The 72,089-nt window shown below is 40.3% G+C and overlaps 1 protein-coding gene across 2 annotated transcripts; it reads right to left on the reverse strand.

Annotated features, from left to right (window-relative positions):
- Positions 1-6,366: 6,366 nt before the first annotated feature.
- On the reverse strand, positions 6,367-48,040 carry LOC122659945 (protein YIP4b-like). Of its 2 annotated transcripts, none has more exons than XM_043855105.1 (4): positions 47,872-48,040; positions 46,891-47,438; positions 6,909-6,983; positions 6,367-6,815 (listed from the first exon to the last, which is right to left on the reverse strand). In XM_043855105.1, exons 2-4 carry the CDS (start codon positions 47,389-47,391, stop codon positions 6,555-6,557), a joined length of 837 nt encoding a protein of 278 aa, XP_043711040.1. In that variant the 5' UTR covers positions 47,392-47,438; positions 47,872-48,040; the 3' UTR covers positions 6,367-6,554. The 2 variants fall into 2 exon arrangements, with proteins under 2 accessions (XP_043711040.1, XP_043711039.1); XM_043855104.1 differs by having other exon boundaries at positions 46,891-47,478.
- Positions 48,041-72,089: the final 24,049 nt, after the last annotated feature.

Below are 72,089 nucleotides of genomic sequence, written 5' to 3' on the forward strand. Positions count from 1 at the left end.
TCGTCTCTTTGTACATATTGCCTGAGGTGTCCTTGCTGAATTAGCCTTTCTATCTCCCTCTTAAGGTGCATGCATTGGTCAATATCATAGCCATGCGCATTATGAAACCTACAAAACTTACTTGGATCACGATTGTTAAGGTTTGACTTTATCCATCTAGGCCATCATATAATGTTATAATCCTTTATTTGATATAAGATGTCTAACCTCTAATGTGTGAGCACCATTCTCGATCTCCACGGGCTCTGATCTCGGTTTACCTAACTCTCATACTGGGCTTTTTATCTCGATTAGCATGCTCTCCATAATCTCCCCTATCTAACCTTGGCTTGTCACTCTTTCCATGATCCTATTCCTTCCGGGCGTCCAGTACTTCAGCCATGTTCCCATACTTGTTGCATCTAGCCAGCAACTCTGCCATGTTCTCTTGAGGCCTTTTCACTATAGATATGACTACGTTATAGTCTATGACTCAATTCTGCAATGCAGCAAAGGCCACTTGAGGGTCTAGGTCATCAATTTCCAAAGATTCGCGGGTGAACCTGCTGACGTAATCACGAAGGGATTCTCCTGGGCGCTGCTTTATGACCATAAGTGTGGCAGAATTCTTCTTAATCTGGCAGCGGGTTTGAAAGTTAACCATAAACTTGTTGCTGAGCTCAGCAAAATATTTTAGATTTGAGTCGGAGCTTCGAGAACCACTTCCTTGCTAGTTCTTTAAGGGAAGCTGGGAAGGCTCTGCAGAATATAGGATCTGGAGCACCTGTGAAGATCATAGTTGATTTGAAATAATTCAGATGGTCTATTGGATCAGTCTTCTCATCGTAGAGCTCAAAGGTTGGTGGCTTGAACCCTCCTGGAAGCGGGGCCTTCATGATTTCATCAGACAAGGCATTACCATTGGAAAATTTCAAATCCTCCATGCACGACTGTATTTTCAACACTTTTTGTATTTGTTCAATGAGCTCTCTCAGTTGCTTGCTGAGACCTTCTTCCTCTTCTTGGGGTATACTTCTTTAGACTTCCTTCGCGTCTCACTTCGTTGGGGACTACGACGGCGATATGTATGACCTAGATAAGGTTCTTGCTCCGTTTGCAGGGGAGACTTAATGGGACAACCGTGGTATGTATGATCCATTTGGATGGGAGACTTGCTTGGATGTCTATGACCTCTAGGAGGGTCGGTAGGTCGTATGTGTCCAATTGGTTTGCCGCTGCTGCTTAATGATGGTTCTATTGAACTTCTCTGTGGCAACTAGACGTGAGAAATTCGTTTAACCGCGTCACGCATTAATTTTTCAAGGTTTAGAATCTGCATTTGCATAACATCCATTCGGCCATCAGCTACTGCAGCTCATTTAGCCTAGGTATCAACAATGGATGGACCATATGCTCCGGTAAGGTTTTGTCCACCTCCTCCCTGATCCAGGATTTGGTGAGTATGAGTTTGTCCCCTGTTCCTTTTACGATTTGCGTGCCCCCTAACTGGAGGAGGAGGAGGCGGTCTGGTTGCTCTTCCACACCAATGGTGACGTCCACCACAAGCAGAAGTTCCAGGCTCTAGAACCTAGATAGAGGCTCCTAAATCAGGAACCTTGGTGGAGGCACTCAGCTCAGGGGTAGTCATAGCAGTGGATCTGGTAGTCACCATTGTTGGTTATTTAGGAAATCGCCTTGCAATCGTTCCCACTGATGGCGGCAACTGTTGAAATAGAAAACTGACTTTCCGTAGCTACGAGTTGCACTTCAAGAGACACCTGTGGAAGACAAAGGAAAAGACACCGTGAGAGGGTCGGGACTGTGCTCGACAAAGACTTTCCAATGCATAAGTCAGCTTCCTTGCAATTGAAGGGAATAGCAGAGCAATATCCTCTACGTGTGAAATAGAAATTGTGACATACCTTGCCCCCTGGGGAGAGTTCTATTTATATTGGTGGCTTGGTAGCGTGGATTGGAGAGGAGGATCCTTCTCTGATACGGGTCCGGCTTGATTTAGTAGTTTCCTTTCAAGAGTGGGAACTATTCTTGGAGTCTATTATAGGCAACCTTCTATATCTCGTAGCTTGATAATTTCTTCCCTTAATGGTAAGTATGTAAACGGATCGAATTTGGTCTGATAGTGGCATTATCATATTCGTATCTGATTATATTCGGACAGATTCAGATAATATCCTATTAGTTTTTGGATGGATTCAGATAATATCCTATTAGTTTTCGAACGGATTTGGATAATATCCTATCCGTTGACATATTTACCATTTTGTTTATGAGGGTTAGGGTTGAGACTACAACTACCCCTTCTTCTACTCTTCTCAGTATTTGATTTTCTTACGATTTATGCTTTTGATGTTATCTTGTATTTATTTTAATAAATATGTGATTCCATGCATCACAATGCATAAAACAATATATAAAAACCAATAGAAAATTTAGAAAAAGAATCACATTATCTTAAAACTAGGGTCATCATCGACCAGGAAACTACATAGGGACGGTTAGTCCAAGACGAGTCAAAGCGCATGTGGTCATGAAAGGTAGGACCCACCATACCCGTAGAAAGTGGGGAAGTGGCGAGCCGTGTAGGGACACGTGGGAGTTTGGGTTTGCGGAAGTTATTGGGTGGGAGTCTTCTATATAAGATAAGAGTCCAGCCCAAAGAAGGACATCACCAAACAAAAACCTACAACTCTATTTTATTCATCTTTTTACTTGTACTTTTCCTCTTCCAAGCATGTACGGTTATATCATCCAGTTTGGGGCAACACAAGGCTTTGCCTGGGGTCTATGTCCACGTTTGGTATGATCTAATTAATTTTACTTTTGTCTTTGTCATTATTTTACTCTCTATCATTGTCTGTGCTTTTGTTATTTTAATCCTTTTATTCCGGTATCTTTGTATCTGGCCTGCGCTTACAGTTTAACCCAAAAGTCCTTAGAGTTACTCAGGCAAGAGGGAGACCGATCTCCTGATTGGAAGTTAGAACAGGTCATTTCAGCCTCGTTTGAACCTGCGCAAAGGCTCTTGCACGCCCACACTACCTTCACCAAGTGCGTGCACTGTGTGTTGGTGTTGGATTTTTCCACGAACAAAAGATTTATCCTTAATGTTAGCAAAAGAGGTTTGATTTGGATTTGGTAAAGTCACTAGGGTGGCCCAGATACTTATTCTATCCTTGTGCTACGCTATAGGGAAATGATTTGCATAATCTCCTCTTTCACCGGGGTTGGGGTGTTCCTACTGGAGGTGAAACATGATTTTTGCATGTTAGTCAATTGGCCTGATGCACTATATGCAACAGTCAGTTTGTTAGAGGACTTCTCCAATTGCCTTTTAATTGCCTTAAAAAGGCAGATCATCATGGAATTCCTTCCTTGATAGTTCTTTGTAGAATGTAAAAACCATTCTTTCTTTATTATGGTATTTGTATTTTCTTCTCAACACAGTGAACATCATTTTACAACATCTTTACATCCAACTAGACAGAGCGATAAGAGAATCTAGACCCCAAAACACATCAAGGATGATGGAAAATGCATATATGTGTACACATTGTCCATACAACTTCACAATTTCAAAAAGGTTTGCAAAAATTAATGGATTGGCCTGTCTAAGTACCTTCAACCTGAGCATGAAATTCTAAGAATAAAGTTTCATTCATGCCTCTTGAGACTTCTTAATGAGGTTGCAAGGTGCATGACTCTGTTTTATTCCATACTTAAGCCCTCCTTTCTTTTAAAAGATATGCCTAATTCAGCCATCTGAACAAACACTCTAGACTTCCATTTGGCAAGTAAGTACTCATAGAAAGGGCTACTATTTGTATTACGCATCAATATATACGAATTGTCTCCTTGAGGGTATAACACAAGTTAAGGGAGCATTTGGACCACAGAGGTTCCACCATTTCAAACTGATATTCCTAGGTGTTTATAGAGTACTAGTGGTATGGATTACGAAGGCAGTAGAATAGGAAATTTTTATCATATGCGGTTTCCTAGTGCCTCTCACAAGACGAGAGTGTACCCTACCTGGGTAGAGTGTTCGATCAAGTACTCCAGGTGGATCCCACCCCCTTCTGTAAGAGACACTAGAAAACCGCACCGATCAAGAAATCGTTGACGATAACGATTCGTAGTATAGGGGGCCGAAGAAGTTAATTGATTTCAGCAATTTTGACTCAATGGATTGGAACAATAAAAGTTGACTCCTCGATTGATTGGTGTAATCAGAAATGGCTGCTGCTGATCCAATAAAATATGTGAGTTATGTTGAGGCCATCCATCCCGATCTGAAAGCTTTTGATAGTTCCATGGAACAACAGCTTTATTTATTTATCTTCGCTTGGAGCACATGTTGTGAATATAATTCGCTTATTTTTATCACCTGCCCGAGTGTCTCATTAGACTTTTGCAGAGTGTGGGTGGGTTTCACTTTCTTGGGTAAAAAACTCATGTGATTAGACAATTCTTTCCCTTAAAAAAAAAAAAAAAAAAAAAAAAAAAGGTGAGGGAGGGGGGGGGGGTGGGAATCGTTATCCCCTCTAATTACTTACATAGGAGCAGGAATGATAACCCTACCTCCTGCCCGAACACACTGCCTAAGATGGGGTAGGGTGATCATTTCAGCTTGTATGTGAGGAATCGGAGGGAATTGGAGCGGACAGCGAATTAGAGGTGATAATCGTTGAGGGGGGAGGGCGGAATTACACTCGCCTCCCCTAAAATGGAAAGATTCTATCAACCCTATACATATTAGCTATAGTATTAGAAATGCAATGAAAAAGACAATAATACCCTCATCTCTAACCTCATACCCTTCTTTTTTCTTTCTTCTTTCTTTTTCTTCCTCTTCTTCCTCTTCTTCCTCTTGCAACCCAACCCACCCCACCCCTCTACGCTTCTGAGTGACCAAACATCAGCGCCCTCACCACTGCTATCACCCTGACGTTAGAGCACCGTCGTCATAAAATGGAATGATTCTTCTTGGGTTGAAACTCACCAATGACCGAACCCATCTAACTACCGCAGCCACCAAATCCCCAACTTCTTCTCCTTCTTCACCGAATCATCTCCTCCATCTCTCATCTTCTCCGTTTTCTAATGTAAAAACACAACACAAACCTCCAAACTCCAGGGCTGCCGCCAACCAAACCCTCTTCTTCCCCTCTGCTTCTTTTCTTTTTCTTCTTCTTTAATACCCTAAACCTGTAAGACCATCTCCTTCTCCATACAAAATTGAAACCCAAGCCCTCATCTCCATCTCCAATCTTTTTCAACCCAGCAGAAATTCATATCTCCTCTTTTGATCTTTTTTTCATTTTTAAATTTCCTATACAATGCAACCCAGTCTCAAATCCCAAATCCATCAACCCCATTCTCTATTCTCCAACCTTTATTTATACTCACTGAAACAACCGCTCCTATTCCCATTTTCTCATTTTCTATTTTCCTCTCTTCCTCACCTGCAACCCATTTTCCTCCTCTAACACTAGCCGCCGCACCCTGCATCCTCAACGCGTCCCTCTTCTCCACCTCTACCCTATCTCTTTCTATTTTCCTCTCTCCCTCACCTGCAACCCCATTTCATCTACTCCCCCATATTTTTCTCCTCTATTTTCTTTCCCATCCTAGACTTAGTCGAAGAATAAAGTTGAAAATGAATCCCTCGTTGGGACCAAGATTGGTAGTTCAATTAGTGAATCAGATCCAGGGATCGATGTGATTCTCAGCAATGATATCATTCCCAATCACTTGTAATCGCTGCCTCAACCGTCGCCTCAACCTATAATCGTACCAAGCTCCTCTATATCATGATGTTCAGCAGTAGCTTCGTCAGCTTGACTGGCATCCAGTGAAATTTCCAGCAATTTTCCAGGTAAATCCAAGACAATCTTCGGCCGGCACATCTCAGCCTCAATCACATGGTTTCCGCGGAGAGGGTTTCAACGAAGTTCTTTGTTTTAGTTAGTTCTCTTATTATTAGGGAGGGAAATCTTAGACTATCACTATATAAGGGTATTTTTGGGTTTAAATGAATATATTACGGCTAATGTCATCACTTGACTGTTTTTTTACGAACTGGGTACGGTTAATAGAATCTTTCCATTTTAGGGGAACGGAGGGGAGTGTCATATTCATTATACAAGGGAGGGCACTCTTTTATGTGAAATATAGGGGAGGGACAGTAGTTTTCCCAAAAAAAAGAAGTTTAGTAAATGCAGCCATCCATCTCTCTCTCTCTCTCTGTGTCACACACACACACACACACATACATATATATTCCTTTGAGCCAATCAGCTTAAGAAGAAACAAAAACTTGATATCTCGACACTAAGGTGTCAAACCATAGAATACAAACTGAAAAACAAAAAAACAAACTTATACAACTATGTAAGTCGGACAAATTTAAATCTCCCAAAACCAAGTAGGATCAAAAATTGGAACAAAATCACTAAATCACATTAGATGCAAAATAACCATGTCAAATGCCAATCAATACCTGCATCTGAACCTCGATGGCTGAGATATGATCAGTACCCACCCTCTTTGATGCCTTAGTTGATGGCAATTATCAGAAAACCAACAGATATATACATAAGGAAGACCGGATAAAGAGCAAGGGCTTTTCTCCTGGGGTTGACAGCAGAACTCATAAATGGATACGCCGCCCAGGAGCTCCATGCCAATGTCACACAAACCACAACCACCTTTATTATCACATTGTCCTTCAACATACAGATCAGGGCTCCAACATCAAGAGGGAACAGGCAATAACCAAGAAGGCTTAGACTCTGAAAGAAGATGATGTGCCCACCCTGAAACAGACAATACAAAACATAAGAGATCCACACACACACACACACACACAACACATGCGTGCACGCACACACACACACACAGATGCTTACCAGGAGTAAAACATTCAGTGTCAGAATTATGGCGCCAGCAGCAAGAAGTGCAAAAGCAACTGCAAAAACCTCAGACTGCAAAGAGAACCGGAAAAGAGAAAAAACATAAGACAATGGATCATGAAAAACTTTTTTTTTTTTCACATAAAGTGAATTTCTTAGAGCAATATCATTCCCATCAATGAAAAGGGAAAAAATTTCTCATTTTCATTAACTTCTGGAAAACATATTCAGCAACTGGATAATTCCAGACAAAAAGTGACCTCATTTCCAGGGCTCATCCCATGCAGAGAATGATTGTCAGATTGACTATCTGCAAACAATCTTAATCTAACTTGAAGTACCTTTCTTTACCTAAACTTAACAAAAAGAAACAGCCAACTAATAAATGATAAGGCTCACATGGATTTAGCAAGAATATCCATATGATATGTTGAACTCAGGCAGTCACTTGGGAGGAGGGGTGAAACAGTCACATATCTTTCAAAATCTTTTTGCCGACTAAGGGGATTATCACACATTGAGCTAGCACACACATTCACATCCACATAATCACAAAGCACAAGGAGCAAACCACATGCAAACACATCCACAACACCAGAAATACATTGTTTGCCAATGTGGCTAGGTCCACGGTTCAAATGATTGTTTGGGCTACAACCCAAATCCAGTCATAGTACAATGCATAATACTATGTTAAGCGGCACCCAAAACAAGGAGCACCAACCCTGGATATATGTAGCACCCACTACAAAGGAGCACCTACCAAACTTTATGTGGCACCCACCACAAAGGAGCTACTACAACCCCTCTATCAAGCAACCACTTGATAACTTACAGTTACACAATAAATGGCATGCACAAATGCCTACAATATGCCAAATATATTGATTGTGGCATTTTGTCAAACACCTCGCCTACAGTTTAATACCCTTACAATAGAGAAAGCACAATTGAAAGGTTACAATGAGATGCTTCTCCTAGATTTCCTCCAATCATAATCTTCACCTCAATATCTTCTTCACAAACTCGTGGGTGCCTCTTATTCTTCTCTCTTCACAAACCCTTGATGATGTCTTGTAAAGCCTGAAGAATCCTTCTCAAGTGATGCACAATCAATGAGGGATCAAGAAACTCTTCTAGAGGGCTTCTTGACTTGGAGATTCTCCTTTTCTCCTCTCTTGAGTGGGAATGTCTCTCTTATCTCATATGGCCCAAAAGCCAACTTAAATAGTCAAGGATGACTTACATAATTTTGGTCAAGTGCAGCTGCATTTGACGTGCGATGTAACTTGCTCGACATTGAGTGTGCATCAATCGATACGGCTTCACTGCTGACAGTCCTCTTTAAGTGTCAAACAAAAACTATTGTGTATTGAGTTTGTCAGTCATGCATGTCGACATGAAACATACTTCAATCAACGTCGAGTGTGCATCAAGATCCATGCACTTGGCATCGACAAGTCATCATTCAACGCCATACAGAGTGCTTTCGATGTCAAATCTACGTAAGTACCGCACTTCATTTTGATGAAAAACTTGGCCTCTTCTTCACAACGAACCATGCTTCGACCTTGGCAATCCACCCATCACCTCGGGAATGTGTTGGCTGTGTTGACAACAATGACAATACCCACGGCCTCTTCGCACAATAATCTCCCCCTTTGGAATTGTTAACAACACACACTCCAAGCTCCAAAAGCATCACAACACACTTCTTTTATGAACACCTGCAACAATATACCACAGAACATCCATGTTCCCTACATAACCTCTCCCTCTCACTGCACATAACCTCTCCCCCTACATGAGGTATCTCCACCTTCATAAGGGCTCTCTCCCCCTTTTTCTTTGGGATCTCTCTCCTTTTTTGTGTCACTCTCCCCCTTTGACAACAAATCAAAAGGGTGCACTTCAACTGATTCCCTGTGAATCCATATTGGAGCAAAAGATACAATAATGACAACTGCTCCCCCGTTCAGTATGCACCTCTGCGCACTTCAATGCTTGGGAGAAGTATCCACACCCAAATTCTTCCGAAGGCAGTTACAGGCGTCTCCTCAGGTAATGGCTGGGTAGAGATATATATGTTGTCTGCTCTGCTGTGACCTTATCATTTCATACACTCCTATTGATTGCTTGAGACTTTTGTTGTAGTTGCCTCTTAAAAGTTCTCTTGCTTTGCCTGGCTTCATGATACTGCTTTCTTCTTGCCACTGCTCGTATGGAGGCACTCTTCTGCACTTTCTTGCAATGTGCCCATACCTATAACAGGCATAGAGCATTCAATAGAATGTCCCATCGGAAGTGAAACAGGATTTCTCCTTTGCATAGTTCCTTGGCCCAACATTATATTTGCAATCTGAGCTCCTATGACCATAACCACTACATGAAAAACAATAATCCCAAAAATAGGAATTGAACCTGGGTTGTGTTTCTACCATGTTGTTGGAGCCATGTACCTCCTTGGCCTTTGATAGATGACCTTGTTGTAGCTGTCATGGTTCAGCTTCCTTGTCTGCCTTGCCTTTCTCTTTGTCTCTACTGTTGCCTCTTCTCTTCTACTCTCACAAGACTCTCAACTGTACCTTTGCCCTTCTGCTTGGTCTTCAATGACTTATTTGCCTCACTTGAAGATACTTCCTCAACAAAGCCAAGTCCAGTCTTGATGTGAGTGGGTCTCTGACTCTTCAGAATCTCATCAAGCTCACATGTCCTTTCTTCAAGCTCATGATGATCACTCACCTCTTTGTGTAACTCTGTTACTTGGTTTTTCAGGATTGTGATCTCATCTTCAAGTCTGCAGCAGTTCTCAATCTTCAAGATAATTTGGGCTTCTAATGCTTCTATTATGGCCTTGTACTCTTTCACTTGCCCCTTCAGCTTCATGACAAGCTCAGTTGCATCCCTTAGATTTTTGAAGGTCTTCTTATGTCTTTCTCTCAGCACTTGGTTCATCTAAGGTGGCAATCAACTCTCCTTCAGGGTCAAACTCTGCTTCAATCTCCTCTTCATCTGTCGCTGAGCCAAACTTCTCTTCGTCAGATTTTTCTCCCTTTTTGCCTGTTCTCTTCAATGGCCATGAATAAGGACTCACATCATTTTCTGAGCCACTATGGGACCAATCATCTAATGAGTTGGCACATTTCTTGGAAATGAAGTTTTTCTTGTTCGACTTTCCATAATTCTTCTTTCACCTTCTTCTGTCACTTCTTTCCATAGTTGTCACGTCATCACGGCGATCCAAGTCGGTGAAGGGGTGTCTAATCGATTTATCAAGATATCGCCCACCATGGCATTGCCATGGCGATCATGTCGACCATGTTTTATTGTTTATTTTCTCTATTTTTAATGTCATTTAGTATGCTATAATATATACCCTATAATATAAAAAATCAGTGAATAAACCTAATAAACAGCCCATCCAATCAAAAAAATAAAAAAATTTACTGATGTGAATAACTGAATATGTGCTTGCTGCTGTTGGTGTTGCTTTACCAAACAAAAAAAAAAAAAAATTTGCTCTAAATGTGTCAATAACAAGAGAGTGGCAATTCTGTTTCTGTAAATATATCAAGTCTTAACTCTTAAGGGGAAGTGGCAGTGCTGAAATCAAAATATCAAATAGAATCTTCAATGGCTCAAGCTGGCAAGGTGGCAAGCTGCTACAAAGAACAAACAACTTACAACTTAAAGAAAATTCCCAGAAATTGCAGGATTTGCAGGTGGCGATAGAGAAGAAATCAGCTTTGTTTGCAAAACTCCAACTCAGAGATATTACGGCTTAAGATTCTCGGGTTCAGGTCGCCCAGTGCATGTGGCTTAAGGTTTAAGAAGGAATGATCGAGCATAGTTCACAACCGTGGGGAACTGTTGTGAACCAGAAGAGAGGATGGATAAAAGGAGAAACCAGAAAAAACCCCTCTGTCGAGTGTCGACTCTCTCTTGCTCTCTCTCTCTGTGTGTGTGTGTGTGCGTGAGTGAGTGAGAAGAAGAAGAAGAAGTTCAGTTTAGGATAGAGTTGCTTGCCGGAGGGCTGGGAGGAGAAGAATAAGAAGAACTGAAGAACTGAAGAAAAAGAACTACCAAATAAAAAATAAATAAACAATTACTTACCGGAGCGAACGAAGGAGGCCGCTGGACTGCTGGAGAGAACTGCCGGAGCTCGAAGAGGTGAAGAAGTAGCATCTCTTCCTTCTAACGACTCTCTCGGTCTCTCCTTCTCTATTGAGACTTGAGTCTTTTCGATTTCTAATTTTCTATTAGGGATTTAGGGTATAGGCATTATTAGTAAATTGTTTTTTTTTATTTTTTATTAATGTGTATTGCAGGTGTAACTTGAACCTCCAATACACATTAAGATAAAAGCATCATCTTTTAAAAGGTAAAAAATAATAATTATTATTAAAAACTAAAGTTTTTACACTTGATCAATAATATCGGCCGATATGGCCATATATCGTGGTATGGCGTCCATGTCGGTGCCATGGAGGCCATATCGGTTGATATGAATAACATATACCATATCGTTGGTCAATATGTACATTATTCTAGCAATATGATGCCATGGAAGCGCCATGGCGACGCCATGACAACTATGCTTCTTTCTTCGCCAAAGTTTTCTTCACTGTCAGTCTTCCCTTAGAATGAACATTTTGAGGCAAAGTGTCCAAGTCCTCCACAGTTGAAGCACTTATTTTTTGGACGAACAAAAATATATTAAAGGAACAAGTAGAATACAATGTAGCAGACAAACAGGCTAACCTCTGGGAAATATCCAAACTAAAACAAAACAACTAACAAAAGGATGATACATAAAAAATCCAGGGATGAGAGAAACTACTATAAAAAAGATGATACATCAAAAGATGGGGAAACAACTATCAAAAAGATGATACAACCAAAGGCAGGGGAGAAACAGCTAACAAAAGGATTATACATCAAAGAGCTAGGGTAGGGGGGGAATAGGGAGATCCCAAGATGAGGTAAGATGCCTGTTTCGTCGAGTATCAGGGCTCACAGTATGAATGGGAAGAAGCCTGTTTCTGATCTCAAAAGAAATAGCTTCCCATGTTTGCTCAATAGTATGCTTTGAGGACGTCCATCTTCTTCTTTTATTTCTTTCCAACCAAACATGATAAATCACAACGCCAGAGGCAAGCTTACCAATGGAGTCACAAGTTGTTTTGCCACTAAAATTTTTCAAGATCCACCTCCAGTCTCTAAAACGGACAGATAATTCTATGATAGTGCCAACACTTTCTAAGGATACCTTCCCAAACAGATCTAGAGAAGGAACAAGAAAAGAAGCAGTGCACCACATTTTCTTGAGAGTTCCAACAGAGACAAAATGGGGATAGACAGGTTTCTCTTGCGGAGGAAATCTTGGGTAGGAAGTGACAATGTCAAAGCTCTCCAAACAGTGATACTATAAAAAGGGAGTGCATTGGCTCCCGCCACTGCAGGGTCTGGGGAGGGTCGTAATGTACAAAGCCTTACCCCCACTTAATGGAGAGGCTGTTTCTGGACTCAAATCCCAACCACTAGGTTGCAATGGAGCAAACCTTACTGTTGCGCCAAGGTCCGCCCTCTCCAAATAGTGAAACTATGCCTAGGAATACTAGAGCCAAACCAAACCAACTTATACAAAGGGACTTCAGGAGCATGAGATCTAATCACATTCTAGGCAGAGGCAGAGGTAAATTTCATAAAGGAATTGGGAAGCCATTGGACTAAATCACAACTACCTCGAGGTCAAAACAAAAGAGAGAGATGAGACCAGACTTCAATAAGATTACTGGAAATGCTTGTACCAGGCCACCAAATACCATTTCTGATAATGAAGAAACCTTAGCCAGTTTGTCGGAGCTAGTATCATATCTAATATGATTACTATATCTGGAAACTGAAAACAAGAACTCCATTAGGATGCCAGTGATCAAGCCAAAGATAAGTATCACACCCATCATCAATGCTTGAACGAATGGCCTCACTGACAAGATATCTATATTTAAGAATCTTTCTCCAAGCCCAAGAAGAGTCCAAAGGGCAAGAGGCAGTCCAAATGGAGTGTGACTTAAGGGGGCACTTAAGTGTTAGCTTCCCTTTGAACTTTCCTTTTCCTCTTTGTAGACTTCTGATAAAGTTAGCTTCACATTCATTCTCTTACTGCCATCTTCTGATTCTTGGTGTGCCCTCTGACCCTTCTGAGCTTTGAAGGCAGCCTCTTTGACTGTGGGTTTGGATTTACCAATCCTCATCTTATATGTAGTCAAGATACCATGCATCTCATCCATGCTAAAAACATTTAGGTTCTTAGCCTCTTCAATGGCTGAGACTTTGTAGTCAAATCTGTCTCATAGTTATTAAGGCGTCACCAAGGCGTCCTAGCGGTTTTGAAGAGTCAAGGCGTTCGGGCGCCTTGGTGGAAAGGCGCTACTTCATTATTTTATTAATTTTTTTACATTTTATTCTTTATTCGATGTTCTTATTGGTTATGTGTATATGATTTTCTTACATTGCGATACACCGAATCATTTAAAAACAAAACAAAATTAAAATATGTAAAGTTTTATTCTATTTCTTATATTTTCATAGGCTTGTATACATTATTTCTGTATATTGTGTTACATGGAATCACCTAAGCCAAACAAAAACAAAAAAAAAAAACGAAAGTCCTCCTCACTCCTCACCGTCTCACCCATAACCAAAAGAGAAGAAAGAAAACCTCCGAAAGAGAAAAAGGAGAAAAAGGAGCAGCGGCGAGGGCGACTATCGCGACTCCCTCAGACCTCACTCCTCCCTCTCAGTCCCCATTTTCGACCGGCGTCCGGTGAGGCGACGACATCTCCAACCTTGTAAGTATTTTGCTTTTTTTTTTTTTTTCTTTTTTCCTTCAAAAATCTGAACCCCTTCTAACTTCTTCACTCTCCACTCTCCACCGACATCTCCATCTCCAGCCTCAACCTCCACCGGCATCCGGCGACATCTCCAGCCTTGAAGGCAAGTATTGTGCTTTATTTTTTTCTTTTCCCTTCTAAACCTCTATCTTCTAAAGTCTAAACCCTTTCTCTAACCATCTCCAGCCTCCACCCCCACCGGCGACATCTCCATTACCCTGTCAACAGTCTCCACCCCCACCGGCGACATCTCCAGCTTCCACAGGAAGTGTTGTGCTGTTTTTTTTTTCTTCTAAAGTCTAAACCCTTCTTCTAACCTTCTCTATGTTTCTTCCTTTTGCAGCGGTGACCTTTTACATCTTCCGGCACCGCTGTCTTCCTTTACTCCGGCATTCCGGCAGCATCTTCGGGCCAGCAGCAAGTGTCCTTTTTTTTCGGTTTCAGTTCTTCTCTTCTTCCGGCCAGCAGCACTTCTTCACTTCTTCAGGCCACTGGCCGGTGGCTTTGGCAGCGGCATTTTTTCCTTTTATTCTTTTAGCTTCTTCCTCTTCTTTGTTCCATGTCTGACCATCTTCTATTTTTTTTATTTTTCTTATTCTCTTATACCTTATTCTTCTGTGGCTGGCTTCAACAAGTGATGGCCGGTGGCTTTGGCTGCTGCCGGAGTGGCTGTTGCTGTAATTTCTGCAATTCAATGTAAATTGTGCATTCCTTAGTATAATTTATGAAATGCATGTGTTATTGTAAGTTATGCAATCTGTGGTTATGTAACTATTTATTCCGTGATTATGTGAGTTTATAATTCTAACATCATGTGAGTGAGTAATTATGTGATTCATTGATTTCGTAATTATGTGATTCACTGATTTTGTAATTCTATGATTATGCTATTTTGCAATTCCTTGATTATATACTTCAATTCTTTCATATTTATTTAGTATATAAGTAGAATTATATAAAAATTAATATGCTATTTGTGCCTAATAAAATGGTTATATAAAAAAAGAATACTAAAACGCCTTGTTCGCCAAGGCGACGCCTTACGGCCGCCCTATCGCCAAGGTGCTTAGGAAGGCCCTCAAACGCCATGGTCGCCTTGCCACCTTGATAACTTTGATCTGTCTGGTAGAGATCTATGGATATTTTTCATGATCATTGAATCTTTGATTTCTTCCCCTAGTCCTCTAATAGCATTTACAGTTTCATTGATCATTTGCATACCTTCAAGGCTTCAACATTCTCATCTTTAAACATCTTCAACCCTTCAAACAGTGTACAATATGTTTGTAGCTCAACTTCCTTGATCTTGGCATCGCCTTCATGAATGTTGCTCAATTTATCCCAAAACTCCTTGACAATTCTACAGCTCATGACTCTCACAAACTCACTGTCCATAAGAACACACATGATAGCATTTTTTGGCCCTTGAGTTGTTTAGAAAATATCTCTTCTTTGCAACATCAATGGGAGGGGTAGAAGGTTCCACATAAGCATGCACAATTGATTCCCACATGATTATACCCTAGAGCATTCATGAATGCCTACATTATAATCTTCCAAAAGGAGAATAAGATCCTTCACCTGAAGCCATCCAAGTTCACTGGGATCACCCTTAGCTGATTTAACCAATAAGGGACCTAGCTCTAGTATCAATTGTTGAAGTCAGGCAGTCACTAAAAGGGGTTAAATCAATGACACGGGTCTTTCTAAAACTTCTAACTGATTGGGGGATTCTCACACATTGAGCCGGCTCAAATTCACATCCACGTCACCAGACATACATGATTCACCGGTGTGGCTACATCCATGGTGCAAATGACTGTTTGGGCTGCAACCCAAATCCAGACATAGTACAATGCACAATATAACGTTTAGCAGCACCGACCGCAAGGAGCACCGAGCATCAACCCCCAAATTTATGTAGCACCCACCATAAAGGAGAACCTACCCCCAAATTTGCGTGGCACCCACCACAAAGGAGCTACAACCCCTCTATCAAGCACCCACTTGATAGCTTATAGTTATACAATCAAATGGCATGAACAAATGCCTATAATATGCATAATGTATTGACTACAGCATTTTGTCAAACACCTTACCTACAGTCTAATACCCTTACAATAGAGAAAGCATAAATTGAGAGGTTACCTACAATGAGATGCTTCTCTGTGCTTTCCTCCACTCATAATATCAACCTCAAAACCCTTGGAGCTTCAAATACCATTCTTGACAAGTAGAACTCTTCTTCTATCTTCTTCACAAACCCTAGGTTTGTGGGTTTGTGGGGTGGCTCTGCTTCTACTTCTCCCTTCATAAACCCTCGATGATGTCTTTCAAAGCTTGAAGAATCCTTCTCAACTAATGCACAATCAATGAGGGATCAAGGAACTCTTCTAGGGCTTTTTTGCTTTAAGCTTCTCCATTTCTCCTTCTCTTGAGTGGGAATCTCTCTCCTATCGCATATGGCCCAAAAGCCAACTTAAATAGCCAAGGATGACTTACATAATTTTGGTCATGTGAAGACGCGTTCGACGTGCGATGCAACTTGCTCAACATCAAGCGTATGTCGATCAACACAGCCTCACCATGGACAGTCCTCTTTTAAGTGTCGAACAAAAAATACTGAATGTCGAGTTTGACAATCATGCATGTCGACGCAAAACATACTCCTGTCGACATCGAGTGTGCGTCAAGCTCCATGCGTTTGGCATCGACATCTGTAGGGTTGGAATCACCACCAGTACCACAACCTTGGAATCTTCACCAAGGATCCTATTGAATCACCATAGTTGGAAGCATTCTGAATCACCATAGAGCCAAAGGCAAAAGGCCAACTTTCATTCATCAAATTCATGTGCAGGTTTGATAAAACAAGATTCAAACTAAGCTGAAACTCCTCCAGCCAACAGCTTATATTGGAGGTGGTCTTAACTAACTAGGATATAATAAAATAATGAAGAAAAAACTTAAAACAAGTTTGGACTCATACTGATGCAGTTAAGGGTGCTCAATCAGACCAATTGGGCCTTGGAATACTTTGTTCTGGCCCATGGCTGGGTTCTATGGGCCTTAGGCTTGTTATTGTTTGGCTTATTAGTGTAATGGACCACTTTTATAAGCCCAAAAATTGAAACTTAAGGGGGTAAACGGGATTAGGTATAGAGATAATGTTTGAAGGCCCCCTGGTGTTGTTAGTGAGCTAAGAAGAGAGTAATTGTTCGACTATGAGTTAGTTTAGGAAATCTAAAATTCTAGACTCCTTGTCTGTTCAAGGATCCTAATTATTAGGAAGTTTAAATATTTTCTATTTTCTATTTTCTATATATATGCAACCACCCCAACGATTTGGATATGGAATTAATGGACTGAAATTTTGTTTGGGAACTTGCGAGTGGCTCTTCTCCCTCTTCCCACTCATTATCTTCTATCTCCTCTCTCTCAGTAATCACTTCCAGTTTTCTTTATTTGCTATTTGGCTTCTGTATTTCTCTCTTATCTATACTTCTTATTTCCTCTCCTTATTCCTCTCTCTTTCTCTCCTATCCCTTTGCTTTATTTTGTGGACAGAAAATATATTTCTCTCTCCTACCCTTCTCCTCCATCGAAATAATATTTGGAAAGATTTCTTATAACCTTTCTTCACCCCATCTATCATCGACCTCCTTTCTCCACCCATTACACCTCATCGATTTATTATATTTTGGGATATTTTGTTTCTGATTTTATTCTTTGTATTAAACATTGGATTTAGGCATCAATTCTTTTTAAATCCAAAACATTAGATCTAGGATCAGATCTAGCCACATCAACTATTAGACCAAAAACTGATTGTTTGATCTGCGATCAGATCTGGCCCATATCTAGCCATCAGATTGGGATCTCTTCCAATCCATTGGTTGGACAATTACCATGGGCCAATCAAATCTGTAAGATCTAATCAATCTGCATTATTTGGATCAGACCAAAATTCAGAACATGGATAAAGCAGTAGATCCATCACATGATTAACTTGATAGGACTGTAGGACTACTTCACAGTACGAAACGGCTTCAAGAAGGGCAACGAGAAATTGTTGCAAAGTATGCCAATAGAATGCTTTCAGCCAATCTTACAAAAGCAGAAAGAAGATCCATTGGTTGAAGTGGTGGATCAACAATTGGAAACTCATCCATTGGACGACAAAGCAAAAGACTTGATCAAGGATACTATGATTGAACATGTGAATAAGAATCCAATTGAGACTGGCGATATTCAAGAAAAGATTGCAGTTGAGGCTATTCAATTTGATGTTGGTCCTACTGTAGATCAAGTTTAAATAGAAGATCTTCACGGGTAGGCTACAATTGAAGATTTCATTGCACAAAAGGAAACTCCTGTCAAATCCCCATAAAGATTGAAAGCTTGGATTTCGTTCTCCCACAACAATTCTTTGACAACGAGCATCCAACAATCATTGATTTTGCCTGTGTTGTTCACGAGGCGCATTGGATCGACGAAAGGCAACTGATAGTGGATGTTGATTCTCCCCTACTATAAAACTCGAGGACAAGTTTTTTTTCAACATCAGAGGAATTGATGAAGTTAAGGTTGTCCAATCGGGCCAATTAGGCATTGGAACATATTATTTTGGCCCATGGTTGGGTTCTAGAGTAGTTAGGCTTGCTATTTTTGGGATTAGTACTGTAGCTGTCCACTTTTATAAGCTCAAAGGGGGGTATGCGGGATTAAGTATAGAGATAAGGTTTGGTGGTCCCATGTTGGTGTTGCTAGTTGATTAAGAGAATAATTGTTAGCTTATGAGTTAGTTTAGGAAATCCAAAATTCTAGAGTTCTTAGTTGTTCAAGAGTCCTAATTATTAGGAAGTCTAGTACAGGTAGTTTAGATATTTTATGTTTTCTATACATATGTAACTACACCCACGATTTGGAAATGGAACTAATGGATTGAATTTTGTTTGCAAGCTTGCGAATGGCTCTTCTCCCTCTTCCCTCTCGATATCTTCTATCTCCTCTCTCTCGGCAATCACTACCTTTTTTTCTTTATTTGCTATTTGGTTTCTGCATTTTCCTCTTATCTATACTTCCCACTTTCTCTCCTTATTCCTCTTTCTTTCTTTCTTTCTCTCGTATCTCTTTGTTTTATTTTGTGGACAGCAAACATATTTCTCTCTCCTCCCCTTCTCCTTCATCGAAATAATATTTTGGAAAGATAAATGGGGCAGCTACATGGATTCTTGCCCTCCAATCAGCTCTATTCGAGGTCATACTTGATACAAGGCCTAAGCTATGCATGTCTTTCCTCACCACTTCTCCTAAGGTCATTTTAGGTCTGTGTCCCTGGCTCTTTTAGTTCCTTCAATCTGAATCAAACTACTCCTCCATACTAGAGCATCCAAAGACCTCCATTGAACATGGGCATCCCACCTCAAACGACTTTCTTGTAGCTTATCATGTATCGAAGCTACTCCCAAACCTGCTCTAATATGATCATTCCTTACTTTATCCTACTAGTTTAGTCACTCATCCATCTCAACATCCTCATCTCCGCTACACTGTGTTTATCTATATGATGCTTCTCAACTGCCCAACATTCCGCACTGTCCTATAAAATTTTCCTTTTAAGTTTTAAAGGAATATGCCGATCACACCACTCCAGACACACCTCTCCACTTCATCCATCCTATTTTAATTCTCTGTGAAACATCATCCTCTATGACCTTCTTTATTAATGATTGACTCAAGATACCTAAAATAATCCCTTTACGGAATCTCCTTCTCATCAATTTTCCCCACCTCATTATCCGTCCTAATGTAACCTAAGTTACACACCATATACTCCGTCTTCATTCTACTCATCTTAAAACTTTTTTATTCTGAGGTTGATCTCCATAACTCTAACTTGGCGTTAATCCTTGCTTTTGTCTCATCCACCAAAACAATATCATCACAAAAAACACACACCAAGGAACCTCATCTTGAATGTCTCTTGTTAAATCATCCATGATAAGCACAAACAAATAAGGGCTTAAGACTGATTCTTAATGTAACCCAGTTGTAATTGAGAATTCACTACCTTGGCCCCCCACAGTTCTTACACTTGTCACCGCACCATCATACATATCTTTAATTATGTCCACATATTTACTTGAAACACTTCTCTTTTCTAGTACTTGCCAAATTAACTCTCCAGAGACCCTATTATAAGCTTTTTCTAGGATCAATAAATCTTGATATCTTCTTAAAATTTTCCCTCTCCCCCCATATACCATCGATCTACTTTCTCTCTCCACACCTCATAGACTTCTATATTCTGGGATGTATTGTTTCTGATTTTATTCCTAGGTATTAATCATTGGGTTTTGGCATCAATTCTTTTGAAACCTGAAACATTAGATGTAGAATCAGACCTAACCATATCAACTATTAGACCAAAATCTTATTGTTAGATCTGAGATCAGGTCTGGCCCATATCTAGCTGTCATATTGGAATCTCTTCCAATCCATTAGTGGGCCAATTCTTTTGAAATCTGAAACAGTAGATCTAGGATCAGACTTAGACATAGCAACTATTAGACCAAAATCTTATTGTTAGATCTGAGATCATATCTGGCCCATATCTAGCTGTCATATTGGAATCTCTTCCAATCCATTAGTGGGTCAATTAACGTAGGCCAATCAAATCCATCAGATCTAATTGATCTGCAATATTTGGTATCAGAGCAAAATCTTGAACGTAAATAAGCAGTCGATCCATCACTTGATCAACTTGATAGGACTGTAGGACTACTTCACAAAGAGAACGAAATGACTTCAAGAAGGGCTACGAGAAATTGATGCAAAGTATTCTGACAAGATGCAGAAGATCAAAGAAGAGTATCAGCCAATATTACAGAAGCAGAAAGAAGATCAGACGGTTGAAGTGGTGGATCAACAATTGGAAACTCATCGAATGGATGACAAAGCAGAAGACTTGATCGAGGATACTGTGATTGAACGTGTGAATAACGATCCAACTGAGACTGGCGATATTCAAGAAAAGATTCCAGTTGAGGCGTCACTGTTTCAATAAATTTGACCTTGAGAAGAAGATTCTATTGGAACAAAGATGTTGGAATATGGGTATTAATGTAGCATGGGTCGATCCATGTTATAAGGTCGACCCATGGGGTTTTCTCTATTCTAGTTACTCCTGAGGGTATTATTGTAATTGTTCCTATTCTAGAACTTTCTTCATATCTATTATAAATAAATCGTGGAGGGCAATCACATTGATAAGCCATTCTACTTATTCCTTCATGGTATCAGAGCAGGCAGGGGTCATGGTATCGAGTCCCCCTGGGCACGGGTAGGTGTTGAAATTATTTATCCATCCGTGTCCCCCTTTGGATAGTCCACTGTGCTAAAGCTCCTGTATGATGTACATATTGTTTCCTCTCTTTCCTACAAGGTCGGCCTTTTAGAGGAAGCGGTTCCATCAATGTGGAAATTATTTATCCACCCATGTCCCCCTTTGGATAGTCCGCCGTGTTAGAGCTCATGTATGATATACATATTGTGTGCTCCCTTTCCTACAAGGTTGGCCTTTTAGAGGAAGCGGTTCCATCATGGTATCAGAGCCAAAACCGATACCTAAGAAATAAATCCCTTCTTGAGTTCGATTTTTCCCTTCATCCATCTCTTCCTTCCTCTTAAGAACGATCCCTCTTAGATCGATTTTTCCTCTATTCTTATAGTTCCTTTAAAACCTTAAACCCAACCTTACAACCAAGACTTTTTTCCTCTAGTCTCCATTGTTTTATGGGAGCGGTACTTTGAGGTGATCAAATAATGATCTAGTACCTGCCCTGGATCTTACCTCCTTTTTTTTCTATCCTATTTAAGATCTCCATACAGATTGAGATCATTATTTGAAGATAGATTTTTTTTAGAAAGATATTCTCAGCCACTATCTGCAATTTTTTTCAGAAGAAGTTCTTGGCATTCCAGATTTTTATTGGCGTCAATCTTCTTTCATTCCAGTTTTTTCTACACTTTAAGATCAACACCACAAAGGATCAGCATCATTCCAGGTCTTCTACAAAAAACCGAGAATCATTTTTTTGCAGAAAACGATAACTGCAATTTTTCTGCACATCATCTCTGTGCTTTGGGCTATTATTCTGTTTTTTTTGTGATCGATAGTGTGCACCTATCATCACTATGCCTGATTCAGATGTATCCACAGCATCTACTAGCACATCTGTTACACAAGGGAATCATCATGATTATCCCTCTTTTCCACCCGGTCAAGTGAAGCTTGATGGCACAAATTACTTACTCTGGTCTACATCAGTTTTCCTCTCCATTGATTTCAAGGCTATAAGAGGTAAAGCCCCGTGATGTTGTCAAGCCAAGTGATGTTGGTCCAATACAAGATGAGTGGAGTTCAAGTAACTCACTGGTTATGTCTTTTCTTCTCAGTGCTATGACTCCAGCCATTGCCCGTGGCTATGTGTTGCTCGACACAACCGCCAAGATTTGGAAGGCCGCAAAAGATACCTATTCCTAGGTAGGGAATGATGCACAAGTTTATGATATTCAATGAAAAATCCATGCAACCAAACAGGGAGAACTTACTTTGTCACAATACTACTCTGAACTCCGTAGTCTATGGCAAGAGCTAGATTACTATGATAACTTTCAACTTGATTGCCCTTCCGATGTTACAAAATTTCAGCAAAGGGAGGATAAATTCAGAGTATACACCTTTTTGATAGGACTCAATATGGAATATGACCAGCTTCGGTCTCAGGTTTTGAGTCGTTCTCCTTTTCCCAATTTGGAGCAAGCCTACTCTATGATATAGTTGGAGGATACTCGTCGATCCACTACGTAACCACCCACTTAGCCAGAGAGATCAGCTTTACCTACTTCTGGGGGTGGCTCTTCTAATACTGGTAAATGTTCCTCCTCTGAGAAGGAACCTCTTAAATGTACCCATTGTGGAAAGGAACGACATACTGTGGATTATTGCTGGAAATTGCATGGTCGGTCATCTGATTCGTCTGATGGTCGTGGTGGTGGCCAGGGCCGTGGCAGAGGTCGTGGTCGTGGTAATGGTGGTCGTGGTGGTGCATAGGCCAATCTTACTGAAGCAACCGAAACATCTCCTAATACCACACTTTCTGCGGAGGAACTTGCTGTATTTTGTCGTATAGTGACCAACTTTGGGTCCCTCACATCAACATCTGCATCTACCTCTTCCTCGACTGTGGTTCCCTCTTCTGAATCCAACCTTGTTTTGTCCAAATTAGGTATTTCTTTTGGTGGTCATTGTGCTTCGGCATTATCTCATCCTTGGATAATCGATTCTGAAGCCATTGACCACATGACTGGTACATCAAATTTATTTTTTCGTTATTCTCCTTCTTCAGGCAAGGATAAATTAAAATAGTCGATGGTTCTCTTTCCGCTGTATCAAGGAAGGGAGCCATCCATTGCTCTCCTTCTTTATCCTTGTCCTCTGTTTTGCATGTCCCAAAGTTAGCTTCTATATTTGCTTTCTATCAATAGTTTAACATCTGATCTCAATTGTTAAGCTATTTTTTATCCTTCCCATTGTGTCTTTTAGGACTTGGGGATGGGGAGAACGATTGGAACTGGTAGAATGCGTGGTGGCCTTTATTTGCTCGACGATGATCTTACCTTTAATACTGCTGCCATATCTGGTGATGCAGGATCATCATAGAAATTGGCTAATTTCTTTAGAAATAGGCCTAGGGTTGGGTTATATACATGTTGAGCCTTTGTTCCCAAGGGTTTTCTATGTATTAGGCCACTTTAATGAGCCTAAACTAGGGGTACATAGGTTGCATACGGGATTAGCCCAATACTTAGTTTTTTTTTTTTTTTTTTTTTTTTAGTGCCGTTGCCGGGGAACCGAAGCACGGTTACTAAGATTGATTGAGTTGTTTTGTGTTACGTTGCTTTAGTTTTAATTTTGTAATTCCAGAATTTTTATTTTTATTTTTAATCTCTTTATTAGGTTAATTTTAGTATACCTAACATTCTCTTTGTTTCCCAGCCACCTACCCTCTTTATTAGGTTAATTTTAGTATACCTAACATTCTCTTTGTTTCCCAGCCACCTACCCCCTAAGCTTAAGGACCCAGGTGCGCCTCTTATTTTTTGCATCATTGGAGATCTCTCCATAAGTAGGGCACTACTTGATTTAGGGGCTAGTGTGAATATCTTACCTAGTTCAGTCAATGATAGATTTGGTTTAGGAGATTTGAAACCCACTGAGGTTATCCTTCAGTAGGCTGATCGTTCAATCAAAACACCTCGTGGGTTGTTAGAAGATGTTTTAGTGAAGGTGGAAGAATTATACTTTCCTATGGACTTCCTTGTCCTGGATATGGATACAGTCACCACAGCCAAGCTTCCCCCTATCATTTTAGGGCGCCCCTTCTTAGCTACTGCGAATGCTTGCATAAATTATAGATCGGGTGCCATGGATATCTCTTTTGGGAATAAGAAGCTTAGGCTCAACATCTTTAATGCATCCTTAGGTTCCTTTAGAGAAGAAGAGTGCTTTGCGTTGGATTTATTAGACGAAATTGTGGCTGATCACACTTTTCATGCACTTATTAATGGCCATTTGCAACACTATGTGATGCTTGGAGATGAGTCTGAGGCATACACTAAAGAGGTGCATACTTTGCTAGATTTTTCACCCTCTTTAGAACGGTCACCTTGGAAAGTTAGGTTTGAGCCGCTCCCCCCTTTGGTTACATCTCCCCAACCTTCTTCTAAACCGGCTCCTTGGTATGATTTGATCCTTGACCCTCCGTGAGTCTGTCTAAGTCTGGCTGAAGACTCTAAACTTAGCGCTCTGTGGGAGGCAGCCCACTATTTTTCTTTAGTACATTAGTTTTTTTTTTTTTTTTGTGTGTTTGTTTGTTTTTGTTTTTATAAGTAGCTACTACTGATTGCTGGATGCACTGTTCTACCGTATATTGCTGATTTCTGATACACTCCTTCCCTTATCCCTGTTTTTATTCTTCTGCATGCATTGAGGACACTGCATACTTTAAGTGTGGGGGGGGGTGAGACCGATTGACAAATCTTTATTTTTTGGCTTTTTGTAAGTTTTACATGTCTCTCTGTTACTTTGATGCGAAACGCGGGAGAGAGAGACTTAGGAACCCTAATCTAAAGTAATGAAAACCCTATTGAGAGGACAGTAGCTAGTATGTGTCCTAAGGTGGGTTTTGACTCAAACAATAAGAGCCCCATCTTGTCTGAAGGGATAGACCACCTGGCTGTCTTGTGTTTCTTTTAGCTTTTGGTTAGGAGCTGAGACCAAGTTTAGTTTTGGCATGACAAAAAAAAAAAAAAAAGACAGAGAAAAAGAAAAAAGAAATAAATAAAAATAAGAGTTGAATTCCTTGGAGCTAGACAGGGCACCCCGCCTCAGGAAGCGAGGTGACTTGATCGACACTCCTTGGGGTGAAACTTCTGAAGAAAAACTCTAGCATCACTATCCTTGTGGATATATGTAAGAAACAAAGCTACCAAGTAGCTCGGGTGTCTTGTGTAGTGACCCTGCATGGCATTTGAGGAACAGTAGTTAAGTAACAAATGGAGTTTAATGTGAAAAAAAAAAAAACGAGAAGAAAGAAATGTCATTGCCTTGGTACAATTGTATGGTCAAAAATGCTCCGAAGCCTAAAGTCCTTGGTGCCCTTGACGTCATGAATGGTCTTACCTTAAGTAAGGTGGTGCTTGGAAGATATGGGGGGATTCCCTAATTAGGATGTGTACCTTGCTAGAATCAATATTGGGTATTCAGAGCTTAAGTGTGGGGGTATCTGTGTCTTCTTGATCTTAAGTAGGGCATCTTAGTTTCGGGTTTGGTGTGTGCTTCTTACCCATTGTCAAAATTTAAACTTGCAATCATGAATTTTGAGTGTATATTCCCTGCAAACACACACGAAACAAAACTCGTCCACTAGGGGTTTAAATGCTTGTTGCACATGCTAAGTGCAACCGTGATTCCTACGAAAGTGAGTTAGGTTTATTTTGTTTTCTTTATTTTCTTTTTGCTCGAGGACTAGCAAAATCTAAGTGTGGGGGTATTTGATGAGTACATTTATATGTGAAATTATTCCATTTAATTCTGCATTTTTATCTGCTTAGAATAGAGCTACCTTGGGTATTTTCTGTCTTTTTCAGGGTACAGGGGTATTTTATGCAATTTCATGCTATTTTGGACTATCGAGCATCATATCTTCAAATTTACACATAAAGTGGTCCAGTTTCTTTTCATGGTTGTAAAGAGAGCTGAATTCTGAGCAAGATGGACGTGTTGCATTAAAAGTACGCATTAGTTTCGGAGTCCATTCACACGATTATTCTTTTTGGGTCAGAAAAGAATAATGGGCCAGAAAATGAGTTGAAATGTAAGCCCGAGCCCAAAACCAAGGAAGATTGACTAGCATAATACAAGTGGGCCCCTCCCTCATTGCTGGACGAATTTCCTCTCCCATTTTCTCTCTCCTCTATTTCATTCTCTTATTTTATTTCCTCTCCTATTTTCTCTCTTCCATATATATATATATTTTTTTTCTTCTCTCTGCCATTCACTTTCCTTTTTTTATTATTTTATTTTTGTCAAACCCCACACGGTTCTCAATCCCTATTTCTCTCCCATCTTTTCTCAAATTCTTCCACGGTTTCAACTTTCCTAAAATCTATTTTATCCTCCTAATTCCTCTCCACTAAAACCCCTTTTCTCTCCCATGTGTTGCCCATATCTCTATCTCCCACCCTAACGTTTCTATCTCTCCTCTAACTCCCATGTGCTGCCCACATCTCTTTCTCCTCTCTCACGTTCCTAACTTCTCTCACTCCCTCACAAACACTACCTCTCTCCCATCTCCTTACGTTTCTCTCTCATAACCCTCTAATTCTTTTCTCCCTTACGGACTCTCTCTCTCTCTACATTCTCTCCTTCTCTCACGCTCTCTTTTCTTTTTTCTATTATAAATACCCACGGACAGAATCTATTCCTCCCGAAGCCGTGCTCTCTTTCTCTCGCTTCTTCTCTCTATTTTCCTCTTTCTTCTTTTGTTTTTGTTTTGGATCTTGGGTTCCGCAAGGGGAGGAGAGAGTGGTTGCCGTTCCAGTAGCTCCTTCACCATGGAAGATCATCGTCACCATTGCTGCCCCTGTCTCTTAGCACCATGATCGGCTAAGTTCCCTCTATCTTTAGGTGTAGATGAACTAATGGTGTTTGTTATTTAAAATTCTGGTTTGCATTCTTGATTGCTTGATGTTGAGACCCCATCCCTATTTGGATAATTTTAATAGATATATTTAGTTGGAAAACTCTGTTTCTGTGATTCATTATTTTTCATTCAAGCAATGGTATTTTGTTCTTATGTGGTTGTACCGATGATGGATTATAGCTGAACAAACTAAGCGTGCCAAACCCTATAAGTGAAGGACGATAGTACTCGTCCAGATAGTCCATACCTAGGAAGAACCCTACATTCTGTGGTATTATTAGGCCTGTGGATATAATAAACCGAAACATGCAACCGAAATGAATGGCAGCCCTTGGGGATTCGAACCCTAAAGATAATCTTCTCCCGTATTTGCAAATCGTTGTTAGCTTAGATTTGTTTCTTTTGTTCGTAGTTTAAAATCAGATTTATTGCACTTTAATTTTCATCACTTTTATCTAATCATCTTAGTAATTTAGCCTTCCAGTTCCCCATAGATCGACCCCTTACTTGCTACTTGCTAGATTAATTTAGGGTTTTATTTTTGACCGGTTAACGACACAATCAAATTTTAGCCATCGGATCCCAAGTTTTTATGGATTCCTTCTTCGTTACCGGGGTCGACCCCAAAGCCATACTGTCTCAAAACGAGGAGGCCATAGAGAAACTCTTTTTTGTTCCTTTGTCTCGAACTTCGTGAAGAACTCCATTCTATCTCCCTCGTTACGAACAAAAAAGTGGGGCTGCGCCCCAGTTGTACACTCCCTTCGTTCTACGAACCCTTGTTGATTCTGAAATTCGTTCGCGAAGGAACCGAACTTTTGATGGGCCAGCCCTTTTGTATGCGCCGCTTTACCCTAGAAGGAAAATGAGCTTTGCTCCTCTGGCAGCTAACGAAAATGAAACCGGGGTGGTCTCGCTGGTCAGAAGAATCTCGCTTTGCCGGGGCGCCCCTGAGGCGCGCCTACGGTTCTCGTGATCAAGGGTTAGCTGGAAGAAGTCTATCTTAATCCGTCAGAGTTACAAAAGACGAATTGATGCAGATTCGTCACCGAAATGGGCTTATTTCTTTAGAAATAAGTCTAAGGTTGGGTTATATGTATGTTGGGCCTTTGATCCCATGGGTTTTCTATGTAATAGGCCACTTCTATGAGCCTAAAAGAGGGGTACATAGGTTGCATACGGGATTAGCCCAATATTTAGTCTATTTTTATGTTTTTAATTGAACCGGTTTAAATTGGTTGCATCCAATTGGTTCAATTGGTCTAATTTAAGTGAAGTGATCTTATTGGCTAAGAGGTTCTTATATTCTATTGGCTAGTAGGGAATCTTCTTTATTTTAAGTAGTTTAAGTTGTTTTTAAGTCATTAGGACTCTATTTTGAGTCTATTTTAGTTTCCTAGTCAGTTTAAGTTACCTAATAGGTTAGGAATTGGGTTAGGGCTTTCCTTTTTAGAGTAAAAGTCTATTTTTGAGTCCTTTATATAAGGTTGTAAGGGGGCAAAGCCTTGAACACGAATTTGATTAATGAAAAGCTTTTTGTTTGCTGCCATAGCTGCTGCCCTGCTCTGTTGAGCGTGCATCCTTGTGGTTCTATCAAGGTGGAAAAGGACTGGTGGAATCCGGTTGACTCCTTATGCCGTGACGGTTGGGAGGATCTTTCTTCGAAGGTGGCTTCATCCTTCAACCATTCAAACTGCTGTTAGAGGATTCGAGAGTGAGTTTGAATTTATTATTTTCTGTTTATCCTTTCTTCCCTTCCCCAATCAATTCCTTTTCTCTTCTGTCCTATTTTCATAAACCCTAGACGACTCTAAACTCTGATTCAGATCTGCTCCTCCATTGGAATCTGATCAGATTTGGACCATAACTTCCCCTCATCACCATCTCCACTCGACCCTAGCTGCTGCCCAAATTCCCATCCTAAACCCTAATTTTGCCCTAAAACAGCCCCTAATCAGCCCTAAACAGCAGGCTTACCCTAAGCTTGGTTCTACTTGGTTCCTAGTGGGATTAATTCCTATTCTAGGACTACATTACAAATTCTAATTACACGTTCTCTTCTTTCTTTTTTAGTTTAGTGACAGTTCATCAAAACAATTGTCCAATGCCAAAATTTGATCGTGTCAATAACCAGTCAAAAATAAAACCCTAAATTAGTCTAGCAAGTAGCAAGTAAGGGGTCGATCTACAAAGAACTGGAAGGCTAAATTACTAAAATGATTAGATGAAAGTGATGAAAATTAAAGTGCAATAAATCTGATTTTAAACTACGAACAAAAGAAACTAATCTAAGCTAACAACGATGTGAAGTTATGAGATGGAGGCTATCTTTAGGGTTCGAATCCCCAATGGAATTGTTATTCAATTCGGTTGCATGCTTCGATTTATTATAACCACAGACCTAATAATACCACAGAATGTAGGGTTCCTCCTAGGTATGGACTATCTTAACGAGTACTATCGTCCTTCACTTATAGGGCTTGGTTCGCTTAGTTCATTCAGCTATAATCCATCATCGGTACAACCACATAAAAACAAAATACCATTGCTTGAACGAAAAATAATGAATCACAGAAACAGAATTTTCCAACTAAATATATCTATTAAAATTATCCAGATAGGGATGAGGTCTCAACATCAAGCAATCAAGAATGCAAACAAGAATTTTAAATAGCAAACACCACTAGTTCATCTACACCTAACAATAGAAAGAACTTAGCCAATCATGGTGCTAAGAGACAAAGGGCAGCAATGGTGACGACAATCTTCCACAGTGAAGGAGCTGCTGGAACGGTAACCACTCTCCTCCCCTTGCGGAACCCAAGATCCAAAACAAAAACAAAAGAAGAAAGAGGAAAATAGAGAGAAGAGAGAGAATGAGAGCACGGTTCGGGAGGAATAGATTCTATCCGTGGGTATTTGAGAGTTGTTTTTTTTAAAAAGAAATTAATAATAGAAAAAAAAGAAAAGAGAGCATGAGAGATGGAGAGCATATAGCAAGAGAAAGTCCGTGAGGTAGAGAGAATTAGAGGAATATGAGAGAAACGTGAGGAGATGGGAGAGAGGTAGTGTTTGTGAGGGAGTGAGAGAAGTTAGGAACGTGAGAGAGGAGAAAAAGATGGGAGAAAGAGATGTGGGCAGCACATGGGAGTTAGAGGAGAGACAGAAACGTTAGGAGATGGGAGATTAGGTGGGAGATAGAGATATGGGCAGCACATGGGAGAGAAGAGGGGTTTTAGTGGAGAGGAATTAGGAGGGTAAAATAGATGTTAGGAAAGTTGAAACCGTGGAAGAAGTTGAGAAAAGATGGGAGAGAAATAGGGATTGAGAACCGTGTGGGGTTTGAGAAAAATAAAATAATAAAAAAAAGGAAAGTGAATGGGAGAGAGAAGAAAAAGAAAAAATAAATAAATAAAATATATGGAAGAAAGAAAATAGAAGAGGAAATAAAATAAGAGAACGAAATAAAGGAGAGAGAAAATAGGAGAGAAAATCCGTCCAGCAATGAGGGAGGGGCCCACTTGTATTATGCTAGTCAATCTTCCTTGGTTCTGGGCTCAGGCTTGCATTTCAACTCATTTTCTGGCCCATTATTCTTTTTTTGCTCAAAAAGAATAATCGCATGAATGGACTTTGAAACCAATGCGTACTTTTAAAGCAACACGTCCATCTTGCTCAGAATTCAGCCCTCTTTGCAACCATGAAAAGAAACTGAAAATTTGAAGATATGATGCCCGATAGTCCAAAATAACATGAAATTGCAAAAAATACCCCTGTACCCTGAAAAAGACTAAAAATACCCAAGGTAGCTCCATTCTAAGCAGATAAAAATGCAAAATTAAATGGAATAATTTCACACATAAATGATGCTCCTGATGCTCCTGAACCCTCTTCAGTTCCAAAGAAGAAAGGACCAGATCCTTTATGGCTCCGTTATCAGGCTGGTTGCCCTAATGTCGGCCCACTTGGCGAAGACAGAGGCCGTTATCAGTTCATTGTTGATTACGGCTCTGGCAAACCTTGCTCGTTGGGATGCTGCTCCTCTTCGAGCCCACAGCCGCCACCTGACACTCCACCGACTCCACAGTGCAAACCAGGCCCTTCACCGGCACCGCCATCTCCTCCGGCATCTCCTCCTTTGATGCTCTGGCAGACACAGGTTCAACAGGCCATTGCCTGTTTTATGGCTTTTGGTTCCGATAGTATCAGCAAGAATTTCCCTCTTACCGCTGATTATGAGGATTTGGATCGCCGCCGTCATAAATGGAAAGTAACTCCTCCCAGTGTTATTGACAATTTGGTTACTAGTCCTCGAGCAAAAAGAAAATAAAGAAAACAAAATAAACCTAACTCACTTTCGTAGGAATCACGGTTGCACTTAGCATGTGCAACAAGCCTTTAAACCCCTAGGTTACCCCTAGTGAACGAGTTGTCTCGTGAGTGTTTGCAGGAAATATACACACAAAATTCATGATTGCAAGTTTAAATTTTGACAATTGGTAAGAAGCACACACCAAACCCAAAACTAAGATGTTCTACTTAAGATCAAGAAGACAAAGGTACCCCCACACTTGGAGCTCTTATTACCTAGTATTAATTCTAGCAACAGGTACACATCCTAATGAGGGAATCTCCCCATATCTTCTAAACACCACCTTACTTAAGGTAAGACCACTCATGACATCAAAGGCACCAAGGACTTTAGGCTTCGGAGCATTTTTTACCGTACAATTGTACCAACACTGACATTTCTTCCTTCTTTTTTTTTTTTTTTTTTTTTTTTTTCACAATGAACTCCATTTGTTACTTCACTACTGTTCCTCAAATGCCATGCAGGGTCACTACACAAGACACCCGAGCTACTTGGTAGCTTTGTTTCTTACATATATCCACAAGGATAGTGATGCTAGAGTTCTTTTTCAGAGGTTTCACCCCAAGGAGTGTCGATCAAGTCACCTCGCTTCCTGAGGCGGAGTGCCCTATCTAGCTCTAAGAATTTAATTCTTACTACTATTTTTTTTTTTTCTTTTTCTCTCTTATTTATTTATTTATTTTTTTTATTTTTATGTCACGCCAAAACTAAACTTGGTCTCAGCTCCTAACCCAAAGCTCAAAGAAACACAAGACAGCCAGGTGGTCTGTCCCTTCAGACAAGATGGGGCTCTTATTGTCTGAGTCAAAACCCACCTTAAGACACATACTAGCTACGTCTTCTCAACAGGGCTTTCATTACTTCAAATTAGGGTTCCTAAGTCTCTCTCCCGGGTTTCGCATCAAAATAACAGAGAGACATGTAAAACTTACCAAAAGCCAAAAAAAAAATAATCTGTCAATCGGTCTCACACCCCGCCCCCCCCCCCCCCCACACTTAAAGTATGCAGTGTCCTCAAAGCATGCAGAAGAATAAAAACAGGGACAAGGGAAGGAGTGTACCAGAAATCAGCAATATACAGCAGAACAGTGCATCCAACAACCAGTAGCAGCTACCTAAAAAAACAAAAACAAACAACACAACAAAAAAACAAAAGTACTAAAGAAAAAATGGTGGGTAGCCTCCCAAATAGCGCTAAGTTTAGAGTCTTCAGCCAGACTCAAAATGACTCATGGAAAGTCAAGGATCACATCATGCAACTCCAACGACTCAATAAGTTGGCCATCAGCAAGGCCATCCACATACAGCTTCAGTCGTTGGCCATTGACCTTAAAGGTATGCCCAGTCTGAGGGTTACGAACCTCCACAGCACCATGAGGGGAAACATCAACTACCACAAAAGGGCCAGCCCACCGAGATCTAAGCTTTCCACGGAATAAGCGCAACTTGGAATTGAACAACCATACTCATTGGTTGGGCTCAAAGGACTTTCGGACTATGTTTATCATGAAAAGCTTTAGTCCGGTCCTTATAGAGTCGTGAGTTGTCATAAGCATCGTTGCGCAATTCATCCAATTCAGATAACTGGAGACGACGAGTGGAGCCAGCTTCGGACATGTCAAAATTAAATGTCTTAATAGCCCAAAATGCCCGATGCTCTAACTCAACCGAGAGATGACAGGCTTTACCGAAAACTAATCGATATGGAGACATACCAATAGGAGTTTTATAAGTAGTCCGGTAAGCCCATAAAGCGTCATCTAGACGAGTGGACCAATCCTTACGGTCATGTCTAACTGTCTTCTCCAAGATTCGCTTGATCTCACGGTTAGAAACCTCCACTTGACCAGATGTCTGTGGATGGCAGGGAGTAGCAACCTTGTGAGTGATGGAGTACTTTTTCAACAAGGCTCCAATTCTCCCGTGTTTGAAATGAGAGCCACCGTCATTGATGACAGCTCTAGGGAAACCAAAGCGGCTAAAAATGTGATTCTGAACAAAAGACATAACAGCCTTATGCTCATTGGTTCTGGTTGCTTTAGCCTCTACCCATTTAGAAACATAATCAACTGCCACTAGAATGTACACATGACCAAACGAGGCAGGGAATGGGCCCATGAAATCAATCCCCCAAACATCAAAAATCTCAACGACCAGAATAGGATTGAGGGGAATCATGTCTCGTCGGGAAAGACTACCAACCTGTTGGCATCTAACACACGTTTTACAGAAAACATGCGCATCCCGAAACGAAGTAGGCCAATAGAAGCCACTCTGCAGCACCTTGGCTGCAGTCTTGTTACCACTAAAGTGTCCCCACAGGAGAGAGTATGACAGAAAGATAAAATACTCTGGAACTTACTCTCAGGGACACAACGTCTAATGACCTGATCTGAACAGTATCGGAATAACTCAGGATCCTCCCAATAGTAGTACTTAAGCGATGAGAAGAAGCGATCCTTAACTGATGTACCCCAATCAGAAGGTATCTTCCCACTCGCAAAGTAGTTCACAATGTAGGCATACCAAGGAGCCGGTTTAGATGATATAGCAAATAACTGCTCATCGAGAAAGGTTTCCCGAACCAACTCAAAGGTGGAAGGATCAAGGAAAATACGAGATAAATGGTCTGCTACAACATTTTCTGACCCTTTCTTATCTCGAATTTCCAGGTCAAACTCTTGAAGGAGGAAAATCCATCGGATGAGTCTCGGCTTAGCATCACGCTTGGATAGGAGATGCTGAAGAGCTGCATGATCCGAATAGGCAATCACCTTCGAGCCCAAAAGATATGATCTAAACTTATCAAGGGCAAAAACTACTGCTAGTAACTCCTTCTCAGTAGTGGTGTAATTCATCTGAGCATCAGAGAGGGTTTTACTAGCATAGTAAATCACAACAGGCTTCCCATTAACCCTTTGGCCTAAAACAGCACCAACAGCATAGTCGGACGCGTCACACATGATCTCAAAGGGGAGAGACCAATCAGGTGACCTCATAATGGGTGCTTTAGCCAATAAATCACGAAGGGTGTGGAAAGCATGAAGGCATTTATCATCAAAGATAAAAGGGGCATCCTTTGCAAGCAGACTGCACAAGGGCCTAGAAATCAAGCTAAAGTCTTTGATGAAACGCTTATAAAAGCCGGCATGGCCCAAGAACGAACGGACCTGTAGAACGGAAGTAGGAGGGTGTAACTTAGCAATCAAATCAACCTTGGCCGGGTCAACCTCAATGCCTCGTGCAGAAACAATGTGGCCGAGGACAATACCCTTTTGAACCATGAAATGGCTCTTCTCCCAACTAAGAATGAGGTTTGTCTCCACACACCGTTTAAGAACCTGAGATAACCGGCGGAGATACTCATCGAAAGATGACCCAAAGACAGAGAAGTCATCCATGAAAACCTCTAAAAATTGGCCAACCATGTCAGAAAAGATGGCCATCATGCACCTTTGAAAGGTGGCCGAAGCATTGCACAACCCAAAGGGCATGCGTCTGAATGCAAATGTACCAAAGGGGCAAGTGAAGGTTGTTTTCTCTTGCTCGCTGGGACATATAGGAACTTGATTGTATCCCGAATAACCGTCAAGAAAACAAAAGTAGCTCCACCCAGCCAATTTCTCTAAAATCTTATCAATGAAGGGCAGAGGAAAGTGATCTTTGCGAGTGACCTTGTTCAGCTTCCAATAATCAATACAAATACGCCAACCCATAGTGGTACGAGTTGGGACAAGGTCACCTTGGTCATTGGGAACAACCGTGATGCCGAACTTCTTAGGGATAACCTGAGGTAGGGTTAAAATTAGGTTTAGGTTAGGGTTGTCTTATATAGTAATGATGGGCAGGTGTAGGGAAGTCTAATGGTACAGGTTTTATGATGTTTGAGTGAATGGAAGTAGGTTAGGTGAGTTGGGCAGCAAGATAAGGTTATTTGAAACAATTTCTAATGGAGGTAGGAGAATGGGATTCTAGGGTTTAGAAATATGATTAGGTTACTAATTTCAGAATTAACATGTCATGAAATCAACTACTTATTCTGAGCATGAAATCAGATTCGAGTATGGTTGAAGGTCTGAAACTGTGCTTTAATGAAGGTAGGGGCAGAATGGGAAATATGAGAATATATTCAAATCAGGCCACAGGAATTAGGTCAAATTTGAATCACTTCCCAAATTAGAGTTAATAGAGGTATGGTGAAAATCTGAGTTCAATCGGATGGCTAGTTTGGCAGATCTCAAAAATCACCTTGTATGTGATCTTCTAGAAGGAAGAAGAATAGTTGCAGAACTTCTTAGAACTTCTTACTTATTGCAGGTTTAATGGAGGGGGATGGAAGGCTGGTTTAATGATCTGATTGGGATTGATGGAAAGAGGGTAAGTCTAGATTGGAGGGTAAGAAATAGAAGGTGTAAACAGAAACTTTGAATCAAACACTGGTTTGAAGAACTCAAAGGCAGCAGCTTGAAAATTAAAGAAACCTCCCGATCTTCTCGATGCAAGGAGTAGCAGGAGTCCACCCACCCTATCCACCTTGAGATCCACAAGGATATAGACTCACAAAGAGCAGCAACAATGGCAGCAAGCATAAAGCTAATTTTTATTAATCAAATTCGTATTTCATACTTGGCCCCCTTACAACCTTATATAAAAGACTCAAAATTAGACACCTACACTAAAAAGGAAGGGCCTAACCCAATCCTTAACCTATTAGGCAACTTAAACTAATTAGGAAACTAAAATACTAAAAGAAATAAACTCAAAACATGGTTGGACTTACAAAGTCCTAATCCAGCCCAACTTACATCGCATGACCACTTAAGTTGTCACATGACCACTTAACCAAGTCACATGATCACTTAAATTGAACCAATTGGATGCAACCAATTTAAACCGGTTCAATTAAAAAAACATAAAAATAAACCAAGTATTGGGCTAATCCCGTATGCAACCTATATACCCCTAGTTTAGGCTCATTAAAGTGGCCTAATACATAGAAAACCCTTGGGAACAAAAGCCCAACATGTATATAACCCAACCCTAGGCCTATTTCTAAAGAAATAAGCCAATTTCTATGATGAACCTACATCAACTCTCCCCAACTTGAAAAAATTCATCCTCGAATTTTGCAGTGATGGGGGGGAATCAACATGTGATTAGCTTTGACCATCCCCAAACAAAATTCCGTTGAGGCAGGAACATAGGAGATAAAGTCTTCAATGCGTGGAGCTTTCTCTTTGAAGAACCATGGTGGCATAACAAACTCTATGTGTTCTTTCTTTGAATCAGCAGCAACTGTCAATGTCTCGTCCATAGAGCCTTCAATGTTAGCAACCTTCTCATCTAATGCGTGAGACACAAGCTCCACCTCTTCAAGAACAGCATCTTGAAAGTCATTGTTTTCCTTTGGAATGCTCTCAATCAACTTTTCATCTTCTACTGTTTCAACTTTGTCTTCAACTTGTGCTCTCTCAATTTCCGTTGGCAATGTACATTTGTACTCAACCGCTAATTTAACACTGGTGATGTCAGATTTCCAACACTCTTCAACTTGCAAACGGAATCTCATTGATGGAGGCTTCAAGTTGTCTTTAGATTTGAAGGCCTTTTGGTGGTAACGTTGTCGATGGGAATTTAAGTTACCTTATTGTAGAGCTCTGAACGTCCGTGGGAAATATTTTTTACTCAGATCTTCTTTCATCTCTGCCCATGTACAGGTTCTCTACCACGGTAGTCAAGATAATCCATCTGGGTTCTCCACCAATTATGTGCTGGTCCCACTAGCTTCATATGTGCTAGTCTCATTTTCCTATGCTCAGGCAAATTATACCAATTAAAATAATCATCTAAAGTAGCTAACCAATCACAAAATACCTGTGGATCTAGTCTGCCATCATAGTCTCTCAACTCATACGCCTTTGGAGGTCTATGGCGTCTCCTGTAGTCTTTGTATCCTCTGTTCCTGTCTTCACTGTGATCTTTATACCTTTCTCTGTCTTCTTTGTATTGATCTCTACCTGGGGCCCTTTGTACTAGTGAATTGACATGATATCTGTCCTCTTCTAGGGGAATGTTGTTGTCCCTATGAGGGGTAGTCCTCTGCTCTTCCAATCGTGTCACCTTTTCATTCAACTTCTGTAGCATCTCCATTATAGCAGCCATAGGATCAGATGGAGGGGGCAGAACTAGATTGCCATGTACATCCATGGCTCTGATACCAATTAATGTAGTCCTAGATAGGTAGGAGACCTACTAGGAGCCAGTTCAACCAGGATCTGATCTGAACAGGTCATCCGAATGGGTGAAACTTGAGTTTTAGGTCAAAATTAGGGTTAAAGTTAGGTTTAGGTTAGGGTTGTCTTATATAGTAATGATGGGCAGGTGTAGGGAAGTTTAATGGTATAGGTTTTATGATGTTTGAGTGAATGGAAGTAGGTTAGGTGAGTTGGGCAGCAAGATAAGGTTATTTGAGACAATTCCTAACGGAGGTTAGAGATATGATTAGGTTACTAATTTCATAATTAACATGTCATGAAATCAACTACTTATTCGGAGCATGAAATCAGATTCGAGTATGGTTGAAGGTCTGAAACTGTGCTTTAATGGAGGTAGGGGCATAATGGGAAATATGAGAATATATTCAAATCAGGCCACAGGAATTAGGTCAAATTTGAATCACTTCCCAAATTAGGGTTAATAGATGTATGATGAAAATCTGAGTTCAATCGGATGGCTGGTTTGGTAGATCTCAAAAATCACCTTGTACGTGATCTTCTAGAAGGAAGAAGAATAGTTGCAGAACTTCTTACTTGTTGCAGGTTTAATGGAGGGGGATGGAAGGCTGGTTTAATGATCTGATTGGAATTGATGGAAAGAGGGTAGGTTTAGATTAGAGGGTAAGAAATAGAAGGTGTAAACTGAAACTTTGAATCAAACTTACTGGTTTGAAGAACTCAAAGGCAGTAGCTTGAAAATTGAAGAAACCTCCCGATCTTCTCAATGCAAGGAGTCGCAGGAATCCACCCACCCTATCCACCTTGAGATCCACGAGGATATAGACTCACAAAGAGCAGCAGCAATGGCAGCAAGCATAAAGCTAATTTTTATTAATCAAATTCGTATTCCATACTTGGTCCCCTTACAACCTTATATAAAAGACTCAAAATTAGACTCCTACACTAAAAATGAAGGGTCTAACCCAATCCTTAACCTATTAGGCAACTTAAACTAACTAGGAAATTAAAATACTAAAAGAAGTAGACTCAAAACAAGGCTGGACTTATAGAGTCCTAATCCAGCCAAACTTACATCACATGACCACTTAACCAAGTCAGATGATCACTTAAATTGAACCAATTGGATGCAACCAATTTGGACCGGTTCAATTAAAAAAACATAAAAATAAACTAAGTATTGGGCTAATCCCGTATGCAACCTATGTACCCCTAGTTTAGGCTCATTAAAGTGGCTTAATACATAGAAAACCCTTGGGAACAAAGGCTCAACATGTATATAACCCAACCCTAGGCCTATTTCTAAAGAAATAAGCCAATTTCTATGATGAACCTACATCATCTGGACAGGCTCATAATGCTACTTCCGCTGACCACCATTTATCTGAATTACATCATTGGCATCGCCGATTGGGACATCGACCTTTAGGAACCTTAGCTAAAAAATTTCCTGGTTTATTTCAGCATTATAATCCTCAAACCTTATTATGTAAGGCTTGTGTTTTTGCAAAACAAACTCTTTTATTTATTCTAGTCAAGGTAATAAAACTAGGGTCTCGATACCAACTCGGCTCTTGGAAAAACCAAGATGAGTCGAGATCTCGCCGAGTTGGTGCATTTTTTTTTCCAACTCGAAGCCTCAACTTTGGGTCAACCCGAGATTCGAGATCTCGCTGAGATATGTCGAGTTTTGTCCAGTTAGGTAAGGTATTTACGTGGTAGGTGGGTTAAAATAATGGGTCGAAACCGAGATCCGAGATCTCGCCGAGATATTGTACTTTTGAGACTCGCAGGCAGTCTCGTCTCGGCTTTTCCAAAAACCGAGAAACTCGGTGAGATCTCGCAAGTTCTCGAACTATGATTCTAGTTCAAATAAAAGATGTTCCAAACCTTTTTCTATGATTCATTCTGATGTCTGGAGTCCCTCACGTACTTCCTCTATTTCTGGTTTTAAGTAGTTTGTCACATTTATTGATTGTCACACACGCACCACTTAGGTTTATTTAATGAGGCACAAAAGTGAAGTGTTTTCTTGTTTTAAGGTTTTTTATAGCATGGTTCAAACTCAGTTTCAAGCGACCATTCAAACTCTTCGGAGTGACAATGGTCGTGAATATTTAGACGGGGCATTTCAAGTCTTTTTTGCTACTAAAGGTATCATTCACCAAATTAGTTGCATTGACACTCCACCCCAAAATGGAGTGGCTGAATGCAAAAATCGAAGTAGATCACTCCATTATGTTTGAAATGAATGTCCCTTCTCATTTTTGGGGAGGCCATTCTAACAGTCGCTTATCTTATCAATCGAATGCCCTCTCGGATCCTTGACTATAAGTTTCCTCTTGATCTTTTAAACGGGTCTTCTTCTCCAAAAAATTTCGGGTGTGTTTGTTTTGTTCGAAACCACTGTGTCCATGGTAAACTTGATCCTCGCGGTCTCCGCTGCATTTTCATTGGCTATTCTCCAACACAAAAAGGTTACAAATGTTACCATCGTTCATCCCGTCGCGTTTTTGTTTCCATGGATGTTTTCATGAGGCTGTGGCATTTTATCCCTCATCGGCACCTCTTCAGGGGGAGTCTACATCTACTCTAGAAGATATGCGGATTACTATTCCTCCCCTTCATGAGCCCACCGATGACTATCATGTACCTTTAGATGATGGTGGTGTCCAGGGGGAGCAGCAGGTTTAGCCAAAGAAAGATTTTAATCAGCAGTATTATCAGAAGAAAAAAGGGCAACGGCAACTAAAGCCCCACCATTGCATCAATACCAGACCAAGAGTTGTCCTTTGATCCAGGACAGAATGAGACTTTCTCTGGTAATATTTCTGATCCTTCAAATTCTTCTACTTTGGATCCTTCTCATATTATTTCCGAACCTCCTATTACTTCTGATCCATCACTCGACCTACCCATTACTCTTAAGAAGGGAAAAAGATCTTGTACGCAACATCCAATTTCTCAAGTTGTTTCGTATGAATCTTTGTCCCCCTCATTTCATGCTTTTGTTTCCTTTTTATCTTCTGTTTCCTTACCACAGACTTGGCAGGAGGCATTTGCAGATGCTAAGTGGAAAGGGGCTATGGTCGAAGAAATGCAAGCTCTTAAGAAGAGTGGTACATGGGACTTTGTCACACTTCCATCACAAAAGAAGACTGATGGCTGCAAATGAGTCTTTGAGATTAAACAGAAAACTGATTGAACTATTGACCGTTTTAAAGCAAGATTGGTTGCTCGCGGCTTTACCCAAACATATGGGATAGATTATTTGGAGACTTTTGTGCCTGTTGCCAAGATGAACACTATCAAGGTAATTCTTTCTTGTGCTGTGAACCTTGGATGGAGTCTACAGCAGCTTGATGTTAAAAATGCCTTCCTCCACGGTGAATTAGAAGAGGAAGTATATATGGATGTGCCACCTGGATTCTCATCTGCTACAACTCATGGCAAGGTTTGTAAACTCAAGCGGGCTTTGTATGGTCTGAAACAGTCACCACATGCATGGTTTGGTCGCTTTCATAAGGCAATGATGACATTTGGTTATAAACAAAGCAATGCAAATCCCACTTTGTTCATCAAGAAGGCGGGCAGCGTTATTACTCTCCTCATCGTATATGTAGATGATATAGTAGTAACTAGAAATGACTCTGCAGAAATTTCCAAGTTGAAGACATATTTGGCCAAGGAACTTGAGATCAAGGATCTAGGAATACTTCGCTATTTTCTCATGATTGAAGTGGCTCATTCCTCTAAGGGGCTCTTCTTATCTCAGCGCAAGTGTACTCTAGATCTTCTTTCGGAGCATGTTGGGATGTTCTCCTGTGGATACTCCTATTGAGGCCAATACTCTTTTTCAAAGCACTGATGGTGAACCAGTGGACAAGGGGAGATATAAAAGGTTAGTCGGGCAACTAATTTATCTATCTCACACTAGACCTGACATTGCCTATGTTGTGAGTCTCATTAGTCAATTTATGCATGATCCTCGCTCTAACCATCTGGAAGCCATATTAAGGATTTTGAGATACTTGAAGTCAGCCCCTGGTAAAGGGGTTTGTCTCCTCATGATCATCTGCAAATTGAGGCCTACACTGACTTGGACTGGGCTGGTTCTCATGATCGTAAATCCACCACAAGTTACTGTACATTTGTGGGTGCAAATTGTGTTACATAGCGCAGCAAGAAGCAAACAGTGGTGGCCCGTTCCAGTGCAGAGGCTGAATTTAGAGCTATGGCTCTTGACATTTGTGAGCTATTGTGGCTCAAAACCTTGTTGCAAGATTTGAGCATTCCTATCACTCTGCCCATGCGACTCTACTGTGATAGTAAATCAGCAATAAGTATTGCCCATAACCTAGTTCAACATGATCAGACGAAACACATAGAAATTGATCGTCATTTTATCAAAGAGAATCTAGATAATGGGACTGTTTGTGTTCCTTATGTTCAATCTGGGGAACAATTGGCAGATGTGTTCACCAAAGGGTTAAGTGGAAAAGCTTTTCAACCTCTAGTGTGCAAGTTGGGCACGATTGATATCTATGCACCAACTTGAGGGGGAGTGTTGGAATATCGGTATTAATGTAACATGGGTCGACCCATGTTATAAGGTCAACCCATGGGGTTTACTCTATTCTAGTTACTCTTGAGGGTATTATTGTAATTGTTCCTATTCTGGAACTTTTTCATATCTATTATAAATAAATCATGGAGGGCTATCACATTGATAAGCCATTCCAATTATTCCTTCAAAAGATAATGTCACTGTTTCAAAAACTATGACCTTGCCTTGTCTTTGATTATAGAGGTTGTAGATCAAAGAGCACTCTCTTACTATTATGGGAATATACAAATCAGGCAAAGGAAGCACTAGCATATTTTCACCCAAATTAGAAAAAATTCAGTTTGTTAGCATTCTCATTTACTCCTTCCCAATTCATTTAAGGCCAAGATCACATCTCTCTCACTCTAACCATTGAGCTTCTCAAACTTATGGTTACCAAGTATGCAACTCATGTATGTTGGGGATATTTGAACCATAAGGTTCAAATATCGCATTTTTTGTTTTAGTTTTTGTTCTTTTATATGGATTTGTTAGGGTGGGACTCTGCTTATTTAAGAGAGATCTAATTGCATCCTTCATCAAATGTACTCTCCCTTGGAGCTAGGATTAGCGACAAGAACTAAATGCCTTGTCCAAGCCAAGGAACTTAATACGAAGAGTCCTGACAAAGGATGATTGACCATGAAATGCTTGGTTTCTATTTCGGTTGTAGCCAGGCTACTAAGGAAATGCCAGAAAGAAATAATATAAAAAAAAAAAAAAAGTAATCAGTGTCTTTGGCCTACCCAGCACTAACCTACTTGTCTTCCTACAACTCAATCATTAAAAAGCTGACCTACATAAAAAAAACATTTTTTTTGGGCGGGAGGGAGGGGGGAGGGGGCACTGAGCACTGAGAGGATCCTCCAAAAGTTCAAACCATCATGCCCAAACCCTTCTTTAAACATTGTTTTAATGCATAAGGTAATGGAAATGCACATTAGTATGAATGCTGAAACTAAACATGTATTGTTCGGCCTACAATGCACAACAAACATATAAACTTGTTTTCCATGCATTGAGCTCATCTCTTTCTTTCTTCTTTTATTCTAAACTTTCGTGGCTCCAACTCATTGCATTGCATGCTTGGGCCTTTTATTCTAAACTTTCGTGGCTCCAACACATTGCATTACATGCTTGGCAATCCACATATTTAAATTAGCTAACACAACTTGTGACTGCCCTACTTTCTAAAGTGGATGACCATTGGTTTGAGCAATGTCGAGCAGTAGATGGATGATATGGAGTATGAAGATTCGGATTGTTTGGATAGATAGGAGGCAATGTAGTTCTAGATTGGTAGGAGACCAACTAGAAGCCAATAACCATGATCTGCAATGAACTGGGTAATTTGGCTAGGTCAAAATAGGTGAAAATTGTGAAATTAGGGTTAAGGTTTGATGGGACCTAGGGTTTAATGGTAGGGTTAGGTCAAATTGATGTAGGGGAGTCTATCAGTGAAGGTTACATTAAGTTTTAATGGACGAATGTGAGCTGGAATGGAAAGGGCAGCAGGTTAGGTTTAGGGTTTTGGGTTTTTGAAAAGTGGAAGATGAGGGAATCTAGGGTTTAAAGTGGTCAACTAGGGTTGGGGCTTGGATCGAGTTTCCCTTAGGGTGAGGGGAGAATTCGATTCAAAGTTGGAGGCATTTTGATGGTTGAATTGGTCTGGATAGAACTTGGGTTATGGGAAAAAGGTTTAGAGATGGAGAGGATGCTAGGGTTTGGTGGTTTAGAGGATTAGAAGAAGAAAGGTTGGGGTTGGGGATGATTCAACTCACTGTAGTTCCAGAATTTCTTGGGCAGCAGCTTGAATGGTTGAAGATTGTTGAATAAAAACTCAAACTTGAACTAGAACTTGAAGAGAGGTTCAAAGGAACCACCCGGGCTTCACACCGCAAGGTGTCGATTGAATCAAACACCAATCCCACCAGCCTTGATCAAACACAAGACAATCTTCAATGGAGAAGACAGTTGCAGAGTAGCTTCAAAGAGTTTCAAAATTTCAGAGGTAATGTGTCCCTCCCACGAATTTTATTTCTTCTACAATGGCCAAAGGCCTTACTCCAAACCAGCCAAGCAGAAGGACCGAGTCCCCCCTAGCCGAGCTCTAACTACATCACCACTAAGTCATGTTGATGCAGAATGATCCCCAAATAGGGCTTATTTCTTTAGAAATAGGCCTAGGGTTGGGTTATATACATGTTGGGCCTTTGTTCCCAAGGGTTTTTTATGTATTAGGCCATTTTAATGAGCCTAATATAGGTTGCATACGGGATTAGCCCAATACTTAGTTTATTTTCCTGTTTTTAGATTGAACCAGTTTAGAATTGGTTGCACCCAATTGGTTCAATTGGTCTAATTTAAGTGAAGTGTTTCTATTGGTTAATAGGCCCTTATATCCTATTGGCTAATATGGAATCTTCTTTTAAATTAGTTATTTTAAGTTAGATATCTTTTAACTTAAGTTAGTAGGGTTAAATAGGTCTTTTACTGTTTTAAATTAGTTAAGTAAGATTAAATCTCTTCCTTCCACGATTTTTGAAGGAAAAAGACTTTAAATTGTACTAGGACTTGGCATAAAGCCATCTTATTAATATAGTAAATCGTGGAGGGCTCCCCCACATTGAAATTTGAATTAAAAAGACTGTTTTCTGCTGCTGGCCGACTGCTGCTGCTGTTCTGCTCCTTTGAGTGTGCATCCTTGTGGATTTCAAGGTGGAAAGGCTGGGTGGATTCCGGCGACTCCTTACGCTGTGATGGCTGGGAGGATCTCTCTCTGAAGGTGGTTTCATCCTTCATCATTCAAGCTGCTACCGATGGATTCCATTGGTGAGTTTGAGTTTAATTTCTGTTTTTTATCATTCCTTCTCCTTCCCCATTCGATCCCTTTATTTTCTGTTTTAATTTCATAAACCCTAGGTTAACCCTAAACAGCCCCAAATCTGCCCCAAACAGCAGACTCGATCAGAATCTGATTTCACCTGGCTCATAGTAGGATTATCTCCTATTCTAGGACTACATTACATGTGACTAACTTAAGTTGGTCACATGACACTTACTTAAAAGACTACTTAGACTGAACCATTGGTTCAACCAGCTTTGGACCGGTTCAATTTTAACATGACAAATAAACTAAGTATGGAAAATTACTATTAAGCAACTAACTACTACTACTAATTGCACAGCTTCTTGTTCTTGCGCATGTAGGACTTCAGTTCTGCATCACCCTCCACACTGGCCAGATGTCCAATTTCTTGAGCTAAGCAAACTGATGAAAGAGCATAATCACTACCGTTGGATCTGTTTTGATCTTCAATTTGGACCTTTGATTTCTATTTTAGGTTTTGGATTTATTGTAATAATGTGGACTAGATAGGTAGGATAGTTTTTAAATTTGTTTGAGTACTTTGTTTAAAGTGTTGATAGTAATAGTAGTGGGGTCCAGTAGCTATTCATTAGGAAGTCATTTTATTTTAAAAATGAATTAGCATGGGATTTTGGGGGACCCTTCTTCATAGCTCCTAGTTTTTTTGTCTTGACTAGTAAGAGTCCTTCTAGATTTAGGTTCTGTTTCGCGTTTAATTAGTTTAAAAAGTTAAGATTACTAGAATATATTACTTTCTATTTTTTGGTCATGAGTTTTTCATAAAGACATTTAGTTGGGATAAGGCTGAGATGTTGTTGTCGTTGTTGAGTTTTTCATAATTACATGTAAACTCTATTTAGTTGAAGAAGAGGAAATGAAGAATTTTAGTGGAAGTGTGTTAGCCAAGGATCTCTCTCTCTCTCCCTCTCTTTATGCCTCCCCATCGATCTATCCTTCCTCCCCATCTTGTATCTCCTTCTTCTTTTCTTTATTCCCCTTTCTTTCACCATCACAGGCTGCTAGAACATACAACTAGAAAGCTTCTCAGCCCCTAGTTTGTCACAAAAATATTTCGGATCTGGGACTGTGATGCAGACAATTGAATCCTTGGTTCCTAATCTGGGATTAGGGTTGGCTGGCTGCATCATCAATTTTATCCCTGGTAATTTCAACCTTTTCTTTGGAGTTTTTATGAGAGTTAAAAATAAAAGCAGAGCTTCAAATTTGCCACATGGAAGTCCTTTCTTGCTGAACTTACAAAAGATGTGGGGGAGGTTGTGGATAACATGTTGACCTTCTTTGATGTCAACTAAGCTACAACATTGCAAACATATGGCCACACCTTGAAGTTTGGGGGGGAAGAATCAACTCTATATGTTTATTAGTGCATATCATGAGTCCAAATAAAATGTTTTACTATGAGAAGAAAACATTTCAAGTTCATACAACACAAGGTTCCCCATCGGACACAAATTGGCATTTTTGAAGTGCTTCATGCTGAATAAATTACAGAAGTAGAGAAAATTATAGATAACAAGTACAGATCTTTTGGGGTGCCAACAAAGCTATCATATGGCAAATCTATGAGCCCTCCTAAAAAGCTTGGGTGGGTGGGTTTATCAATTTATCATTCAGAAACACACATAGTTAGTGTGATAGTATTCTGCATACATAATACCAAGAAATTATCACCATCTGACAGAAGATAAACGTTTAAATCTATGAAACTCACCTTCTTCACGGATGCTGACCAAGACAATATAAGACCTAGGAACACGATGAAGAAAAATGGCCCCCAAAGATCCCAATCCCGCAATGCTTTCCCAGGGTCTTCACGAAATGGGTTAGGGAACACCACAAGCTTCAAATTACTAACAATCCGAGCCAAATCTCTCTTCACAGTATCCCACACAGGCTCCGTCAGTGTATTCGGGGGTGAACCAAACCCACTTGCAGAGACATTTTGACCAGAATTCGACTGAGAATTGGTAGGAGGCAAGGCAGGAGGAACAGGGATACTAGAAGACTTCTGTTGTGGAGGAGGAGGAAGATTGGAAGCTATAAACGGAGATGAAGAAACAGGAATGGAGGCCCTGGGAGGACTGGGTGGTCTTGCAGGAAGCACTGTAGCAGGCCCAGACAGGACACTGGCATTAATAAGATTCTCGATCTCGTCAATATCAGACTGGGAAGAAGGGTGGAGTGGTACGGTATCGTTATGCGAGTGTGACATATTCACAGACGAAAGCTTCTCCCAATCAAATCAAACCCAGAAAATATCTCCAAGCAAAACCCCAAACTCAGACAGATTTAACAAAACCTGTAGGGAGAAAGATCAAATCGACATAAGCAAAACAAGAAATTGATCCGACCGGGCAGCAATTCTGAGCGAGAGAGAATAACAGATCTTTAATGAATGGCAGATAAAACTCATATGATGGCAACAAAATTGAATTGAAGAAAACCAACACAATATCCGAATAAATTTATAGAGAAATCGAAATTTTTTGAGAAAATATCAGATCGAACATGTAATTTAACCAAGAAATGAAGAGGCGTGTAGAGATGTCCAATAATCAATAAATTATCGTTACAGGGAAATAAATAAATATCAAAAAATTCTAGAAAAGATCTGAAGAAAAAAATACAAACTGACAGTAATACAGGAGGGGAGAGAGAGAAACCCTAGATGACCGAAAGGATAAGTTGTCACCTTCGCCAAGTTGGACGCAGAGGTTGTTCTGCAACTGCCATGGAAATTGGAGATCTCGCGGTCGTTTTTCTTTTTCCCTCTTTTCACCACCAAAACACGTCGACATGAAGGAAGAAAGAGAAAAATAAGGAAAAGACGGGAAAATGCAGGGAAAGACGTGAGCACGGAGTTCTAATGACCACTCTACTTGAAGTCATACCATAGTTGGAAACCAGGTTTTGAATCGGTCCAGTCATCCGAGAAGTGTCAACATTTTGGAAAACCTCATTAGGAGTCATGTAGAATCGATGTAAAATGATGCAACTCGGTATTGACTCGTTCGAGTCAAGCAAGACTCAATTTTTTAACCTGAGTCACTCATAAGTATAATCGGTCCAGTCATCCGAGAAGTGTCAACATTTTGGAAAACCTCATTAGGAGTCATGTAGAATCGATGTAAAATGATGCAACTCGGTATTGACTCGTTCGAGTCAAGCAAGACTCAATTTTTAACCTGAGTCACTCATAAGTAGTCTAGTCTTATCAAATTTTTAAATATATAAATGATGTTTGACTCTTTTTTTGGTAATATAAATGGTACTTGACTAGATGACTATTGAGTGAAAATATCAATAAATATAATAAGTAACAATTAATAACTGTTGAATAAATAAACTTAAATCTAAACCGTCATAACTCACGAGTGAAAAAGTAGGATAAACGCACCGTCAAAACTCAACGGTTAAATCTTAACTGTTGAATAAATAAACTTAAATCTAAATTGTCGATTAAATAACCGACAATCGGCTCTCTAACCAAGTAGGATTCCATTCTCTCTCCTCTCTCACAACGCTACAAACCATCTCTCCGACAATTTTTCGATGGCTCTCCATCTCTCTGACAATCAGCTCAAAATTACATGCGAAGGGCGATGACTTGATTCTCCACTGATTACAAGTCTTAGCATCACCAAGCGTCAACAACCGAGTGAGATTTGAAGTTTCTAAACTCAAACTCCATCATCCCTTTCATATAAAAAAAAAAAAACAACTCCATCTTCCCACCGACAATACACAGGGAGGGCAAAGGCGGAAGGAGTGAAGGGGGCGTTGTTGCAGAGGGTGGGCGATGGTATTCTATGAAGAAGAAGGGTCCTTCACTGTCGGCCCTTTCGCTCCTCTCCTCTGCAACGACGACCTCCTCTCTTCTCATTGCAATCGCTCATGCCTTCAATAAAAACCTTTGATTTGGGGGTTTTAATCTCTTCGATTCCATTTTTGAGGCTGCTAACTTGCGATTTGTACCCTGGTTTTGATAAGTTTGGTACCATTTTTAGGCTGCGAACCTGGATGTGAAGTATAAACAGGAGGATATAAAACCTGGGTTTGTGATAGTAATTTACCAGGGGATCCGATTTCCAACCGAGGATTTGATTCGAGTGTTTCTCATAGAAGTTGAAGAAAGAGACAAAGTCCCCAATTTTAATTTATGAAGGATTGGAGGTAGAAGATGGAAGCCCTGCTCTCCCTCTCCCTCTTTCCAAAGACGACGATGGCGGCAAGACCTGCTGTAGAGAGGAGAAAGAAGAAACCTGCTGTCACGGTGAGCAGGTTGAAGGCTTTTTTTATTCCACGGCTACGATTAAAAGGTAAGAAAATAAACGGTTCAGATTAACGTGTTGCGTTTAATGTTGAGTTTAAGAAATATACCCTTAGCGCTGCGACTACCCACTCATATAATAAGTAACAACTAATAAATGTAAAACTAAATGTGTACAATAATAAAGACAAAAAAAAAAAAAAAGATCCTCTATAGTGCCCTAATTTGGCGGTGCACTGCAGTGCGGGCCTAAGAGCTCAACACATGGAAGATGCAACATCCAATGGTACCAAGCTCGAGAAGAAAGAAAAAAAATACTGTCTTGCATCGAGCTCGAACCGTTGAATGAAGCTTCTTCCACATGTCGAGCTCTCAAGGCCACACTACAGTACAATGCCAGATGCTCACATTGCAAAGGATTTTAATCCCCAAAAAAATACTCTTCCTACAACCCTTCAACTGCCTTTTCAAAACTTTACCCTTTCATGTGCTTATGAAAACTAAAAGTCTCTCTCTCTCTCTCTCTTCACATTGCAGTCTTCACCATCCAATCCATAACAATAATGGATCTATCCATCTAAAAGATCTCCCGATCCTTTAATAATAACAAAAACATGATTCTGATTGACCAAGTTTAACCAGGCCGAGTCACCATGTTTTCTAAAAGGCGAGTTGAGTCAGGAAACCTGGTTTTCCAACCATGAGTCATACTAATTAGTAGTAACACGGGTTCTCCTTGGGGCCTATCGATAAAAATAAATAAAATTTGTAATCGATATATTATTTTTGGGGAAATGTTCTCTTCATTGGGGGCACAAGATGCACCCAAACACATGGGGGTGGGAGAAATGACCACCCCACCCTTTGAATGGCCGAAATGAACTCCCCGGTCCGCCCCATGTGTTTGGGCTCAGCCTACGTTGGCATGCACTCTCGGGCAAAGAACAACGCCCCATTATTTTTTTTCTACCAAAAAGATATATTATTTTTGGGAAGTAGTTTGCCACACTCCCGGACAGAGTTCTTTGCCCCATTATTGTTTTTTTAATTACACAAACAACATGCCCATCCCAAAAAGGTTAACCAACTTTTGGGACTGCGGAATGGCAAATATACACAATACAAATCACACTCACACATCCAATGTGGGATTTAACCCACACACCTAGTACACACAGTGCAATGTTTTTTTGGGTAAGTTCGAAAGGGGTTTCGAGAGAATTTTACTATAGGACCGAGTTTCTTTCTACCCACAGTCAACAAAGCATCAATTCAGCCACTTTTTGGGTAGGTCTCATATTAGAATCGTTAAATCTTGGCCATTGAAATCAATCACACATGCTTCTATTGTTATACAATGATATACAGTATGTCTACTTAGTACAAATTACTACAAAAAAATATAAAATACCAACATTACTCTAAAATACTTTATGTATATTAGATCTGAAATCTGAACTCTTCCCGCCATTATTTCTTCTTGGTGGAAGGAAGGAATTGCAAAGCATACTGAAGATCAGATGATGAGTTTGGTGATCGAGGTGAGATAGCATGGTCGTGTAGGAGAGGAACACAGAGGGAAGGAGATAGAGAGAGCAGAGTCCGAGAGAAATAGAGAGTAGCAACGAGAGTATCATGGGTCTGAAAGTTTGGTTTCAGATTTGCAGAGATGATGAGGAATGAGTCTACAGGTAGCTGAAATTTTGGTTTATATAAATTTATATTTCTTTCTCGCATACTGGATGTCTGCCCATGCAACATATCCACGTTGAATCGCGACATGGGTGAGAAAAGCGGGCTGGAATCGTGGTTTGATAGAAACCCCACTCTTCTACTGGTGTAGGAGAAAGTTTACCTTCACCACAGTAAGTATCTCTCACTCTTCCATTAATAACTAATGTTTGTTTTCTTATTTTCTCTGTATCTCTCATTCACAGCTTGAATGTTTGTATATGCAACGCATAAGTGTTCAATGCTTAACACTAGTGGGGAAGGACGGGGATCTGAATTTGGGGTTTTATGTAGCGTTCAATTTTATTTTAATAGCAGGAATTAAATCAATTTATTGAAATTAGAAAATATTTACGAAAGTTGGAGATAATGATGCGTGTAGATAGTAATACATATGGTTCAATTCAAGCATTATTGAGTTGTGCATACCACACACATTGTATCTATTTTAGGGTGAACGAATTCCTTCGCTATAGTCTGTAATTTGATTTGGATTGCATATTAATAATTCTATCATATGGGGAAAAAGGCAGATTATTTGTGAGTGAACAGGGTGTGTAAGAGGGAATGGATTTCACTCTGCATTATGTAGACATTGGTAAGTAAATAAAGCAGGTGTTTCTGTTATTGCTTTGATTTAGTTTTACTTATATTAATATTGATGCCAATAGTTCATTTGATTAAACAATGCAAAAATTGTTTATGGTGATGTTGAGCGGACTGACCTTGAAGCAGCAATAGAGGCTAACATAAGAGAGAAGCATGAAGTGATGAAACCAATGTTGGGAATGAGAACTTTGCAAATGTAAGCATTGCACTAGTAGACATTGAAAATATTGAGGTTGAGAAAAATGAGGGTGTTGAGAGAGGGGTGAAGAATTAGTTGGACACACAGAAGAGGAGGTAAGTGTAGGGGATGAGGAAGATGAAGCATATACAGATGTAAGTACAAGTGAGACGAGTGGCAAAGAAGGTTTTGTTGAATCAATGCCACTCAACAGTGTTAATGATCAAGGTTCAACATTGGAGCCCCAAAGGGTTCCTTATGTTGGTATGGAGTTTTCCAACGAGGATGATGTATTTTAGTTCTATAATGAATGTGCTAGGATAATGGGCTTCAGTATTAGGAAGCAGAAGTCGTATCTATAGCACCCCCAAATCCGGGTTAAAGACATGGGTGTTGATCCTCATGGATCGCCATTAAATAACGACAAATCATCTATAACATACATTCTACAACGGTCTAATTAAAATTCATAATCATAATTATTGCAGTGGAAAGTGTTAGTTCATTGGAGTGTGTGGAATGTTGTTGTCATTGTTGGCAACGTATTTGGTCATAGTGGTGTTGTGGCAGTAGCTATTGGTGGTTTGGAAAAGTTGAAATGGTCAAACAATCACCTACACAGCTATAAGGGTATTTTGATCATTTGGCAGGGTTACAAGGGTACCCGCACTTGAAGAACACCATTTAACAGCATATTAAGTCCTTACATAGTGTTTGGCAAAGGGGCGAAGCAGCAGGTGAAGGTTTCATACTGTTAAAGTTGTGATTTCACAGGTTCATGCAATGGCAGTGACTTTAAGGTCATTTTTGGAAGGCTTAATTGCAATTCTGGGTGAAGTGGTCTTCACAAGAAATGAAGTTCGTTGAGTCGTAGTTCCAACGCAACTGGTTTTGCATCATTTGAATATTGGAAGAGGAAGTTACAGATATTTTCGTGTTGATGCACGAAAACGGGGCAAATCTAGAATAGGCAAAAGTTTATATACTTAGCCAAAATATTTGGCTTATTTTTAAGTGCTATATTGTAGACAGACGTTCTCCATTATTTTGTTAAAACTCCAGAATCTCCTCGAGCGTCTGATCGGTATCTTGCATCAGATTTGGTTCATTAAAAGAACAAGAAAGAAAAAGAAAAAAAGGAGGAAATAAAGGAAATAACTAAACTATAGTGAAATGTGATGTTGGCATGACATCACCCCCATTTCTTATGAAGGAAGAGAGTGTGAAAATCTCTGACCTGTTTTTCCTTTTGTGCACGGTTTGTCATGAGGAATCTCTTTATTTACGGATTTACCACTGGTTATCAATTTTTGGAGCATTCAACTTTGGAAGGCCGTATCTTGGCCATCCGATGTCCAAATGGGACGAAGTGTTTTTTAAAATTGGGTATTTTTTTGAGAGGAAGCTATAGGAAGGAGTTGTAATATCGTTTGAGTGCAAAAAGTTGACGATATTACTGTTTTATGCTCGATGACTCCGTATTGAAGATTGTTTGAGCAATGGAATGTGCATAGATACGATTTCTATGTGTCAGAGGCTCCAAAATTGTTGGATTACTCGGCAAGAGGTAATCCTCGATTGTAAATCCCCATTGTGAGTTTCTAGGTTGCATGTTTAGTTGAAAAAAAACCTAGTTTGATTGTAAGCCAATATTGGCCATTGTATTGGGGGATTTGGTTATGTTATTTGCAATTAATTATTGTAACTCTGTCAAGTGGGGGCTTGTACAGAGATTGGGGTAGTTTTCCTCGTTTGTGTTGTTGTACAAAGCGAAGCAGGGATTGTAGTTCCTGGGCTGTTGTTGCAGTCAAAATTTGAGTAGCGTATTGAGCAACATACGAAACCCTGGGTAGGGTATTGCTCCGTAGACGTAGGTAGTTTGGCCGAACCACGTAAATTTGGTGTCTTGTCTACTTTATTTTCATTGCATATATTGGAGTGTGTTTGATCTGCAGAGTAGGGTACACTGGTAGACCTAGCCACACAGTGGTTGCGAGGTGGACGTGCATGTGTGTTGTGGGATTGATAATTACGGGATTATCCTGGCCAATCAGATTTGCTTGAAGTTTTCTTCATCGACATCAATATAGGATTGGAATTTAGGGATTATTTTTTAAGAACACTAATTCACCCCCCTCTCAGTGTCAACCTGGGATCAACAAGTGGTATCAGAGCTAGGTTTCCAAGGAAGAAAACTTAACAGTTGTGGGTTGGACATTGAGATTTGATAGTGATGGCAAACACTAGTGAAGGAAAAAGCATGTACGGGAAGATTTCGATTTTTGATGGCTCCAATTATAGCTTTTGGAAAATTCGGATAGAGGCATACTTGAAATCACAGGGATATCATGTGTGGAAGACTGTGCAGATAGGTTACATCATTTCTATAGAGGACATTACAAATGCGACATAGTTAAAAAAGTATGAACATGAGAATAAGGCCAGAAGTGCACTGTTGAGTGCCTTGACAGATCAGGAATTGGCAAGAGTGTCTGGATGTGAGACAAAGTTTGGGACAAATTGAAAGGCATCTATGAGGGGGATGAAAAGATTAAAGAGGCCAAGCTCCAGCATTTCAGAAATCAATTTGAAAGCCTGAAAATGTTAGAAGAAGAGACAGTTGAATTTTATATGAACAGAGTAAATGAAATTATTAACTCTATCAGAGGGTTAGGTGAGCAAGTCACTAATGCAGTGGTGGTGAAGAAAATTTTAAGGTCTTTACCAGATCTCTACAACCCCAAAGTGTCTGCAATAGAAGAATCAAAAGATTTGAATTCTATGAGTTTAGATGAATTTCACAGCACACTGACAGCATATGAGATGAGGATGGTGAAGGTAAAACCTACTGAAAAGGAAGCTGCATTCAAGACCATGAAGAAACTGAAAATTACGCAAGTAACTTAGATGATTCTGACGATGAGTTGATAGCTTATCTTGCAAGGAAGTTCAAGAAATGAAGAGGAAAATACAAGGGGAAACTTCCCTTAAAATGCTTCAACTGTGGAGGCATTAGTCATTTTGCATCGAAGTGTCCAGAGAAAGGTAAGACAGATGATTCAGATGAAGATATCCATGAAAGTAAAACCAAGAAAGGTAAGGAGAAGGTTGTTCCTAGAAAAGGCAACTACAGGAAAAGAAGCTTAATTTCAAAAAGGAGCAACACCTCTTCAAAAGAAACATCAGAAGGTGAAAATTCAGATAATGAAGAATATGAAACACTTTTCATGGCATTTGGAAGCAAAAATCAAAATAAAACAGTTAAAAAATCTGATGAAGAGGAAGAGTCTGAGGGTGAATATGACCTTGAAGATGAATTATACTCTGCATTAAAAGAACTTAAAGTAGAGAGAAAGAAGAGCAAGAAGTTTGAAAAACAGCTTGAAGAGTAAGATGAATTGATCAGTCAACTAAAGCTTACCATTGTGGAGACAGAGAAGATAACTGATGGTATTAATAGCAGTCTTTCGTTGAAGATAGAAGAATGTAACAAATTGGAGGAACATATTGTTATGTTGAGGACAGAGATTGAGAAGCTAATGAAGAACGATGATCCAACTCCTACAACCCCATCAGTTACTATATTGAAGAGAAAAGACAAGGAAGTGAGCACACAGGTGATTGAGACAAACCACCCACCATCTAATCAAGGACAGGATAATATACTTGATAAGATCCTTAGCTTTCAGAGGTCACCACAGCTAAAGTTTGGTCTTGGTTTTGAAGGAAGTTCATCTGGAAGTGAGAAGACTAAAGGTAAGGGCACTACAGGGAATCCGACGAGATTCATTACTGAAAAACCAAAGAACTCTAATGTTGAAAAGTTTACTAAGAAGAAAGTTGATAGAGATGGATTCACCATAGTTAGTCATCAGAAGCCCAAGAACTTTGGGAGATATTCAAGACAGGGACAAAGCTACTTTAATGGTTACTGCTATGGGTGTAATGTTTATGGGCACAGGTTGGCAGAATGCAAAAGACAGGTCAAGCCTACAAACTTCATAAGTAGGAACAAGTATGCTCCACTTAGAGAGGAGAGTGTGGAATGCTATAGGTGTTACAGGTTAGGACACATGGCAAGGAACTGCAAAACCTTACTTCCCTCACAGAGGCAATCTAGAAGAAACCTGAAGAAGAATCCTCCAAAGAAGGAAGGTCAAAAACAGAAAGTGGATGTTGAAGAGAAAAGAAGGAAACACATCACAGTGGTAGAGAAGGCAGTTTGGGTTGGGAAAAAGAAGAAAGGGGACAGTGATAGTTCATTTATTGTTCAAACTGCTTTCCAGGCACACAGTAAACCATCACTATGGATTCTTGATAGCGGATGCTCTACTCATATGACAGGTGATAAGGATAAATTTCTGAATCTAGAACAAGTTGGAAAAGGCTCAGTTAGAATTGGAAATAATGATGGCGCTAGAGTTGAAGGAAAAGGCAAAATCAGATTATACAGTGGACATATTTCTTCTAATAATGCCTTGTATGTTAGTGAATTGAAACACAACATCTTGAGTGTCAGTCAGCTATGTGATAGTGGCAATGAAGTTCTATTCACCAAAGATGGGTGTGTGATCAAGAAGATAAAGAATGGGGAGATTGTGGCACAAGGATCAAGGACAGCTCGTAATCTTTATACACTTTCTGAAGGTCTTGAAGAAATGTGCATGATAAGCAAGAAAGGGGTACTTCTCAACAACAACCTTGAAGCACTCAAAGACAAACCTGAAGTTATTACTCCATAAGCACAATAGATGATGATACATGTGTAGGGGGAGTAGGGGGAGCTTCTGTGTAGGGGGAGCGTCCGTATCCTTTGTACTTGTTGTCAAAGGGGGAGAGAAGTGCATCACACAGTCAGGATGATTTTGTGCAGTGAGTTGCCAACAATTCCAAAGGGGGAGATTGTTAGTCCATTGGAGTGTGTGGAATGTTGTTGTCATTGTTGGCAAAGTATTTGGTCATAGTGGTGTTGTGGCAGTAGCTATTGGTGGTTTGGAAAAGCTGAAATGGTCAAACAGTCACCTACATAACTATAAGGGTATTTTGGTCATTTGGTAGGGTTACAAGGGTACCCACAGTTGAAGAACACCATTTAACAGTATATTAAGTCCTTATATAGTGTTTGGCAAAGGGGCGAAGCATTAGGTGAAGGTTTCATACTGTTAAAGTTGTGATTTCACAGGTTCATGCAATGACAATGACTTTAAGGTCATTTTTGGAAGGATTAATGGCAATTTTGGGTGAAGTAGTCTTCACAAGAAATGAATTTTGTCAAGTCACGGTTCCAACGCAACTAGTCTTACATCATTTGAGTAGTGGAAGCGAAAGTTACAGATATTTTCATGTTGATGCACGAAAATGGAGCAAATCTGGAATAGGCAAAAGTTTATATACTTAGCCAAAAATTTTGGCTTATTTTTAAATACTATACTGTAGACAAATGTTCTCCATTGTTTTGTTAGAACTCCAGAATCTCCTCGAGCGTCGAATCGGTATCTTGCATCAGATTTGGTTCATTAAAAGAAAAAGAAAGAAAAAGAAAAAAAGGAGGAAATAAAGGAAATAACTAAGGTGTAGTGAAGTGTGATGTTGGCATGACATCACTCCCATTTCTTATGAAGGAAGAGAATGTGAAAATCTCTGATGCATTTTTCCTTTTGTGCACGGTTTGTCACGAAGAATCTCTTTATTTATGGATTTGCCACTGGTTACCAATTTTTGGAGCATTCAACTTTGGAAGGCCGTATCTTGGCCATCCGATGTCCAAATGGAACGAAGATTTTTTTGAACTTGGGTATTTTTTTGAGAGGAAGCTATTGGAAGGAGTTGCAGCATCGTTTGAGTGTAAAAAGTTGACGATATTACTTTTTTATGCTCAATGACTCCGTATTGAAGATGGTTTGAGCAGTGGAGCGTATATAGACACGATTTCTATATGTCAGAGACTTCATGATTGTTGGATTACTCTGCAAGAGGTAATCCTCGATTGTAAATCCCCATTATGAGTTTCTAGGTTGCATGTTTAGTTGAAAAAAAACCTAGTTTGATTGTAAGCCAATATTGACCATTGTATTGGGGGATTTGGTTATGTTATTTGCAATTAATTATTGTAACTCTGTCAAGTGGGGGCTTGTATAGAGATTGGGGTAGTTGCCCTTGTTTGTATTATTGTACAAATCGAAGCAGGGATTGTGGTTCTTGGGCTGTTGCTGCAGTCAAAATTTGAGTAGCGTATTAAGCAATATACGAAACCCTGGGTAGGGTATTGCTCCGTGGACGTAGGCAGTTTGGCCGAACCACGTAAATTTGGTGTCTTGTCTACTTTACTTTCATTGCAAATATTGGAGTGTGTTTGATCTGCAGAGTGGGGTGCACTGTCTGGTAGACCTGGCCACACAGTCCTTGCGAGGTGGACGTGCATGTGTGTTGTGGGATTGGTAATTACGGGATTACCTCAACCAATCAGATTTGCTTGAAATCTTCTTCGTCGACATCAACATAGGGTTAGAATTTAGGGATTATTTTTTAAGAACACTGATTCACCCCCCCTCAGTGTCAACCTGGGATCAACAGAAACCTGAACATCATTTAAACATTCATGCCTAAAGGCTTTGGTGGCCCTACATCCATAGGATCTAATATCAAAATTTACAATCGACTCATTGTTATATCAACATACTATTATATGTACCTTATGTACAACATAAACTACCAGTTTTAGACACCTCAGTTTATCATTTCCCTCAGAGGCTTCCCAAGATGATGATGAGCATTCTCCAAGGCATAGAGTCGATGTATCTGTAGACTTAGTGCAAGTGTGCATTTCCTCGATTTCGTACACAGATCATTCACCCTCCATACCCCTCAGAAGGAAAACCTTGTAAATCCCATTGCAATCAAAACCAAAGCCCCTGCACATTCAAAACCACCCGAAAGGTTAGCCCTGACCCAGTCCTCTTTGGAACCAACCTGGCCCAGCATAAAACCAGCCCAAACTTGGAGCCGATACTAAAAGACCCCGAGTCTACAACGACCACACCTTCCACCGACATCGACCCATCTCCCTTGAATGTCGAGAAGAACACTTTGAATATCTACTCACCATCGACACTCAAACCATTTATACCGACACCAAAAAATACCTCCAATGATGTTGGCAGCTATTCATCAACAGTAGCTTGATGTCGACCCACCCCCTCCTAGATATTGACTCAGCCTCACTTTAATATCGATTATGTTCAAATCCACACCCAAACTTGCCATGTTTAGTTTGGATTTCACTTCCTTTCACGCCTAAGCTGAATTTTGGTAACTTGGATGCTTATTTTTGGCTTCCTTAGGCCCTAAAAAACCCTACCTTTGGCAACAAACTACTTGCCCACACCCTCATTGGCCATAACTTTAACCAAATACCCGCCATCGATACAAAGACACCCATTTTGATACTTCATCAATGACCTAGATCAAATCTATGATCCTTACACAAATTTGGGAGTGCACACACCCCTATACATCTATAAATACATCCCCGCTCATGTTGAGGAGGATCCTTGAACAATTCTCTTGGTCCTTACTTGGTCCTTGAATTTTAGTTCTTAGTTCAAAACTTAAAAACACCTCTACTTGGCAATTTTTGAGTCCTTCGATGAAGAGTTGTCCAAGGGAGAATCAGAGCAGCTCGAACTATTGGTGGTACCATCTCCGAACATCTCTCCCCTGAGTCAAAAAGGGAATCCTCCACTCCTTCTTGTTAGAACTCCTTTCAACTAGGTAAGAACCTACTTCTCTTCTACATATTTTTTTGCCAATTTTATCGCTTTTCCTTTTTTTTTTTTTTATATATATATCTTCCAGAGATGTGTGATCCCATTTCTCTAGATGGTGCTCACACATACTCTCTTTGTTGTTTTCCCTTTTTTATCCTACTTCAATGTATGATCCCTATCCCCTATAGACTAAGACTCCCCCTACTTTTCTTTTCTCATCATATCCCGAATGTAGTGCTTTCACATGTTCATGCCTCTTATTATATTCTCAGGTTTAGCTTTCACAAGGCTATGCTCACTTTATTCATGCACTCATCACTCTATGACCCTCACCCTTTTTTATATGGCCATTCATGCATACTAGGTCCATAGACTATTACGTTTCACATACTCCTATATATGCGACTAGCCGAGGCTCCACCTCTTTTACATGTCCCATAGTTGTTGTAGTTTTCCAGCATATGAATTTGTCATAACTTGTTCATTTATGTGCAATATTTTCTCCATATGTAGCATGTTGTATTTCTCCTCCTATTTTCATGTATACTAACCCATACCCTGCAGCAGAACCTCCGGGTATGTTCCTCTCACTTTGTACACTTTATTATTCTCTCACCTTTCTATGTATATTATCTTCTACCCAAAATCATGTTATACCCCTACCTGGCTAAGTAATAGGAAGATCGACTTGATCGAGTGGACTAGGGTGCCTAATACCTTCCCTGGACCGTAATATGACTTGTACCTAGTTCAATGGACCGATCAGTCCCCTAAGGGCATTGTAAGAGAGTCATTTTCTTACATTATGGATCCTAGACCCTCCTCTAGGTGGCAACTCCTACAATTCGTCTCTCTCATCTCTCCAAAGAGGGATGAGGCGGAGGACATGTGGCGATCCCCGCCATGTCACTTTATACATTATCAATTATGTAACTATATCATTAACCTTTGTATCTGTACTTCCTCATCTAACATCTTACACCTGCATTAAACATCATATCTCCAAAAAAAAAAAAAAAAAAAACCCAACAAAGAAGTGTCTAGATCTCAAAATCATCCTCATCCCTCAGAGGGATGTATATCGATCCCTCGATCTCCAAAGATGCAGCGACGCATCAACATTGGACATGCGCTGGCTCTGTATGCCATCATGAGAATGGGGTGAGCTTAACTAGCCCAGTAAGAAGGAACACATCACACCAATGAATAAATCATTAATGTATGGGAATCATACTAAAATCTTGTTGAACTCATGAATGGGTCAATCTAAACTATAATACATATTTCTATTATTGACATTCAAAACTACTCTTGAAATCAAGCTCAATAACAAATAGTTTACCTTTTACTTTTAATTCCTTTCTTTTCTTTACTCTTAAGCCTCTACGCCTTGTCTATTTCTTACCCCCTTCGAGACACTACGGAATTGGATGCTTGTCCCCTCTCAATGCCTCACCTGTTTTTGCCTACCCTTTTGGGGCTCAATGGATCTGGTTCATTTCTTGAGTGGTTGTCGGCCTATCCTCAATATCTCGCCCATTTCTTGCCTACCCTTTTGGGGCTCAATGGATCTGGGTCATTTCTTAAATAGGTTGTCTAATCCTTCTCAATGCCTTGTCCTTTTCTTGCCCCCCCCCCCCCTTTGGAACTAAACGGATCGGGGTCTTTTCTTGAGTATGACATTGACTAGACTTTAGTTCTTTCTTTTTCTTTCTATTATCTTATTCATACGGTTCATTAGCATCACAACAGATCATGTTCATACTATATCATTATACTATACATATAATGCATTTAAATTAAAAATATAATCTCATAATACATGAAACTACTACATTGTGAAATGTTGTAAAACATATGCATTATGATAGAAATTCCCCTTACCTGTCTGTTTTTCTACTGTACTATCTCTCTACTGTCCACAAATATAGTCTCTGGTACTCCTTTGTCACTTTTGGATAAAACTGGATCCATACATAATCTTTTTATTTACATTAGGATTCCTATGTACACTCTTGGAGTAGTGGGTATGGTCCCCCACCACCCATACTTAACTAAACTTGTTTCTATAGCCCTCCTTGGGCATTTGGGTACCACCGGTCGGCCCACAGGTCAAATAAGTAGTCTAAAATGGGAAAACCTAACCCAAAAATAGGGTTTTTACCACTTTTTCTTCAATAACTTTATGGGATTTTCATCCCCTTTCTATATAAATCACTTTAATACAATCACAATACTATTAGGGAACTTTCTAATGGATCAAATCACTATAAACTAATCGAAACATACAAAGAAATCATAAAGGGACTTAGGGTTTACCTTTTTGAAGCTCAAAACCTTAATCCAAGCTTCAACTCTCGATCCTCTTGACCAAAGGTATGTTTTCCCCCTTGCTTGCAACTCAAATCACAAGCCTAAACTCCTCTTTTCTTTCTTCTCCTTCTTCTCCTCTTTCTTTCCCCTCTCTTTTCTATCTTTGGAATGAACCAAAATGAGCCAAAAATGAACTTAAATGGGCTATCTCGCGCTCTGATGGTCAAACATTAGGCCACCGTAAGTGATCCTAATGGTTCCTTGATGGTCAACCAGTGAGCGACCGTCAACTCTGATGGTTTCAACCGGCATCAGGGTGGTGGAGGCGATGCTCTCACAAGTTTTTCCCGACCTATCGGCACCAAAACACTCATAACTTTCTCATCTTAACTCCGATTGATCCAATTCTCTTTCCATAAAGTACATAACTCGATTATATAGGTTTTTCATTTTTTGGGCCCTCCCAAAATTCTGACTCGATGGTCCTCTAAAACTCACATGAAGTCACTACTTCACCCTAAACTGTACAATTTTCATTCTTTTCTCTCTACTGTGGGACACCTATAGTGTCCACACTATACGTAGAGCCATTCTAATTTAATGATTGTCAAGGGTGAAAATTCATATTTACCTTTGCAATTATAACTTCTCTATTGGGCTGACTTGAACTAGATTCCATCAAAACAAACCTATGTACACCTGATTATCCACCAAAACCCAATATTAAATATTTTCTGGAGACAGGGCATAACATCCTCCCCCACCCTTAAATAAAATTTCTCCCATGAAATTTACACGTACTTAATCATCAAATAAGTGTGGATATCTAGACCTCATGTCCTCCTCACGTTCCCATGACGCCTCTTTGGCCGAATGGTTTCTCCAGAGCACCTTCACATAAGAGATAATGCAGCTTAGAAGGATATAATCTGTACGGTCCAATACCTGAATTGGTGCCTTCTCATAGGATAGGTCCTCCCTCAACTTCAATGGCTCATAATTCAGTACATGAGAAGGGTCTGGTAGATATTTCTTGAGTATCGACACGTGGAATATGTTGTATACGCTAGACAGGGCAGGTGGTAATGTGACTCAGTAAGCGACTGGTCCAACTTTATCCAGGACTTCGAAGGGTCCCATATATCTAGGTCTTGGGTTGCCCTTCATCCCAAACATCATTACCCCCTTCATAGGAGCCACCCTTAGGAAAATCATATCACCAACGACGAACTCAAGCACCTTCCTCTTGACATCAACATAACTATTCTATTGACTCTAGGTTGTCTTGATCCTTTTCTAAATCAATTCGACTTTATCATAGGTCCTCTGAATGATCTCAGTTGCCAACAATGTCCTCTCTCCTACCTCATCTCAGCATACTAGGGACCTACACTTCCTGCCATAGAGTGCCTAATAGGGTACCATACCGATGGTAGCCTAGTAACTATTGTTGTATACAAACTCTGCCAATGGCAAGTTCTCATCCCAACTAGGGGTGTCAATTGGTCTAGTTTTGGGCTATTGATCTGGTGCCTAAATGGTTCCAGCCCTAAGGGGTCAGGTCAGGACCAAACCAATAAGCTAATCGATTCCAAACCTGCGATCTAGGATCCTTAACTAATGGGTGGGTTGGTTCTAGTTTTTAAATGGATCTAAGCAGTTCAAAATAAAAAAAATTATCCAACACATACTACACATATATTCAATAATATTGCAATAACATATTAATTTCATTCACATGAGATATGCAACCCACTATCATTTTTTTCTCAAATCACAAAACTAGTCCATATTAGTCCATGTTACATCTTGTTTTGTATTCAATTAATTAGGAACACCAACACCCTTATAAGTTAGGATTATTATAAGGTATGTTCTTAGTTAGCATTCCCAACTGGACCTTTAAATTAATAGCCGAATCTCTAGTGAAACAGCATATGAGACAAGTTGTCCCAATCAAAATGAAAGACTAAAAAAAAAGGGTTTGACCTTAGCTTTCGACCTTAAGTCTTATGAATTATATAATGTATAGGGTTAGGATGTGAATTTATTTTGGTTCCACAAGTTCCTAATTGGTCTATCAGTTCTGGAACCATTGGGAGACCAATAACTTAATTGGTAGATCTGGAACTAGACCAATAATTTATCGGTAGATCTAAAACCTGACCAATAAGCTATTAGGTGGGTTGGTTTTGGTTCCTAATGGGTTGATTCCGGCCCAAAATTGACACCGTTAATCCTAACTACCTTTCAGGTCGATGGTGCATGCCCTAAGCATGTCTTCTAAAGTTTGGATGATCCTCTCTATTTGACCATCTATCTGTTGATGGAAGGCTATGCTAAAATTCAATTGGGCACCCATAGCCCTCTGCAAGCTCTCAGTCTAATACTATGGTGACGGACACTCCATGTAATCTGACTATCTGATCCACATACAATTGAGTCAATCTATCTAGTGGGAAGTCCATCTAGATAGGTAGGAAATGCGATGACTTTGTCAACTTGTCTACTATGGCCCATACCACCTTATGCCCTTTGGTTGTCCAGGGCAATGCCATGACGAAGTCCATAATATACGTTCCCACTTCCACTCAAGAATAGGTAAGGATTGTATGAGTCTTGACGATTGCTTTGCCACCTGCTGGCAGGTTAGACATATCTGTATATACTTGGTGACCTCCCAATTCATGTTGTCCACCAATTTACCTCCCTCAGGTCACAGCACATCTTGGTACCACCTGGATGTACTGCATAGGGCGAGTAGTGTGCCTTTCTCAAAATTATCTATTTTAGTTCCATATTGTTCAACACATATAACCTGCCCCAGAACTTCAAGGTCCCATCAGCGAACAATACAAATCCTAGCTTCCTTCCCTCTTCAACTTCTCTCTTGATTCTCATAAATCAAGGATCACTCCCCAGCTCTGACTTCAAGGATCTCTCTTGATTCTCATAAATCAAAGTCAGCTGTACAGTTAGGACTGCCATCAAGGTCGAGGTATCTCTTACTACTACCTCTAGATCAAGTCTCCTCATATCTTCCAATAATGCGACTGGTTGGTTAATAGTGCTTCTGTAAGTCCCTGGGATTTTCGGCTCAATACATCAGCTACCACATTTTCTTTGCCTGGATGATAGCTAATGGTAGAGTCATAGCTGTCATCAGTTCTAACTACCTCCTCTACCTCATGTTCAGCTCGGTCTGGGTGAAAGATGTACTTTAGGCTGTTATGGTTAGTAAATATCTCATTTTATCCCTTAGAGGTAATGCTTCCAGACCTTCAGAGCAAGTACTACTACTACTAACTCTAGGTCATGGGTGAGGTAGTTTTGCTCATACTACTTCAGCTGTCAAGAAGCATAAGCTACCACCTTCCCATGTTGCATAAGGACGCAGCCTAGCCCTCTCTTGGAGGCATCACTATAAATCATCATCCCTCCTGAGTTTGATGGTAAGGTCATTATTGGTGTCATAGTCAACTTTTGCTTCAATTCCCTGAAGCTTGTTCGCACTCTTCAGTCCACTCAAATCGTACACCTTTCCTAGTCAGCTTAGACAGGGGAAGGGCAATGCTAGAAAACCCCTCAATAAATCTCCTATATTATCCAACAAGTCCTAGAAAACTCTGAATCTTTGTCACAATGGTTGACCTGCTCCAATTAATAACAACCTATATCTTGTTGAGATCCATTGAAATGTCATCCACAGAAATCACATGGCCTAGGAAATTCACCTGATCTACCCAAAATTCGGACTTGTTGAGCTTTGTGAATAACTAATGCTCTCTTAACCTTTGAAGCAGCACTCTCTGGTGTACCTCATGCACATCTACACTCTTGGAATAGAAGAAGATGTCATTAATGAAGACGATGACAAATAATCTAAGGAATCATAGAAGACTTGGTTCATAAAGTCTATAAATTTTGTGGGGGCATTCATTAACCCGAATGATATCATTAAGAACTCATAATGTACATAGCAGGTCCTGAATGCGGTCTTTGGAATATCTTCTCTCCTAATCCTCTGTTGATGGTACCCAAATCTATGGTCGAATTTGGAAAAAACCTTAGCACCTTATAGTTGGTAGAACAAGTCATCTATGCATGGTAGTGGGTACTTGTTCTTGAAAGTGAACTTGTTCAACTCTTTATAGTCAATGCACAGCCTCGTTGACGCATCTTTCTTCTTCACAAAAAGTACTGGTGCTCCCCAAGGGGAAGAACTGGGCCTCATAAACCCCTTAGGAGTTCTTGTAAATGATCCTTTAACTCTCCCAACTTTGTTGGTGCCATCCTATAAGGTGCCTTAGAGATAGCCGTGGTTCTTGGTACTAGTTCTATGCAGAATTGTGTCTCCCTGTCAGGTGGCGCAACACTATAAGGTGCCTTAGAGATAGCCGCGGTTCTTGGTGCCATCCTATAAGGTGTCTTAGAGATAGCCGGGGTTCCTGGTATCAGTTCTATGCAAATTGTGTCTCCCTATCAGGTGGCAACACTACTAAATCACTAGGGAATACAACTGGGAAATCCTTGGCAACCTTTATATTAGCCAGAGTTGGTCCCTTCACCCTTGCATCTATTATACTGTCTAAGTGTCACACCCCACTCCCTATGCCTAGCGTAGTATGACTAGGATTTACGCATACACCCTATCTAACCACTAGGATCACAGATGCAGTAGCTAGCCCTCATAGTCCCAAAACACATAATGATAATCAAAGCAGCGAAATATAGAATATAATAGCAAAATCAGGAAATTAGAATCTATCAAATGATATCATATAGTTTAACTATGTGTTCATTATCCAACCTTTACATCTAATGTTCCATCAAGACATAAGTATCATAACTCCAAAATATACATCAATGTAACAAAAGAATATACATCAATGTATCAAAAGAATGGCAAGATCAGTATCCTCAATTATTGTGCCCCATAGGCACATTCATCACATACACAATCAACCTTGTGTCCCTCGAGGTTCGGTACCCACCAATCATTTCCATAATCCATAGCACAAGGAATAACATCTATGCTTGCTAGCACAGGAAGACCTACCTCACAATTTGAAAAAGGGGGAACCACGTGGTATGAGCTTCACTATGCCTAATGAGGAGTCAAAACATGCAAGTATACACACATAGTCCATGAATGCTCATACACATGAATGCATGAATGAGTTCATTTTTTTTTTGTTTATGAATAAGTTCATTTTAATAATTCTATGTCTGGGTTAAAGTACTACTGTAACACATTAGGTAGTATCCTGGGTTTTGGAATGCACAAACCCTAGTTGCAAACGGGAGCTTGCCAATCCCCGACTGTGTCCTGGGTCTCCCAGCCAGCCCCAACAACCCCGTCTTGGCGTTTGGTCCTGAAAATCCGATGGGCACCTGAACTCGGTCAACTTTTAGAAATAATCTCATCATACCATGGATGGAGTATCTCCTTACAAATCACATCAAGCCTACCCCGTAGGTTGTCCGACACTTAACCCCCTGTTGACAAGGGGTCGTAGTACTGGGTGTAGACCTTGAATTTTGTCATCCCTTGGCAGTGATGACAGCCAGACGTGGATTAATGAAGTTTCTCTCTCAAGAAGGGCTCGACTACCTAACTTACCTCACCTTGATCTTGATAAGGTTTAGATAATTTTTTTAAGTGAATAATACTCAATGATAGCCAAGGGTGCAGAAGTAGTGATTGGAAACACAATCGGGAATTTCCTCGACACTAAATTAGGGTTAACCACTTTGTTCAAAATTAAAATGTTTTCTGAATTAATCTTGGACTAAAACCTATAGCTTTGGATAGTGCTCGGAAAGACGAATCCAACAGTATATTTTGTGTCAAAATCTGAGACCCGAGCGTGAAGCAGGGTCCAAATTGGCAAAAGATTCCATTTCGAGCAATAGGTCAACATGGGAGATCCATGGATCCGTGGAAGGTTCGAATCCTATATTTTGTGTCAAAATCTGACACCTGGGTGTGAAGCAGGGTCCAAAATTGGCAAAAGATTCCATTTTGAGCAACATGGATCAACATGGGAGATTCATGGATCTGTGGAACCACAAAATGGTATGTAGAGCACTCCCATTGGACCATTTTGTAGTTACATGGATCCATGTAGCTTAAAAGGATCTGTGGAGCTTACATGGATCCATTTAAGCAAAATGGACCCGTGGAAGCCTTTAGATAAGGATAAAAAATATCTTGCAAAATATCCTATAAATATCTATACTATAAATAACCCTTATCTTAAAGAAGATGATTGATTTTGAAAGAGGTTTGATTTTTTAAGAGGATTGATTTTTGAAAAATCAACACCTTCTTCGTCTCCTTTTCTCACTTCCTAGCTTGGAAAATATCTCATATGCTTTGATCCAAAGCTTTATTTTTTTTCCTCTAGCTTTCATTTTCAAAATTTTGTTATTCTATTAACATGTTTTTGTCCCCCCGATGCCTCATTACTTTGTGAAAAATCCCTCGAAGTCCCGAATCCGCATATAATGGGGATGTTTCTAAACCCTACCTTGTGGTTGATATAGCCCTTCTAGTGAGAGAGAAGAAGTCTTCTTCCCTCCACCTGAGCCAAGGTTCTGTCCAATTTTCGACAAAGTTCTCCCGGTACGCCGAGGTTCTGTCCGATTTTCGATGAAGTTCTTCAGGAACGCGGAGGTTCTATCCGATTATTGTCAGCAAAAGTTCATTTGATAAGTCGGGGTTCTGCCAGAATTTTATCAACGTATCCCTTCTGATAGAGCGGAAGAGTTGTCGAAATTTCTGCATGGCATTTCTTCCCTTTCCAACCCCTATGGAAGGTCGTATCCAGGTATTTTTCCAACTTTCACATAATGTAGACCGGTAAAGTGACTAGGTTATGACATATGCTTGTTAGGATATTTCATGCCATTTCCATGCATGTGTATGTCCATTATGCATCATAATCCCACATAAAATATCATTCCAGTCTTTCAGGGGCATTTTGGTAAATTATCCAGAAAGAGCCCAAAATAGCCATCCACTATCACTAAATTGGCATATTTAGTCATTTTAGGATGTTTGTCATAGGATGTTTGCCATCGGATGTTTATTTACTTTCCAGAGTTTTAGTGATGTGTGCATTTGTTCATTTTACTAACGATCTAATTGGATGCTGTGAGGCTGTGCCCACCTTCAGACATTATTGCTTTTCGAGCTTTAAGTGATGTGTGCATGCATTACTTGTACTAACAATCTGAATGGATGTCGTGAAGTTGTACCTATCGTCGGTCATTGTTTGCTTTTCGGAGTTTCAGTGAAGTGTCTGCGTGCGTGCGTTTATTTTACTAATGATCTGATCGATGTCATGAGGTTGTACCCATTGTTGGACATATTTCTTTGTAGAATCAATGACTTTGACATTGATAGAATCTTACTGCTTCATTCTGGTAATTCCAGAATTTCAGGTTGTAGGCCCTTATGCCGTCACATTTTCTTAAAAGACCTATCGATCCCTGTATCGTCACGGTATTGACTTTTTCTAAAAAAAATACGCTTGATTCCCCCGTTAGGCTTGAAACGTTATTCCATGCATATAATTGCATTCTAATCATGTTTTTAATCAATGGTTAGGCCCAAATATGATTTTATTCACACTCGTTGCATTTATGCTCTTCGGGGGTATTTTAGTAATTTACTAATTATAGGACCGAAATCCCATTCTAGTATTACTATTTAGTATGTCTGGTTATCTTAAGTTGATCAATATCACTTTCGATCTTTGCAACCCCCTAGAGTATCTTTTTTGACACCCTTTTAACATTATGCCTTTGGGAGGGCATTTTGGCCATTTTAGAGCCAAAATTTGGAATATCTCATATACATATCATCAACATATCTAATCATGTTTAATATCATTGGTGATGTTTAAACATGGTTTTATGCACAATCTTGCCCTCCTGGAGCATTTTAGTTATTACTCATTTTAAGCTGGATTGCATTTCAGGTGTTTGGAATACCTCAAATATGTTTTGTTAACAAGTCTAGTCATGTAGTTTTTCCAGGAACATAACCACAACTATCGTTCCCATTTCCTCCTCACCGGAGTCCTTGGATCCCTAACATGCATCTATCGTGACAACACAAATCTTCATATAGAGAAGAATTTTAGATTGGAAAAAATCACTGACTCTCCGCCTTCTATGCATGTCCTCTCCCTTCTCCGGTGTTATCCGTGATACTTGTCTATCTTCCCCCTCCCTGCAACCACCATGGATGGTCAACCAAGCTCTCACTATCTTCCCCCCCCCCCCCCCCCGGATGAACCCTCGCCCCCTACCCATGCAGCCTATCCCCATAACCAACCCCCTCCTTTCCCTAATGAACACCTCCGTCCACCTGATTCCTTAGCCATCCCAAAACCAGATTCTGATGATGAAGAGGACATCTCCTTTGATGTTGATGATGCTCTGGAGGCACAACTAAATCACAAGTGGGATCTTAGCTTGGTGGGTCAGATAATTGCCTGTAAACCTTATCGCAAACAGGCCGTTACTGAAGGGCTTCCCACAGCCTGGAATCTGTAGTTTCCACCTATTGTTATACCTCTACATGGAGATCATTTTCTATTTCAATTCAAGCACCCTCTGGATATTACCAATGTCATGCATGAAGGGCCTTGGTCTATGGGTGGCAACCTAATTGCCCTGGAGAAATGGAATCCTTCTGAAGATTGGGAGTTTTGCCATGTTCACTTTTGGGTTCAGCTTCATGATGTCCCCCGTGAAATGTTCACCATGGACCTAGCTCCCTAGTTGGCTGCAAGGAATCCAGTTTGGTGCACGGGTACAATTTATTCATTGTCGGATTCTTCTCGACATCCTGAAGCAGCTGCATGATGTTATTAAGGTGCGACGGAAGTCTGGAATGGAGTCCACTATTTTGGTAATGTATGAACGATTGCCTATGTTCTACTATTTCTGTGGGCACCTGACTCATGAGGTCAAACAATGTGAGAAATTATTTGATGCCGAGGAACAGCATGTGAAGACTTATGGGTGTAATGATGCCTCCTCCAGCCCAAGTTTTCCTGCTCATCGATATGGCCCAAACCTGAGAGGGATTACTCCTGATCCGAGGCAGCTAGAGAGATTGGCGAAGATGAACCTACCTATTGCAATGCCCACCACAAACCCCTCCTCGGTATCCAATCCGTCCTCCACTAGTTTCTCCGGCGCCGGTATGGCTATCACTCTGACCACCCTACCAGAAATTGTAACTGCCAATCCATGTGGCACTCCTGGGGCCCACCTAACCCTCCCATGCCGCCCTACCGTTCCTACTTCTGCTACCCCACTTACCCCAACTACCTCAATTCCCCTCTCCAATCCACTAACCACTTCTATACACCCACTACCTCCATCCCTTACATCTCCTATAATTACTCAATTGACTCCTACACACATTTCCTACTCCACCTCTCCACCAATACCCTTTCATGGCTAACAAGTACCTATAGACCTCCAAAACCTTCTACAGAATCCGGATGTTTCCGCACTTCTTGCCACGTTACTACCCCACCTATCTGGAATCAACTTAACAAACCAACCTCATTGCCCCCTATTTCTTCGCCCTCTCCTCTATCCACTACTCATGAAACCCCCCATTACCTATCCTTACGTGATTGAAACTCCTACCCAACTACCTCAATCCCTCTTGGCCTCATCTACCTTGAACCCACCTAGCCGGGGCCTCCACGTCCCCTCTTATCTGCCACATCGAATACGGGTCCCCAGTATGAACTCGGATCTACCAAGCCCAATGGTCACTCCCCCTATATCCATCCCAAATCTCACCCATGACCTACATCTACCAAAGGAGAAATCTAAACATCAGCGAGTAGAGATTGTTGAGGAATCTTGCTCTGATGTGTCTATGGTTGCCATTTATCCCGTGGAGTCCTCTTTGGATGCCAACCCCGTGGAAGCTGGGGAGTACCAGCTTCACGGGAAACAATGAAGTTGCTATCTTGGAATTGTCATGGTATTGGGAGGGCTTTGAC

The sequence above is a fragment of the Telopea speciosissima genome, chromosome 4 (assembly GCF_018873765.1).
Source record: "Telopea speciosissima isolate NSW1024214 ecotype Mountain lineage chromosome 4, Tspe_v1, whole genome shotgun sequence".
NCBI classification, from domain to species: Eukaryota; Viridiplantae; Streptophyta; class Magnoliopsida; order Proteales; family Proteaceae; genus Telopea; species Telopea speciosissima.

Excerpts from the sequence above, each read along its gene's own strand:
- LOC122659945 (XM_043855105.1), bottom strand. The coding sequence starts at position 47,391 with ATGTCACACTCGCATAACGATACCGTACCACTCCACCCTTCTTCCCAG. Across the intron at positions 6,984-46,890 it reads GGTCAGCATCCGTGAAGAAG|TCTGAGGTTTTTGCAGTTGC; the intron begins GTGAGTTTCATA and ends TTCTCTTTGCAG. Across the intron at positions 6,816-6,908 it reads CACTGAATGTTTTACTCCTG|GGTGGGCACATCATCTTCTT; the intron begins GTAAGCATCTGT and ends TGTCTGTTTCAG.